The 71,700-nt window shown below is 42.9% G+C and overlaps 2 protein-coding genes, 1 long non-coding RNA gene and 5 other non-coding genes across 18 annotated transcripts; 7 read left to right on the top strand and 1 right to left on the bottom strand.

The window, feature by feature from the left end:
- Positions 1-34,650: 34,650 nt before the first annotated feature.
- Positions 34,651-37,529, top strand: LOC123148966 (uncharacterized vacuolar membrane protein YML018C). Its single transcript, XM_044568501.1, has 4 exons — positions 34,651-35,129; positions 35,585-36,165; positions 36,253-36,673; positions 36,905-37,529. Exons 1-4 carry the CDS (start codon positions 35,087-35,089, stop codon positions 37,222-37,224), a joined length of 1,365 nt encoding a protein of 454 aa, XP_044424436.1. The 5' UTR covers positions 34,651-35,086; the 3' UTR covers positions 37,225-37,529.
- Positions 37,530-46,039: 8,510 nt separating this feature from the next.
- LOC123155207 (small nucleolar RNA Z157/R69/R10) lies at positions 46,040-46,134 on the top strand. Its single transcript, XR_006477271.1, has one exon. It is a non-coding gene; the product is annotated as a small nucleolar RNA Z157/R69/R10 (small nucleolar RNA).
- An 89-nt stretch (positions 46,135-46,223) lies between these two features.
- On the top strand, positions 46,224-46,320 carry LOC123155209 (small nucleolar RNA Z157/R69/R10). The gene has a single exon (XR_006477272.1). It is a non-coding gene; the product is annotated as a small nucleolar RNA Z157/R69/R10 (small nucleolar RNA).
- Positions 46,321-46,413: 93 nt separating this feature from the next.
- Positions 46,414-46,545, top strand: LOC123155240 (small nucleolar RNA snoR80). The gene has a single exon (XR_006477297.1). It is a non-coding gene; the product is annotated as a small nucleolar RNA snoR80 (small nucleolar RNA).
- Positions 46,546-46,727: 182 nt separating this feature from the next.
- Positions 46,728-46,820, top strand: LOC123155137 (small nucleolar RNA R38). Its single transcript, XR_006477251.1, has one exon. It is a non-coding gene; the product is annotated as a small nucleolar RNA R38 (small nucleolar RNA).
- A 66-nt stretch (positions 46,821-46,886) lies between these two features.
- Positions 46,887-46,973, top strand: LOC123155235 (small nucleolar RNA snoR20a). Its single transcript, XR_006477291.1, has one exon. It is a non-coding gene; the product is annotated as a small nucleolar RNA snoR20a (small nucleolar RNA).
- Positions 46,974-48,041: 1,068 nt separating this feature from the next.
- On the bottom strand, positions 48,042-61,002 carry LOC123148964 (uncharacterized). 11 transcript variants are annotated; one of them, XR_006474284.1, is made up of 9 exons: positions 60,763-60,997; positions 60,235-60,472; positions 58,869-58,978; positions 58,416-58,500; positions 57,601-58,310; positions 57,307-57,452; positions 57,047-57,202; positions 48,498-48,746; positions 48,042-48,368 (listed from the first exon to the last, which is right to left on the bottom strand). XR_006474284.1 is itself a non-coding variant. In XM_044568500.1 (3 exons), the coding sequence occupies exons 1-3, from the start codon at positions 60,973-60,975 to the stop codon at positions 58,959-58,961; spliced, it is 474 nt and encodes a 157-aa protein (XP_044424435.1). In that variant the 5' UTR covers positions 60,976-61,002; the 3' UTR covers positions 58,787-58,958. The 11 variants fall into 11 exon arrangements, 1 of the variants encoding a protein (XP_044424435.1); XR_006474288.1 differs by having other exon boundaries at positions 58,869-58,981; positions 60,235-60,336; positions 60,763-60,995; XR_006474286.1 differs by having other exon boundaries at positions 60,235-60,336; positions 60,763-60,994.
- Positions 61,003-70,716: 9,714 nt separating this feature from the next.
- LOC123155010 (uncharacterized) lies at positions 70,717-71,489 on the top strand. The gene is made up of 2 exons (XR_006477156.1): positions 70,717-70,979; positions 71,108-71,489. It is a non-coding gene; the product is annotated as an uncharacterized lncRNA (long non-coding RNA).
- Positions 71,490-71,700: the final 211 nt, after the last annotated feature.

Below are 71,700 nucleotides of genomic sequence, written 5' to 3'. Positions count from 1 at the left end.
TACATGTGTGTTTGCCTTCCTTAACGGGCAAGTCTTCAGGTGGGAGGTGACAAGGCCATGGTGCTGAAGGGTGTGTCTCTACTACAACAATCTGTAATGGGCGTATGAAGTAGCGAGGATGATGCCAGGTAGCAGTCCCGACATATCACGGAGGTGGTGTGCATGATGGCGATGACGACAATGGGGAGCAGTCGTCCCAGGAAGATGATTATCTACAGGAATGATGCAAAAAAAGATTATGTCTTAGTCCTGGATGTTTCATGTCAATACTTTATGATCCCTTTGGGTCTTGCTTCAGGTTGTAGCTGCTTTTGGCACATGTTTTGAGCATCAGTCCCTTTGAACTACTTCAGTGGGTATTGGTTTGTAGTGGCTTATGTCTGAACTTGTTTTTTTCTTTTTATTTTGTATATTATGAACCTTGTTCCATTATGATAATTAATAAAATCTGGCTCCCAAGTTGGGAGGCGTTTCAAAAAAAGTACAACTTAGTTTGTACACACAGCTTCATTGTATGCATGTCACAAGAGGCATACGAGAGGAGCAAAATCAAGTACAATGGGCAATGTAAAGCAATGGGCGTATGAACTAGCTTTTCCATGTATGGGTCCTCTTCTTCTCACAGCAAGCATGTACACTTTGATAAAGGGAAAAGCTAGTTGCCAACCTAAAAGAATTGATAGTGTAGCTTCAAATTATTCATATTTTTAACCTGCAACTGGAGTAACTCTCCGCACCTAATACTGTATGTGATCCATGCTCTCCATGCCGTCAAATCACTCCACTTTATTACATAAATTTTCAACCTAGACTACCGCCTACTTATTTGCACATCCTCCCTTCCCTTCCCTACGTCTCGTTGATATCCCAGAACCACACATGGTAGATTAATTGTTCTTCTCTTCCACTTTTCCGCTTGTTAAGTCGCCAGCCTAGACACTGCATGGGAGAGATAGGTCTCGGGAGAGTATTAGCAACAAGTCTGGCGGGAATTCCCTTGCGGTTTCATTTATTCATACTCTATCATCTACACATCATGGTAGAGTCGCGTCAGTTTTTCTGTCAGTTCCAGGAGCTCGATGTTGATGAACTCAACACTGATCATTGTGCCCTCCATAGCTCTTGCCTCTGAGGATGGCACCACACCTATACCTGAATCAGTCGGAGCAAAAACTATAGAAGTGAGCGTCACGAACGAGGACCACAAAAAGGGGTGGCACGAGGTTAAGAGAAGCATCATCACTGAGATCAGCTGAAGTGTCACCGGCGGCCACTAACTATTAACTAGTGGAGCGTGATTTTTGCATTGTGGCCTGATTTTGTTTTTGTTGGTCTTTCGTCATCTCATGGATAGGTGGTCCATGTCAAGATAAATGAACAACGTGATGAATTGGAACTCCAAATCCAGGGGAAATGATGAAGCTTCCATATTTTAAGCAACATATGCAGGAGTTAGCACTCAATCCGTATACCAAGATATGCACAAATTGTTTGATAAAACCATGATTTAAAAAAATCAACGTGTTGCACATAGATGAATTTCAAGATCGATTCATGGCAGACCAAAACGCGGCAGTACAAGAAGAAATCCAGACTACATATTTTCAGGAGAAACCAATACAAGTACTAACAAGTGCTATATGGTATTCCTGGCATTATTCTTTCTGGCCAGCGATGGATAGAACAACAGGCATAAATGGTAGAATTTCCCACGATATTAAGGGCCCACTTATTCATTCATAATCGTTCAACCATAGTTGATGTACCACAACACTTACTGGCCAATTCCTACTTAGCGCTGCAGGCGCCAGTTTCTACTGTTTTTGCTAACCAGCGCCTGCGGCAGGATCTCGTTGGCCGGCCCATCTATCATTGTTCTTCCGCTTTTTAAATTCTATGGAAAACTGCAAAAACATAGCCAGACCTAGGATTTGAACCCAGAGTCACTGGTTATCATTGATCGTGGGGTGACCAACCCAACTACATCACTAACTGTGATTACAAACACGTCTTTCATCCATTTATATCTTCCTTTTTTCCTTTTTTTTCTTTCTTTTTCTTTTTCTCTATTCTTTTCTTCTTTCTTTTTCCAAATTCATAATTGTTTTCTTCAAATAGATGAACTTGTTCTCAAAATCCATGAACTATTTTTTGAAACTCTTGAACCTTTTTCAAAATCAATGAAATTATTTTTTCAAATTTGATGAACTTCTTCATTTTTAGAAATTTTTCTCAAAATCAATTATCATTTTTTCAACGTTGATGAACTTTTTTCAAAATTGATGAACTTTCTCCAAATCCAATGAACTTTTTTCAAATTGATGAACTTTTTTATTCAAATTGATGAACTTTTTGCAAATTGATGAACTTTTTTATTCAAATCGATGAACTACTTCCATTGTTCGATGAACAGTTTTCAAAACCGATGAACTCTTTTGAATTTGCGAACTTGTTTTTGAAGACATTAACTTTTTTCAATTTATATGAACTTTTTTGAAATCCGATGAACTTTTTTCAAATTCGATGAACTTTTTTTATTCAAATTGGTGAACTAATTTTATTGTTCGATGGACATTTTTTGAAAATCGATGAACTCTTTTGAATCTGTGAACTTTATTTTGAATACATGAATTTTTTTTATTTGGTGAACTATTTTTTGAATACGGGAACTTTTTTTGCATGCGCATGAACTTCATTTGTAATATGTGCACATGTTTTTAAATAATTGGAAGATCTCAACGCTATAGTGTAATGCGAAATTAATAGTGCGTCTATGTTTCTATTTTTAAAACTTCACGCTCTAAATAATCACTACAGTTTGGCTGGTCAAGTGGTGATAACCCACAAGTATAGGGGATCGCAGCAGTTTTCGAGGGTAGAGTATTCAACCCAAATTTATTGATTCGACACAAGGGGCGCCAAATAATATTCTCAAGTATTAGCAGCTGAGTTGTCAATTCAACCACACCTGGAAACTTAATATCTGCAGCAAAGTATTTAGTAGAAAAGTAATATGATAGTAGTGGTAACAGTAGTAAAAGTGATGTTTTTGGTATTTTGTAGTGATGATAGCAATAGCAACGGAAAAGTAAATAAGCGAGAACAGTATATGGAAAGCTCGTAGGCAATGGATCGGTGATGGAGAATTATGCCAGATGCGGTTCATCATGTAAAAGTCATAACCTAGGGTGACACAGAACTAGCTCCAGTTCATATATGTAATGTAGGCATGTATTCCGAATATAGTCGTACGTGCTTATGGTAAAGAACTTGCATGACATCTTTTGTCCTACCCTCCTGTGGCAGTGGGGTCCTAATAGAAACTAAGGGATATTAAGGCCTCCTTTTAATAGAGTACCGAAACAAAGCATTAACACATAGTGAATACATGAACTCCTCAAACTATGGTCATCACCGGTAAGTATCCCGATTATTGTCACTTCGGGGTTAACGGATCATAACACATAATAGGTGACTATAGACTTGCAAGATAGGATCAAGAACTCCCATATATTGATGAAAACATAATAAGTTCGGATCTGAAATCATGGCACTCAGGCCCTAGTGACAAGCATTAACCATAGCAAAGTCATAGCAACATCAATCTCAGAACATAGTGGATACTAGGGATCAAAACCTAACAAAACTAACTCGATTACATGATAGATCTCATCCAACCCATCACCGTCCAGCAAGCCTACGATGGAATTACTCACGCACGGCGGTGAGCATCATGAAAATGGTGATGGAGGATGGTTGATGATGACGATGGCGACGGATTCCCCTCTCCGGAGCCCCGAACGGACTCCAGATCAGCCCTCCCGAGAGGTTTCAGGGCTTGGCGGCAGCTTTGTATCGTAAAATGCGATGAATCCTTCTCTCTGATTTTTTTCTCCCCGAAGCCAAATATATAGAGTTGGAGTTGAGGTCAGAGGAGCTCTAGGGGGCCCACGAGGTAGGGGGCACGCCCCCGACCCTCGTGGACAGGTGGTGGGCCCCCTGGCCTTCATCTTTTGCAAGGATTTTTTATTATTTCTGAAAAGTTGTTCCATGAAGTTTCAGGTCATTCTGAGAACTTTTGTTTCTGCACATAAATAACACCATGGTAATTCTGCTGAAAACAGCATCATTCCAGGTTAGTTCCATTCAAATCATGCAAGTTAGAGTACAAAACAAGGGCAAAAGTGTTTGGAAAAGTAGATACGACGGAGACGTATCAACTCCCCCAAGCTTAAACCCTTGCTTGTCCTCAAGCAATTCAGTTGATAAACTGAAAGTGATAAAGAAAAACTTTTACAAACTATGTTTGCTCTTGTTCTTGTAAATATGTAAAGCCAGCATTCAAGTTTTCAGCAAAGATTATAACTAACCACATTCACAATAACGCTTAGGTCTCAAGTTTACTCATATCAATGGCATAATCAACTAGAGAGCAATAATAATAAATCTTAGATGACAACACTTCCTCAAAACAATCATAATATGATATAACAAGATGGTATCTCGCTAGCCCTTTCTGAGACTGCAAAACATAAATGCAGAGCACCTTTAAAGATCAAGGACTGACTAGACATTGTAATTCATGGTAAAAGAGATCCAGTCAAGTCATACTCAATGTAAACTAACAGTAATGAATGCAAATAACAGCGGTGCTCTCCAACTAGTGCTTTTTAATAGGAGGGTGATGACTCAACATGAAAGTAAATAGATAGACCCTTCGCAGAGGGAAGCGGGGATTTGTAGAGGTGCCAGATCTCGGTTTGAAATAGAGGTGAATAATATTTTGAGCGGTATATTTTCATTGTCAACATAACAACCAAGAGATGGCGATATCTTCCATGCTACACACATTATAGGTGGTTCCCAAACAGAATGGTAAAGTTTATACTCCCCCTTCAACCAACAAGCATCAATCCATGGCTTGCTCGAAACAACGAGTGCCTCCAACTAACAAGAGTCCCAGGGGGAGTTTTGTTTGCAATTATTTTGATTTGATTTGCATAAAGCATGGGACTGGGCATCCCGGTGACCAGCCACTTTCTCGTGAGTGAGGAGCGAAGTCCACTCCTCTTGAGAATAACCCGCCTAACATGGAAGATACGGACAGCCCTAGTTGATACATGAGCTATTCAAGCATACAAAACACGATATTTATTTGAAGGTTTAGAGTTTGGCACATACGGAATGGCAGGTAGATACCGTATATAGGTAGGTATGGCGGACTCATATGGAATAACTTTGGGGTTTATGGAGTTGGGTGCACAAGCAGTATTCCCACTTAGTACAGGTGAAGGCTAGCAAAAGACTGGGAAGCGACTAGCTAGAGAGCGACAACAGTCATGAACATGCATTAAAATTAATCAACACTGAATGCAAGCATGAGTAGGATATAATCCACCATGAACATAAATATGTTGAAGGCTATGTTGATTTTGTTTCAACTACATGCGTGAACATGCGCCAAGTCAAGTCACTTAAATCATTCAGAGGAGGATACCACCCTATCATACCACATCACAACCATTTTAATAGTATGTTGGCACGCAAGGTAAACCATTATAAGCTCCTAGGTAATCAAGCATGGCACAAGAACTATGATCTCTAGTTGTCATTGCAAACATGTTTATTCATAATAGGCTGAATCAGGAACGATGAACTAATCATATTTACAAAAATAAGAGAGGTCGAGTTCATACCAGCTTTTCTCATCTCAATAAGTTCATCATATAATCATCATTATTGCCTTTCACTTGCACGACCGAACGATGTGGATAATAATAATAGTGCACGTGCATTGGACTAAGCTGGAATCTTCAAGCATTCAATAAACAGGAGAAGACAAGGCAATATGGGCTCTTTTATCAGATCAACAATAATGCATATAAGAGCCACTTCAACAATTTAATCATGGTCTTCTCCTATCGACCCCCAAAGAAAAGAAAAGAAATAAAACTATTTACATGGGAAAGCTCCCAACAAGCAAAAGAAGAACAGGAAATCTTTTTGGGTTTTCTTTTTAATTACTACTACAAGCATGGAAAGTAAACTAATTAAAACTACAACTATTTTTTTGGTTTTTCTTAAGGTTTATCAAACACACAAGAAGAAAGCATAAAAAGGAAATAAACTAGCATGGATGATACAATGAAAAAGTATGAGCACCGACTTCTAGCAATGAGTGTGTGAACATAAATGTAATGTTGGTGAGAAATACGTACTCCCCCAAGCTTAGGCTTTTGGCCTAAGTTGGTCTATGGCCACGACTGGCCTGGCGAATATCCATAATAGTAGTTGGGGTCGTACTACGATGCACCGGCTATCGCCTCCTGAGCTGCAGTGTGGCAACGAGCGGCCTTCGCCCTCCTCTCATACTCATCTGCCTCCTCTCTGGTAATAACATATATTCCTTTTGCCTGATATTCAAAGAAGGCAGGAGCAGGGAGAGTAATATGGACAGCACGGCGTGTGTCAAAGATTAGTCGATACTGGAGAGGTGATTCATTCCTCTCGACAAACTAGTGGTGGACCATAGCATTAAAGTCTAGGTAAGCAGGGGTAATTCAATATCATCTTCGCGTATGGCTATACCCAGAAAATTAGCTATGCGGGTTGCATAAATTCCACCAAAGAAATCTCCATTAAATCTATTAAGATGCAACCTACGTGCAACAATGGCTCCCAAATTATAAGATTTATCTCCTAACACAGCACTCCTAAGAATACTGAGGTCAGGCACACACATGTGACATGCCTCATCTTTACCATTAATGCATCTACCTATGAAGAGAGCAAAATAATGTATAGCAGGAAAGTGAATGCTCCCTATAGTGGCTTGTGTTATATCTCTAGATTCTCCCACAGTTATACTAGCAAGAAAATCTCTAAATTCATATTTGTGAGGATCCCTGATACTACCCGACCCATTGTGGAAGTTTGCAAGTAGTGGTAAAATCCTCTAAGTCCATAGTGTAAGAATTTTCATAAAGATCAAATATGACAGTTGGAGAATTACGTGAAGATGAAAATTCAAACCTCCTCACAAAGGAACTAGTGAGATGGTGATACTGGCTGCACTTCTCTTCCTTGAAGCTCACAAGATCAGCGTTACGCAAATATGCGTTAAATTCTTCCTTAATTCCCGCTTGATCCATAAAGTTTTTTGAAGGCCATTCACAAGGACGCACTGGAGCGTTTCTTGGTGGCTCATCATCAGCATCACGCATTGCAAGCACGGGTCCTTGCTTCCTTGAAGAACCACGTTCGAACATTTTCCTAAGCATATCTTTTCCTCTGAAAAATTCTGAAATTTTTTAGTAACTTCAAAATAAAAGTAAATCAAACTCAATAATATTGATAGCAACTACTGCTACAAGTGCCTAGGGCCTATATCATGCATCAAAACTACTTGGAACCATATAAATTTGACATGCAAGCTCAAGAACATGGTCACCTAGGAAGCAAAAATTTGCAATGAATAAAGCACTAGAACAAAAACTAATTGGACCGATGGAGGAGTCACGTACCAAGGAACAATCTCCCCAAGTAGTTTTGTGAGAGGTGCTTTGAGCAAGGAGATCGAAAATGGCAGCAAAATGAGCTTGGACTTGGGTTTGAGCTGGATATTCGTGTTTGTGGGAGGAAGAAGAAGTGTGTGGGTGCAGGAATAAGTGGAGGAGGGCCACCATGGGCCCACGAGGCAGGGGGCGCGCCCAAGGGGTAGGGCGCGCCCTCCACCCTCGTGGCCAGGTGGATGACCCCCCTGTTGTGTTCTCAGTGCCAAATATTCTCAAATATTTCAGAAAAAAATCATATTTAAATTTCAGGCATTTGGAGAACTTTTATTTTCGGGGTATTTTTATATTGCACGGATATTCAGATAACAAACAGAAAAATACTATTTTATTTTATTTTATATAAAGAATAGAAAATAAAAGGAGGGTATAGAAGGTTGTGCCTTCTAGTTTCATCCATCTCATGCTCATCAAAAGGAATCCACTAACAAGGTTGATCAGGTCTTGTTAACAAACTCATTCCGAATAACATGGAAGCGGAGAAATTTCGAATAACACTATGTTACCGCAATGGGGATATGCACATCCCCAATAATAAGAATATCATATTTCTTCTTGACAGTAGGAAGAGTAAATTCAAAACCTCCAAATATAATCGATGGAATTTTTCCAATAGAGTTGATACTATGAACTTGAGGTTGTTTCCTCAGAAAGTGTACTGTATGCTCATTACCATTAACATGAAAAGTGACGTTGCCTGTAGTGCAATCAATAACAGCCCCTGCAGTATTGAAAAAGGGTCTTCCAAGAATAATAGACATACTATCGTCCTCGAGAATATCAAGAATAAAAAAGTCCGTTAAAATAGTAACGTTCGCAACTACAACAGGCACATCCTCACGAATACCGACAGGTATAGTAGTTGATTTATCAGCCATTTGCAAAGATATTTCAGTAGGTGTCAACTTATTCAAATCAAGTCTACGATATAAAGAGAGAGGCATAACACTAACACCGGCTCCAAGATCACACAAAGCGGTTTTAACATAGTTTCTTTTAATGGAGCATGGTATAGTGGGTACTCCTGGATCTCCTAGTTCCTTTGGTATTCCACCCTTAAAAGTATAATTAGCAAGCATGGTGGAAATTTCGGCTTCCGGTATCTTTCTTTTATGTGTGACAATATCTTTCATATACTTAGCATAAGGATTCATTTTGAGCATATCAGTTAATCGCATACGCAAATAGATAGGTCTAATCATTTCAGCAAAGCGCTCAAAATCCACATCATCCTTTTTCTTGGATGGTTTGGGAGGGAAAGGCATGGGTTTCTGAACCCATGGTTCTCTTTCTTTACCATGTTTCCTAGCAACAAAGTCTTTCTTATCATAACGTTGATTCTTTGATTGTGGGTTATCAAGATCAATAGCGGGTTCAATTTCTATATCATTATCATTACTAGGTTGAGTATCATCATGAACATTATCATTAACATTATCACTAGTTTCAGGTTCATTACCAAATTGTGTTTCAGCATCAGAAATAGAGATGTCATTTGGATTCTCAGGTGTTTCAACAATAGGTTCACTAGAAGCATGCAAAGTCCTATCATTTTTCTTTTTCTTCCTATAAGAAGGACTAGGTGCATCCACATTATTTCTCAGAGTCTTGCTCAATTCTCTTAGGGTGGCCTTTAGGATACAAAGGTTCCTGAGTCATTTTACCACCTCTATTCATAACTCTAACAGCATTATCATTATTCTTACTATTCAATTCATTGAGCAAATCATTTTGAGCTTTAAGTACTTGTTCTATTTGAGTGGTAACCATAGAAGCATGTTTACTAATAAGCTTAAGTTCACCTTTAACATTAGCCATATAATCACCCAAGTGTTCAAGCGTATCGGAATTATATTTCAATTGTCTACCAAAATAAGAATTAAAGTTTTCTTGTTTAACATTGAAATTGTCAAACTCATCTAAGCATTGTCTAGCAGACTTATAACGATGGATGTCACCTTCATCAAATCTATAGAGAGAATTTACCTTTACTACCTGTGTCGGGTTATCAAGACCACGAGTTTATTCAATAGGTGATGGATCAAGATCATATGTTTCTTCAACAGGCGGTAAATTAAGACCATGTATTTCTTCAATAGGAGGTAAATTCTTAACATCTTCAGCTTTAATACCTTTTTCTTTCATAGATTTCTTTGCCCCTTGCATATCTTCAGGACTGAGAAATAGAATACCCCTCTTCTTCGGAGTTGGTTTAGGAATAGGCTCAGGAAGTGTCCAATTATTTTCATTTGTCAACATATTATTCAATATAATTTCAGCTTCATCCGGTGTTCTTTCCCTGGAAACAGAACCAGCACAACTATCCAGGTAATCTCTGGAGGCATCGGTTAGTCCATTATAAAGAATATCAAGTATTTCATTTTTCTTAAGAGGATGATCAGGCAAAGCATTAAGTAACTTAAGAAGCCTCCCCCAAGCTTGTGGGAGACTCTCTTCTTCAATTTGCACAAAATTATATATATCCCTTAAAGTAGCTTGTTTCTTATGAGCAGGGAAATATTTAGCAGAGAAGTAATAAATCATATCCTGGGGACTACGCACACAACAAGGATCAAGGGAATTAAACCATATCTTAGCATCACCCTTTAATGAGAACGGAAATATTTTAAGGATATAAAAGTAGCGAGTTCTCTCGTCATTAGTGAACAGGGTGGCTATATCATTTAATTTAGTAAGATGTGCCACAACAGTTTCAGATTCATAGCCATGAAAAGGATCAGATTCAACCAAAGTAATTATATCAGGATCAACAGAGAATTCATAATCCTTATCAGTAACACAGATAGGTGAAGTAGCAAAAGCAGGGTCAGGTTTCATTCTAGCATTAAGAGATTGCTGATTCCATTTAGCTAATAACCTCTTGAGTTCGTATCTATCTTTGCAAGCTAAAATAGCTAAAGAAGCTTCTTTATCACATAACCCTCAGGAATAACAGGTGAGTCTTCATCATCACTTTCATCAATATTATCAGATTTAATATTTTCATTCTCTCTTGCCCTAGCAAGTTGTTCATCAAGAAATTCACCAAGTGGCACAGTAGTATCAAGCATAGAAGTAGTTTCATCATAAGTATCATGTATAGCAGAAGTGGCATCATCAATAACATGCGACATATCAGAACGAATAGCAGAAGCAGGTTTAGGTGTCGCAAGCTTACTCAAAATAGAAGGTGACTCAAGTGCAGAGCTAGATGGCAGTTCCTTACCTCCCCTCGTAGTTGAGGGATAAATCTTAGTTCTCGGATATTTCAAGTTCTTCAGAATGATAAGCCGATATAAATCCCAAGTGACTCAAAGAATAGAGCTATGCTCCCCGGCAACAGTGCCACAAAATAGTCTTGATAACCCACAAGTATAGGGGATCGCAACAGTTTTCAAGGGTAGAGTATTCAACCCAAATTTATTGATTTGACACAAGGGGAGCCAAAGAATATTCTCAAGTATTAGCAGTTGAGTTGTCAATTCAACCACACCTGGAAACTTAATATCTGTAGCAAAGTATTTAGTACCAAAGTCATATGATAGTAGTGGTAACAGTAGCAAAAGGTAACAGTAGTAAAGGTAATGTTTTTGGTATTTTGTTGTGATGATAGCAATAGCAACGGAAAAGTAAATAAGCGAGAACAGAATATGGAAAGCTCGTAGGTAATGGATCGGTGATGGAGAATTATGCCGGATGCGGTTCATCATGTATCAATCATAACCTAGGGTGACACAGAACTAGCTCCAGTTCATCAATGTAATGTAGGCATGTATTCCGAATATAGTCATACGTGCTTATGGTAAAGAACTTGCATGACATCTTTTGTCCTACCCTCCCGTGGCAGCGGGGTCCTAATGGAAACTAAGGGATATTAAGGCCTCCTTTTCATATAGTACCGGAACAAAGCATTAACACATAGTGAATACATGAACTCCTCAAACTACGGTCATCACCGGAAGTGGTCCCGATTATTGTCACTTCAGGGTTGCCGGATCATAACACATAGTAGGTGACTATAGACTTGCAAGATAGGATCAAGAACTCACATATATTCATGAAAACATAATAGGTTCAGATTTGAAATCATGGCACTCGGGCCCTAGTGACAAGCATTAAGCATAGCAAAGTCATAGCAACATCAATCTCGGAACATAGTGGATACTAGGGATCAAACCCTAACAAAACTAACTCGATTACATGATAGATCTCATCCAACCCATCACCATCCAGCAAGCCTACGATGGAATTACTCAAGCACGGCGGTGAGAATCATGAAATTGGTGATGGAGGATGGTTGATGATGACGATGGTGATGGATTCCCCTCTCCGGAGCCCCGAACGGACTCCAGATCAGCCCTCCCGAGAGGTTTTAGGGCTTGGCGGCGGCTTCGTATCGTAAAACGTGATGAATCCTTCTCTCTGATTTTTTTCTCCCCAAAACCAAATATATAGAGTTGGAGTTGAGGTCGGAGGAGCTCTAGGAGGCCCACGAGGTAGGGGGCGCGCCCCCCACCCTCGTGGACAGGTGGTGGGCCCCCTGGCCTTCATCTTTTGCAATGATTTTTTATTATTTCCGAAAAATTGTTCCGTGAAGTTTCAGGTCATTCCGAGAACTTTTGTTTCTGCACATAAATAACACCATGGTAATTCTGCTGAAAACAGCGTCAGTCCGGGTTAGTTCCATTCAAATCATGCAAGTTAGAGTCCAAAACAAATGCCAAAGTGTTTGGAAAAGTAGATACCACGGAGACGTATCAAGTGGTTAGCCTCGCTCTTTGAATGAGTTAGTGCGCGAGACCGATCCCGATTGAGAGTAGTTTTTTTGGCAGCCTTTTTCCACGCCGCGCCATTGTGGGCCGGCCCATCCAGCCGCGGCTGCAGGCGCTGGTTAGCTTGCGCGGCGCTGAAGGCGCTGACTAGGAGTTCCCCACTTACTGGGCACTGCTGAGGCGGGGCACCAAGTGAAGGGTGGGCTCCTTCTGGATATTGTACCCCCGCCAAGGTGCAGCCATCCTCAAGTTGCTTACCAACAAGGATCGGATGCCCTCCTTCTCCTAGATCTTCACCTTGATGTTGCCAATGCTGTTAGACGACTCAACATCCAAGGTGATGGTCTAGCGGCGAGGGTCTTGACGGACATATGCGTACCACCAAGGAGGTAGAGAACCAGGTTAGGGGTGGACTATTATGCAACAGATGCGGACACCCTTGAGCTTCTTGTCGGCGACGACGTATCCACAGTTCATTCAACCGGCAATGGAGAGCGATATCACTTTAGTGACGAACAATACCAATGCAGACAAATGAGAGCTCGGTGAGTAACTTAAAAATTATGGTACGTCTAGCCATGTATAACATGATTGAAACTTTCACTAAATATCTTGATTAATTGTGGTATCCATTTTCCACAATAAGAGCAATTTCGATGGAGCGGCCCATTTCATCCGTCGTTGTGCGTTTGGGTCGGCGCAGATGATAACCCACAAGTATAGGGGATCGCAACAGTTTTCAAGGGTAGAGTATTCAACCCAAATTTATTGATTAGACACAAGGGGAGCCAAAGAATATTCTCAAGTATTAGCAACTGAGTTGTCAATTCAACCACACCTGGATAACTTAATATCTGCAGCAAAGTGTTTAGTAGCAAAGTAATATGATAGGAGTGGTAACGGTAGCAAAAGGTAACGGTAGCAAAAGTAATGTTTTTGGTATTTTGTAGTGATTGTAACAATAGCAACGGAAAAGTAAATAAGAGAAGAACAATATATGGAAAGCCCGTAGGCAATGGATCGGTGATAGAGAATTATGTCGGATCTGGTTCATCATGTAATAGTCATAACCTAGGGTGACACAGAACTAGCTCCAATTCATCAATGTAATGTAGGCATGTATTCCGAATATAGTCATACATGCTTATGCAAAAGAACTTGCATGACATCTTTTGTCCTACCCTCCCGTGGCAGCGGGGTCCTAGCGGAAACTAAGGGATATTAAGGCCTCCTTTTAATAGAGTACCGGACCAAAGCATTAACACATAGTGAATACATGAACTCCTCAAACTACGGTCATCACCGGAAGTGGTCCCGATTATTGTCACTTCAGGGTTGCCGGATCATAACACATAGTACGTGACTATAGACTTGCAAGATAGGATCAAGAACTCACATATATTCATGAAAACATAATAGGTTCAGATCTGAAATCATGGCACTCGGGCCCTAGTGACAAGCATTAAGCATAGCAAAGTCATAGCAACATCAATCTCGGAACATAGTGGATACTAGGGATCAAACTCTAACAAAACTAACTCGATTACATGATAAATCTCATCCAACCTATCACCGTCCAGCAAGCCTACGATGGAATTACTCACGCACGGCGGTGAGCATCATGAAATTGGTGATGGAGGATGGTTGATGATGACGATAGCAATGGATTCCCCTCTCCGGAGCCCCGAACGGACTCCAGATCAACCCTCCCGAGAGAGTTTAGGGCTTGACGACGGCTCTGTATCGTAAAACGCGATGAATCCTTCTCCTTAATTTTTTTTTCTCCGAACACGAATATATAGAGTTGGAGTTGATATCGGAGGAGCTCCAGGGGGCCCACGAGGTAGGGGCACTCATGCTGAATGTATCATCATGAAATAAGGCATGGCACAAAATAACAATATCAAGGGCACTCAGGTTTCCACAGTTTCCGCACCCAATTAAGCATCTACTAGCAAATATAGCAAAGTAACGTAGAACAGGAAAGTGTATGCTAGTAGTTCGTGCGTCGGAAACCTTCCTCGTTTCCCCTACAGTGATGGTATTAATAAACCCATCCACATCGTCACGATTTGGTTCCTCTATGATGCCCTCAAAAGGGATCAAACAAACCCGAGAAAAATCACGAAGTGACATCTCCTTATGCTATCATATAAATAAAACTCCACCATAGGTGGTGAGCTCCTAGCATGGAAATTGAAGTTTTGCACTAAGATATTGGTGAGTAAGAGATACTGTTCACGTTGGTCGTGGAGGAAGGCGGTGAGGCCTGCATTCTCAGCCAATTCATAGAAATCATCATAAATCCCGGCAGCTCTCAAGAAATCATCACAAGGCCATTCACACAGGCGGACCTCCGCGGTGCGAGGGAGATTATACTTGGGTCTCTTATCCTTCTCACTTTGCTTATCCTTCGAGCTTCGGCTCGATGAGCCCCTCAAAAATCTCTTCATTATTTTCTGAAAAATTCTGAAATTTTTAGTAACTTCAAATAAAAGTGAACCAAACTCAACAAAATTGATAGCAACTACTCCTACAAGTGACTAGAGCCTATATCATGCATTAGAACTAATTGGAACCATATAAATTTGACATGCAAGCTCAAGAACATGGTCACCTAGGCAGCACAAATTTGCAATGAATAAAGCACTAGAACAAAAACTAATTGGACCAATGGAGGAGTCACATACCAAGGAACAATCCCCCAAAGCAGTTTTGTGAGAGGTGCTTTGAGCAAGGAGATCGAAAATCGCAGCAAAATGAGCTAGAACTCGTGCTTGAGCTGGATAATGGTGTTTGTGGGAGGAAGAAGGAGTGTGTGGGTGCAGGAATAAGTGGAGGAGGGCCACTGTGGGCCCACGGGGCAGGGGGCGGGCCCTCCACCCTCGTGGCCAGGTGTATGCCCCCTGTTGTGTTCTTAGTGCCAAATATTCACAAATATTCCAGAAAAATCATATTTAAATTTTAGGGCATTTGGAGAACTTTTATTTTCGGGGTATTTTTATATTGCACGGATAATCAGAAAACAGACAGAAAATACTATTTTTGCTTTATTTAATATAAATAACAGAAAGTAGAAAGAGGGTACAGGGAGTTGTGTTTTCTAAATTCATCCATCTCATGATCATCAAAAGGAATCCATTAACAAGGTTGATCAAGTCTTGTTAACAAACTCATTCCGAATAACATGGAACCGGAGAATTTTTGAGTAACACTAGGTTACCTCAACGGGGATATGCACATCCCCAACAATAAGAATATCATATTTCTTCTTGACAATAGGAAGAGGAAATTCAAAACCTCCAAAAATAATCGATGGAATTTTTCCAATAGAATTGATAATGTGGACTTGAGGTTGTTTTTTCGGAAAGTGTACCGTATGCTCATTACCATTAACATGAAAAGTGACATTGCCTTTGGTGCAATCAATAACAGCCCCTACAGTATTCAAAAGGGTCTTTCAAGAATAATAGACATACTATCGTCCTCGGGAATATCAAGAATAACAAGGTCCGTTAAAATAGTAACGTTAGCAACCACAACAGGCACATCCTCACAAATACCGACAGGTATAGCAGTTGATTTATCAGCCATTTGCAAAGATATTTCAGTAGGTGTCAACTTATGCAAATCAAGTCTACGATATAAAGAGAGAGGCATAATACTAACACCGGCTCCAAGATCACATAAAGCAATTTTAATATATTTTCTTTTAATGGAGCATGGTATAGTGGGTACTCCTGGATCTCCAAGTTTCTTTGATATTTCACCTTTACAAGTATAATTAGCAAACATGGTGGAAATTTCAGCTTCCGGTATCTTTCTTTTATTAGTAACAATATCTTTCATATACTTAGCATAAGGATTCATTTTGAGCATATCAGTTAATCGCATACGCAAAAATATAGGACTAATCATTTCAGCAAAGCGCTCAAAATCCTCATCATCCTTTTTCTTGGATGGTTTGGGAGGAAAAGGCATGGGTTTCTGAACCCAAGGCTCTCTTTCCTTACCGTAGCAAAGTAATATGATAGGAGTGTAACGGTAGCAAAAGGTAACGGAAGCAAAAGTAATGTTTTTGGTATTTTGTAGTGATTGTAACAATAGCAACGGAAAAGTAAATAAGCAAAGAACAATATATGGAAAGCCTGTAGGCAATGGATTGGTGATAGAGAATTATGTCGGATCTGGTTCATCATGTAATAGTCATAACCTAGGGTGACACAGAACTAGCTCCAATTCATCAATGTAATGTAGGCATGTATTCCGAATATAGTCATACATGCTTATTCAAAAGAACTTGCATGACATCTTTTGTCCTACCCTCCCGTGGCAGCGGGGTCCTAGCGGAAACTAAGGGATATTAAGGCCTCCTTTTAATAGAGTAACGGACCAAAGCATTAACACATAGTGAATACATGAACTCCTCAAACTACGGTCATCACCGGAAGTGGTCCCGATTATTGTCACTTCAGGGTTGCCGGATCATAACACATAGTACGTGACTATAGACTTGCAAGATAGGATCAAGAACTCACATATATTCATGAAAACATAATAGGTTCAGATCTCAAATCATGGCACTCGGGCCCTAGTGACAAGCATTAAGCATAGCAAAGTCATAGCAACATCAATCTCGGAACATAGTGGATACTAGGGATCAAACTCTAACAAAACTAACTCGATTACATGATAAATCTCATCCAACCTATCACCATCCAGCAAGCCTACGATGGAATTACTCACACACGGCGGTGAGCATCATGAAATTGGTGATGGAGGATGGTTGATGATGACGATAGCGACGGATTCCCAGCCAATTAAAGTTTTGCACTAAGATATTGGTGAGTAAGAGATACTGTTCGCGTTGGTCGTGGAGGAAGGCGGTGAGGCCTGCATTCTCAGCCAATTCATAGAAATCATCATAAATCCCGGCAGCTCTCAAGAAATCATCACAAGGCCATTCACACGGCCGGACCTCCGCGGTGTGAGGGAGATTATACTTGGGTCTCTTATCCTCCTCACTTTGCTTATCCTTCGAGCTTCGGCTCGATGAGCCCCTCAAAAATCTCTTCATTATTTTCTGAAAAATTCTGAAATTTTTAGTAACTTCAAATAAAAGTGAACCAAACTCAACAAAATTGATAGCAACTACTCCTACAAGTGCCTAGAGCCTATATCATGCAATAGAACTAATTGGAACCATATAAATTTGACATGCAAGCTCAAGAACATGGTCACCTAGGCAGCACAAATTTGCAATGAATAAAGCACTAGAACAAAAACTAATTGGACCAATGGAGGAGTCACATACCAAGGAACAATCCCCCAAAGCAGTTTTGTGAGAGGTGCTTTGAGCAAGGAGATCGAAAATCACAGCAAAATGAGCTAGAACTCGTGCTTGAGCTGGATAATGGTGTTTGTGGGAGGAAGAAGGAGTGTGTGGGTGCAGGAATAAGTGGAGGAGGGCCACTGTGGGCCCACGGGGCAGGGGGCGGGCCCTCCACCCTCGTGGCCAGGTGTATGCCCCCCTATTGTGTTCTTAGTGCCAAATATTCTCAAATATTCCAGAAAAATCATATTTAAATTTTAGGGCATTTGGAGAACTTTTATTTTCGGGGTATTTTTATATTGCACTGATAATCAGAAAACAGACAGAAAATACTATTTTTGCTTTATTTAATATAAATAACAGAAAGTAGAAAGAGGGTACAGGGAGTTGTGTTTTCTAAATTCATCCATCTCATGATCATCAAAAGGAATCCATTAACAAGGTTGATCAAGTCTTGTTAACAAACTCATTCCGAATAACATGGAACCGGAGAATTTTTGAGTAACACTAGGTTACCTCAACGGGGATATGCACATCCCCAACAATAATAATATCATATTTCTTCTTGACAATAGGAAGCGGAAATTCAAAACCTCCAAAAATAATCGATGGAATTTTTCCAATAGAGTTGATAATGTGGACTTGAGGTTGTTTTCTCGGAAAGTGTACCGTATGCTCATTACCATTAACATGAAAAGTGACATTGCCTTTGGTGCAATCAATAACAGCCCCTACAGTATTCAAAAGGGTCTTTCAAGAATAATAGACATACTATCGTCCTCGGGAATATCAAGAATAACAAGGTCCGTTAAAATAGTAACATTAGCAACCACAACAGGCACATCCTCACAAATACCGACAGGTATAGCAGTTGATTTATTAGCCATTTGCAAAGATATTTCAGTAGGTGTCAACTTATTCAAATCAAGTCTACGATATAAAGAGAGAGGCATAACACTAACACCGGCTCCAAGATCACATAAAGCAATTTTAACATATTTTCTTTTAATGGAGCATGGTATAGTGGGTACTCCTGGATCTCCAAGTTTCTTTGATATTTCACCTTTACAAGTATAATTAGCAAACATGGTGGAAATTTCAGCTTCCGGTATCTTTCTTTTATTAGTAACAATATCTTTCATATACTTAGCATAAGGATTCATTTTGAGCATATCAGTTAATCGCATACGCAAAAATATAGGACTAATCATTTCAGCAAAGCGCTCAAAATCCTCATCATCCTTTTTCTTGGATGGTTTGGGAGGAAAAGGCATGGGTTTCTGAACCCAAGGCTCTCTTTCCTTACCGTAGCAAAGTAATATGATAGGAGTGGTAACGGTAGCAAAAGGTAACGGTAGCAAAAGTAATGTTTTTGGTATTTTGTAGTGATTGTAACAATAGCAACGGAAAAGTAAATAAGCAAAGAACAATATATGGAAAGCCCGTAGGCAATGGATCGGTGATAGAGAATTATGTCGGATCTGGTTCATCATGTAATAGTCATAACCTAGGGTGACACAGAACTAGCTCCAATTCATCAATGTAATGTAGGCATGTATTCCGAATATAGTCATACATGCTTATGCAAAAGAACTTGCATGACATCTTTGGTCCTACCCTCCCGTGGCAGCGGGGTCCTAGCGGAAACTAAGGGATATTAAGGCCTCCTTTTAATAGAGTACCGGACCAAAGCATTAACACATAGTGAATACATGAACTCCTCAAACTACGGTCATCACCGGAAGTGGTCCCGATTATTGTCACTTCAGGGTTGCCGGATCATAACACATAGTACGTGACTATAGACTTGCAAGATAGGATCAAGAACTCACATATATTCATGAAAACATAATAGGTTCAGATCTGAAATCATGGCACTCGGGCCCTAGTGACAAGCAAGCATAGCAAAGTCATAGCAACATCAATCTCGGAACATAGTGGATACTAGGGATCAAACTCTAACAAAACTAACTCGATTACATGATAAATCTCATCCAACCTATCACCGTCCAGCAAGCCTACGATGGAATTACTCACGCACGGCGGTGAGCATCATGAAATTGGTGATGGAGGATGGTTGATGATGACGATAGCGACGGATTCCCAGCCAATTAAAGTTTTGCACTAAGATATTGGTGAGTAAGAGATACTGTTCGCGTTGGTCGTGGAGGAAGGCGGTGAGGCCTGCATTCTCAGCCAATTCATAGAAATCATCATAAATCCCGGCAGCTCTCAAGAAATCATCACAAGGCCATTCACACGGCCGGACCTCCATGGTGCGAGGGAGATTATACTTGGGTCCCTTATCCTCCTCACTTTGCTTATCCTTCGAGCTTCGGCTCGATGAGCCCCTCAAAAATCTCTTCATTATTTTCTGAAAAATTCTGAAATTTTTAGTAACTTCAAATAAAAGTGAACCAAAATCAACAAAATTGATAGCAACTACTCCTACAAGTGCCTAGAGCCTATATCATGCATTAGAACTAATTGGAACCATATAAATTTGACATGCAAGCTCAAGAACATGGTCACCTAGGCAGCACAAATTTGCAATGAATAAAGCACTAGAACAAAAACTAATTGGACCAATGGAGGAGTCACATACCAAGGAACAATCCCCCAAAGCAGTTTTGTGAGAGGTGCTTTGAGCAAGGAGATCGAAAATCGCAGCAAAATGAGCTAGAACTCGTGCTTGAGCTGGATAATGGTGTTTGTGGGAGGAAGAAGGAGTGTGTGGGTGCAGGAATAAGTGGAGGAGGGCCACTATGGGCCCACGGGGCAGGGGGCGGGCCCTCCACCCTCGTGGCCAGGTGTATGCCCCCTGTTGTGTTCTTAGTGCCAAATATTCTCAAATATTCCAGAAAAATCATATTTAAATTTTAGGGCATTTGGAGAACTTTTATTTTCGGGGTATTTTTATATTGCACGGATAATCAGAAAACAGACAGAAAATACTATTTTGCTTTATTTAATATAAATAACAGAAAGTAGAAAGAGGGTACAGGGAGTTGTGTTTTCTAAATTCATCCATCTCATGATCATCAAAAGGAATCCATTAACAAGGTTGATCAAGTCTTGTTAACAAACTCATTCCGAATAACATGGAACCGGAGAATTTTTGAGTAACACTAGGTTACCTCAACGGGGATATGCACATCCCCAACAATAAGAATATCATATTTCTTCTTGACAATAGGAAGAGGAAATTCAAAACCTCCAAAAATAATCGATGGAATTTTTCCAATAGAATTGATAATGTGGACTTGAGGTTGTTATTTCGGAAAGTGTACCGTATGCTCATTACCATTAACATGAAAAGTGACATTGCCTTTAATGCAATCAATAACAGCCCCTACAGTATTCAAAAGGGTCTTTCAAGAATAATAGACATACTATCGTCCTCGGGAATATCAAGAATAACAAGGTCCGTTAAAATAGTAACGTTAGCAACCACAACAGGCACATCCTCACAAATACCGACAAGTATAGCAGTTGATTTATCAGCCATTTGCAAAGATATTTCAGTAGGTGTCAACTTATTCAAATCAAGTCTACGATATAAAGAGAGAGGCATAACACTAACACCGGCTCCAAGATCACATAAAGCAATTTTAACATATTTTCTTTTAATGGAGCATGGTATAGTGGGTACTCCTGGATCTCCAAGTTTCTTTGATATTTCACCTTTACAAGTATAATTAGCAAACATGGTGGAAATTTCAGCTTCCGGTATCTTTCTTTTATTAGTAACAATATCTTTCATATACTTAGCATAAGGATTCATTTTGAGCATATCAGTTAATCGCATACGCAAAAATATAGGACTAATCATTTCAGCAAAATGCTCAAAATCCTCATCATCCTTTTTCTTGGATGGTTTGGGAGGAAAAGGCATGGGTTTCTGAACCCAAGGCTCTCTTTCCTTACCGTAGCAAAGTAATATGATAGGAGTGGTAACGGTAGCAAAAGGTAACGGTAGCAAAAGTAATGTTTTTGGTATTTTGTAGTGATTGTAACAATAGCAACGGAAAAGTAAATAAGCAAAGACCAATATATGGAAAGCCCGTAGGCAATGGATTGGTGATAGAGAATTATGTCGGATCTGGTTCATCATGTAATAGTCATAACCTAGGGTGACACAGAACTAGCTCCAATTCATCAATGTAATGTAGGCATGTATTCCGAATATAGTCATACATGCTTATGCAAAAGAACTTGCATGACATCTTTTGTCCTACCCTCCCGTGGCAGCGGGGTCCTAGCGGAAACTAAGGGATATTAAGGCCTCCTTTTAATAGAGTACCGGACCAAAGCATTAACACATAGTGAATACATGAACTCCTCAAACTACGGTCATCACCGGAAGTGGTCCCGATTATTGTCACTTCAGGGTTGCCGGGTCATAACACATACTACGTGACTATAGACTTGCAAGATAGGATCAAGAACTCACATATATTCATGAAAACATAATAGGTTCAGATCTGAAATCATGGCACTCGGGCCCTAGTGACAAGCATTAAGCATAGCAAAGTCATAGCAACATCAATCTCGGAACATAGTGGATACTAGGGATCAAACCCTAACAAAACTAACTCGATTACATGATAAATCTCATCCAACCTATCACCGTCCAGCAAGCCTACGATGGAATTACTCACGCACGGCGGTGAGCATCATGAAATTGGTGATGGAGGATGGTTGATGATGACGATAGCGATGGATTCCCCTCTCCGGAGCCCCGAACGGACTCCAGATCAGCCCTCCCGAGAGAGTTTAGGGCTTGACGACGGCTCCGTATCGTAAAACGCGATGAATCCTTCTCCTTGACTTTTTTTTTCTCCGAACACGAATATATAGAGTTGGAGTTGATGTCGGAGGAGCTCCAGGGGGCCCACGAGGTAGGGGCACTCATGCTGAATGTATCATCACGAAATAAGGCATGGCACAAAATAACAATATCAGGGGCACTGAGGTTTCCACAGTTTCCGCACCCAATTAAGCATCTACTAGCAAATATATCAAAGTAATGTAGAACAGGAAAGTGTATGCTAGTAGTTCGTGCGTCGGAAACCTTCCTCGTTTCCCCTACAGTGATGGTATTAATAAACCCATTCACATCGTCACGATTTGGTTCCTCTATGATGCCCTCAAAAGGGATCAAACAAACCTGACAAAAATCACGAAGTGACATCTCCTTATGCTCATCATATAAATAAAACTCCACCATAGGTGGTGAGCTCCTAGCATGGAAATTAAAGTTTTGCACTAAGATATTGGTGAGTAAGAGATACTGTTCGCGTTGGTCGTGGAGGAAGGCAGTGAGGCCTGCATTCTCAGCCAATTCATAGAAATCATCATAAATCTCGGCAGCTCTCAAGAAATCATCACAAGGCCATTCACAAGGCCGGACCTCCGCGGTGCGAGGGAGATTATACTTGGGTCTCTTATCCTCCTCACTTTGCTTATCCTTTGAGCTTTGGCTCGATGTGCCCCTCAAAAATCACTTCATTATTTTCTGAAAAATTCTGAAATTTTTAGTAACTTCAAATAAAAGTGAACCAAACTCAACAAAATTGATAGCAACTACTCCTACAAGTTCCTAGAGCCTATATCATGCATTAGAACTAATTGGAACCATATAAATTTGACATGCAAGCTCAATAACATGGTCACCTAGGCAGCATAAGTTTGCAATGAATAAAGCACTAGAACAAAAACTAATTGGACCAATGGAGGAGTCACATACCAAGGAACAATCCCCCAAAGCAGTTTTGTGAGAGGTGCTTTGAGCAAGGAGATCGAAAATCGCAGCAAAATGAGCTAGAACTCGTGCTTGAGCTGGATAATGGTGTTTGTGGGAGGAAGAAGGAGTGTGTGGGTGCAGGAATAAGTGGAGGAGGGCCACTGTGGGCCCACGAGGCAGGGCGCGGGCCCTCCACCCTCGTGGCCAGGTGTATGCCCCCATGTTGTGTTCTCAGTGCCAAATATTCTCAAATATTCCAGAAAAAATCATATTTAAATTTCAGGGCATTTGGAGAACTTTTATTTTCGGGGTATTTTTATATTGCACGGATAATCAGAAAACAGACAGAAAATACTATTTTTGCTTTATTTAATATAAATAACAGAAAGTAGAAAGAGGATACAGGGAGTTGTGTTTTCTAAATTCATCCATCTCATGATCATCAAAAGGAATCCATTAACAAGGTTGATCAAGTCTTGTTAACAAACTCATTCCGAATAACATGGAACCGGAGAATTTTTGAGTAACACTAGGTTACCTCAACGGGGATATGCACATCCCCAACAATAAGAATATCATATTTCTTCTTGACAATAGGAAGAGGAAATTCAAAATCTCCAAAAATAATCGATGGAATTTTTCCAATAGAATTGATATTGTGGACTTGAGGTTGTTTCCTCAGAAAGTGTACCGTATGCTCATTACCATTAACATGAAAAGTGACATTGCCTTTGGTGCAATCAATAATAGCCCCTGCAGTATTCAAAAGGGTCTTCCAAGAATAATAGACATACTATCGTCCTCGGGAATATCAAGAATAACAAGGTCCGTTAAAATAGTAACGTTAGCAACCACAACAGGCACATACTCACAAATACCGACAGGTATAGCAGATGATTTATCAGCCATTTGCAAATATATTTCAGTAGGTGTCAACTTATTCAAATCAAGTCTACGATATAAAGAGAGAGGCATAACACTAACACCGGCTCCAAGATCACATAAAGCAGTTTTAACATATTTTCTTTTAATGGAGCATGGTATAGTGGGTACTCCTGGATCTCCAAGTTTCTTTGGTATTTCACCTTTACAAGTATAATTAGCAAACATGGTGGAAATTTCAGCTTCCGGTATCTTTCTTTTATTAGTAACAATATCTTTCATATACTTAGCATAAGGATTCATTTTGAGCATACCAGTTAATCGCATACGCAAAAAGATAGGTCTAATCATTTCAGCAAAGCGCTCACAATCCTCATCATCCTTTTTCTTGGATGGTTTGGGAGGAAAAGGCATGGGTTTCTGAACCCAAGGCTCTCTTTCCTTGTAGTGTTTCCTAGCAACAAAGTGTTTCTTATCATAACCTTGATTCTTTGATTGTGGGTTATCAAGATCAGCAGCAGGTTCAATTTCTATATCATTATCATTGCTAGGTTGAGCATCATCATGAACATTATCATTAACATTATCACTAGTTTCAGGTTCATTATCAGATTGTGTTTCAGCATCACAAATAGAAATATCATTTGGATTCTCAGGTGTTTCAGCAATAGGTTCACTAGAACATGCAAAGCCTATCATTTTTCTTTTTATTCCTTTTAGAAGGACTAGGTGCATCTATATTATTTCTCTGAGAATCTTGCATAATTATCTTAGGGTGGCCTTCAGGATACAAAGGTTCCTGAGTCGTTTTAGTAGTAGTAGAGTCATATGATAGTAGTGGTAACATTAGCAAAAGGTAACAGTAGTAAAGGTAATGTTTTTGGTATTTTGTTGTGATGATAGCAATAGCAACGGAAAAGTAAATAAGCGAGAACAGTATATGGAAAGCTCGTAGACAATGGATCGGTGATGGAGAATTATGCCGGATGCGGTTCATCATGTATCAATCATAACCTAGGGTGACACAGGACTAGCTCCAGTTCATCAATGTAATGTAGGCATGTATTCCGAATATAGTCATATGTGCTTATGGTAAAGAACTTGCATGACATCTTTTGTCCTACCCTCCCGTGGCAGCGGGGTCCTAATGGAAACTAAGGGATATTAAGGCCTCCTTTTAATATAGTACCGGAACAAAGCATTAACACATAGTGAATACATGAACTCCTCAAACTACGGTCATCACCGGAAGTGGTCCCGATTATTGTCACTTCAGGGTTACCGGATCATAACACATAGTAGGTGACTATAGACTTGCAATATAGGATCAAGAACTCACATATATTCATGAAAACATAATAGGTTCAGATCTGAAATCATGGCACTCGGGCCCTAGTGACAAGCATTAAGCATAGCAAAGTCATAGCAACATCAATCTCGGAACATAGTGGATACTAGGGATCAAACCCTAACAAAACTAACTCGATTACATGATAGATCTCATCCAACCCATCACCATCCAGCAAGCCTACGATGGAATTACTCACGCACGGCGGTGAGAATCATGAAATTGGTGATGGAGGATGGTTGATGATGACAATGGTGATGGATTCCCCTCTCCGGAGCCCCGAACGGACTCCAGATCAGCCCTCCCGAGAGGTTTTAGGGCTTGGCGGCGGCTTCGTATCGTAAAACGCGATGAATCCTTCTCTCTGATTTTTTTCTCCCCAAAACCAAATATATAGAGTTGGAGTTGAGGTCGGAGGAGCTCTAGGGGGCCCACGAGGTAGGGGCGCGCCCCCCACCCTCGTGGACAGGTGGTGGGCCCCCTGGCCTTCATCTTTTGCAATGATTTTTTATTATTTTCGAAAAGTTGTTCCGTGAAGTTTCAGGTCATTCCGAGAACTTTTGTTTCTGCACATAAATAACACCATGGTAATTCTGCTGAAAACAGCGTCAGTCCGGGTTAGTTCCATTCAAATCATGCAAGTTAGAGTCCAAAACAAGGGCAAAAGTGTTTGGAAAAGTAGATACCACGGAGATGTATGAAGTGGTTAGCCTCGCTCTTTGAATGAGTTAGTGCGCGAGACCAATCCCGATTGAGAGTGGTTTTTTTGGCAGCCTTTTCCATGCCGCGCCATTGTGGGCCGGCCCATCCAGTCGCGGCTGCAGGCGCTGGTTAGCTTGCGCGGCGCTGAAGGCGCTGACTAGGAGTTCCCCACTTACTGGGCACTGCAGAGGCGGGGCACCAAGTGAAGGGTGGGCTCCTTCTGGATATTGTACCCCCGCCAAGGTGCAGCCATCCTCAAGTTGCTTACCAACAAGGATCGGATGCCGCCGGTCCGGTGGATGCCCTCCTTCTCCTAGATCTTTACCTTGATGTTGCCAATGCTGTTAGACGACTCAACATCCAAGGTGATGGTCTAGCGGCGAGGGTCTTGACGGACATATGCGTACCACCAAGGAGGTAGAGAACCAGGTTAGGGGTGGACTATTATGCAACAGATGCGGACACCCTTGAGCTTCTTGTCGGCGACGACGTATCGACAGTTCATTCAACCGGCAATGGAGAGCGATATCACTTTAGTGACGAACAATACCAATGCAGACAAATGAGAGCTCGGTGAGTAACTTAAAAATTATGGTACGTCTAGCCATGTATAACATGATTGAAACTTTCACTAAATATCTTGATTAATTGGGGTATCCATTTTCCACAATAAGAGCAATTTCAATGGGGCGGCCCATTTCATCCGTCGTTGTGCATTTCGGTCGGCGCAGATGATAACCCACAAGTATAGGGGATCGCAACAGTTTTCGAGGGTAGAGTATTCAACCCAAATTTATTGATTAGACACAAGGGGAGCCAAAGAATATTCTCAAGTAGTAGCAGCTGAGTTTTCAATTCAACCACACCTGGATAACTTAATATCTGCAGCAAAGTGTTTAGTAGCAAAGTAATATGATAGGAGTGGTAACGGTAGCAAAAGGTAACGGTAGCAAAAGTAATGTTTTTGGTATTTTGTAGTGATTGTAACAATAGCAACGGAAAAGTAAATAAGCGAAGAACAATATATGGAAAGCCCGTAGGCAATGGATCGGTGATAGAGAATTATGTCGGATTTGGTTCATCATGTAATAGTCATAACCTAGGGTGACACAGAACTAGCTCCAATTCATCAATGTAATGTAGGCATGTATTCTGAATATAGTCATACATGCTTATGCAAAAGAACTTGCATGACATCTTTTGTCCTACCCTCCCGTGGCAGCGGGGTCCTAGCGGAAACTAAGGGATATTAAGGCCTCCTTTTAATAGAGTACCGGACCAAAGCATTAACACATAGTGAATACATGAACTCCTCAAACTACGGTCATCACCGGAAGTGGTCCCGATTATTGTCACTTCAGGGTTGCCGGATCATAACACATAGTACGTGACTATAGACTTGCAAGATAGGATCAAGAACTCACATATATTCATGAAAACATAATAGGTTTAGATCTGAAATCATGGCACTCGGGCCCTAGTGACAAGCATTAAGCATAGCAAAGTCATAGCAACATCAATCTCGGAACATAGTGGATACTAGGGATCAAACTCTAACAAAACTAACTTGATTACATGATAAATCTCATCCAACCTATCACCGTCCAGCAAGCCTACGATGGAATTACTCACGCACGGCGGTGAGCATCATGAAATTGGTGATGGAGGATGGTTGATGATGACGATAGCGACGGATTCCCAGCCAATTAAAGTTTTGCACTAAGATATTGGTGACTAAGAGATAATGTTCGCGTTGGTCGTGGAGGAAGGCGGTGAGGCCTGCATTCTCAGCCAATTCATAGAAATCCTCATAAATCCCGGCAGCTCTCAAGAAATCATCACAAGGCCATTCACACGGCCGGACCTCCGTGGTGCGAGGGAGATTATACTTGGGTCTCTTATCCTCCTCACTTTGCTTATCCTTCAAGCTTCGGCTCGATGAGCCCCTCAAAAATCTCTTCATTATTTTCTGAAAAATTCTGAAATTTTTAGTAACTTCAAATAAAAGTGAACCAAACTCAACAAAGTTGATAGCAACTACTCCTACAAGTGCCTAGAGCCTATATCATGCAATAGAACTAATTGGAACCATATAAATTTGACATGCAAGCTCAAGAACATGGTCACCTAGGCAGCACAAATTTGCAATGAATAAAGCACTAGAACAAAAACTAATTGGACAATGGAGGAGTCACATACCAAGGAACAATCCCCCAAAGCAGTTTTGTGAGAGGTGCTTTGAGCAAGGAGATCGAAAATCGCAGCAAAATGAGCTAGAACTCGTGCTTGAGCTGGATAATGGTGTTTGTGGGAGGAAGAAGGAGTGTGTGGGTGCAGGAATAAGTGGAGGAGGGCCACTGTGGGCCCACGGGGCAGGGGGCGGGCCCTCCACCCTCGTGGCCAGGTGTATGCCCCCCTATTGTGTTCTTAGTGCCAAATATTCTCAAATATTCCAGAAAAATCATATTTAAATTTTAGGGCATTTGGAGAACTTTTATTTTCGGGGTATTTTTATATTGCACGGATAATCAGAAAACAGACAGAAAATACTATTTTTGCTTTATTTAATATAAATAACAGAAAGTAGAAAGAGGGTACAGGGAGTTGTGTTTTCTAAATTCATCCATCTCATGATCATCAAAAGGAATCCATTAACAAGGTTGATCAAGTCTTGTTAACAAACTCATTCCGAATAACATGGAACCGGAGAATTTTTGAGTAACACTAGGTTACCTCAACGGGGATATGCACATCCCCAACAATAAGAATATCATATTTCTTCTTGACAATAGGAAGAGGAAATTCAAAACCTCCAAAAATAATCGATGGAATTTTTCCAATAGAATTGATACTGTGGACTTGAGGTTGTTTCCTCGGAAAGTGTACCGTATGCTCATTACCATTAACATGAAAAGTGACATTGCCTTTGGTGCAATCAATAACAGCCCCTGCAGTATTCAAAAGGGTCTTTCAAGAATAATAGACATACTATCGTCCTCGGGAATATCAAGAATAACAAGGTCCGTTAAAATAGTAACGTTAGCAACCACAACAGGCACATCCTCACAAATACCGACAGGTATAGCAGTTGATTTATCAGCCATTTGCAAAGATATTTGAGTAGGTGTCAGCTTATTCAAATCAAGTCTACGATATAAAGAGAGAGGCATAACACTAACACCGGCTCCAAGATCACATAAAGCAGTTTTAACATATTTTCTTTTAATGGAGCATGGTATAGTGGGTACTCCTGGATCTCCAAGTTTCTTTGATATTTCACCTTTACAAGTATAATTAGCAAACATGGTGGAAATTTCAGCTTCCGGTATCTTTCTTTTATTAGTAACAATATCTTTCATATACTTAGCATAAGGATTCATTTTGAGCATATCGGTTAATCGCATATGCAAAAAGATAGGTCTAATCATTTCAGCAAAGCGCTCAAAATCCTCATCATCCTTTTTCTTGGATGGTTTGGGAGGAAATGGCATGGGTTTCTGAACCCAAGGCTCTCTTTCCTTGTAGTGTTTCCTAGCAACAAAGTGTTTCTTATCATAACCTTGATTCTTTGATTGTGGGTTATCAAGATCAACAGCAGGTTCAATTTTTATATCATTATCATTGCTAGGTTGAGCATCATCATGAACATTATCATTAACATTATCACTAGTTTCAGGTTCATTATCAGATTGTGTTTCAGCATCACAAATAGAAATATCATTTGGATTCTCAGGTGTTTCAGCAATAGGTTCACTAGAACATGCAAAGTCCTATCATTTTTCTTTTTCTTACTTTTAGAAGGACTAGGTGCATCTATATTATTTCTCTGAGAATCTTGCATAATTATCTTAGGGTGGCCTTCAGGATACAAAGGTTCCTGAGTCGTTTTACCAATTCTAGTAGCCACTCTAATAGCATAGTAATTATTCTTACTATTCAATTCATTGAGCAAATCATTTTGAGCTTTAAGTACTTGTTCTACTTGAGTGGTAACCATAGAAGCATGTTTACTAATAAGTTTAAGTTCACCTTTAACATTAGCCATATAATCACCCAAGTGTTCAAGCATATCAGCACTGCGTTTTAATTCTCTACCAAAATAAGCATTGAAGTCTTCTTACTTAACCATAAATTTATCAAACTCATCTAAGCATGGGCTAGCAAACTTAGTAAATGGGATTTCAGCTTTATCATATCTATAGAGAGAAATTACCTTTACTACCTGTGTCAGGTTATCAAGACCATGTGTTTCTTCAATAGGTGATGGATTAAAACCATATATTTCTTCAACAGGTGGTAAACTAAGACCGTGTATTTCTTCAATAGGAGGTAAATTCTTGACATCTTCAGCTTTAATACCCTTTTCTTTCATGGATTTCTTTGCCTCTTGCATATCTTCAGGACTGAGAAATAGAACACCCCTTTTCTTCGGAGTTGGTTTAGGAATAGGCTCAGGAGTTGGCTCAGGAAGTGTCCAATTATTTTCATTTGTCAACATATTATTCAATAAAATTTCAGCTTCATCCGATGTTCTTTCCCTGAAAACATAACCAGCACAACTATCCAGGTAATCTCTGGAAGCATCGGTTAGTCCATTATAAAAGATATCAAGTATTTCATTTTTCTTAAGAGGGTGATCAGGCAAAGCATTAAGTAATTGGAGAAGCCTCCCCCAAGCTTGTGGGAGACTCTCTTCTTCAATTTGCACAAAATTGTATATATCCCTTAAAGCAGCTTGTTTCTTATGAGCAGGGAAATATTTAGCAGAGAAGTAATAGATCATATCCTGGGGACTACGCACACAACCAGGATCAAGAGAATTAAACCATATCTTAGCATCACCTTTTAATGAGAACGGAAATATTTTAAGGATATAAAAGTAGCAAGTTCTCTCATCATTAGTGAATAGGGTGGCTATATCATTTAATTTAGTAAGATGTGCTACAATAGTTTCAGATTCATAGCCATAAAAAGGATCAGATTCAACCGAAGTAATTATATCAGGATCAATAGAGAATTCATAATCCTTATCAGTAACAAAGATAGGTGAAGTAGCATAAGCGGGATCATATTTCATTCTAGCATTCAGAGTTTTTTGTTTAAGCTTAGCTAATAATTTCTTAAGATCACTTCTATCATTCCAAGCAAGGAAATCTCTTTTAGTTTCTTCATCCATAACATAGCCCTCAGGCACAACCTAGGGTGTGGTTCATCATATAACAGTCATAACCTAGGGTGACACAGAACTAGCTCCAATTCATCAATTTAATGTAGGCATGTATTCCGAATATAGTCATGCGTGCTTATGGAAAAGAACTTACATGACATCTTTTGTCCTACCCTCCCGTGGCAGCGGGGTCCTAGCGGAAACTAAGGGATATTAAGGCCTCCTTTTAATAGAGTACCGGACCAAAACATTAACACATAGTGAATACATGAACTCCTCAAACTACGGTCATCACCGGAAGTGGTCCCGATTATTGTCACTTCAGGGTTGCCGGATCATAACACATAGTAGGTGACTATAGACTTGCAAGATAGGATCAAGAACTCACATATATTCATGAAAACATAATAGGTTTAGATCTGAAATCATGGCACTCCAGCCCTAGTGACAAGCATTAAGCATAGCAAAGTCATAGCAACATCAGTCTCAGAACATAGTGGATACTAGGGATCAAACCCTAACAAAACTAACTCGATTACATGATAAATCTCATCCAACCCATCATTGTCCAGCAAGCCTACGATGGAATTACTCACGCACGGCGGTGAGCATCATGAAATTGATGATGAAGGATGGTTGATGATGACGATGGCGACGGATTCCCCTCTCCGTAGCTCCGAACGGACTCCAGATCAGCCCTCTCGATAGTGTTTAGGGCTTGATGGCGGCTCCGTATCGTAAAACGTGATGAATCCTTCTCCTTGATTTTTTTTCTCTCCAAACACGAATATATAGAGTTGGAGTTGAGGTCGGAGGAGCTCCAGGGGGCCCACGAGGTAGGGGGACGCGCCCAGGGGGCAGGCGCGCCCCCACCCTCGTGGATACGGTGTGGGCCCCCTGGTCTTGATATTTTGTCAGTATTTTTTATTATTTCCAAAAATAGTCTCCGTCAAGTTTCAGGTCATTCCGAGAATTTTTTTTCTGCACATAAATAACACCATGGCAATTCTGCTGAAAACAGCGTCAGCCCGGGTTAGTTCCATTCAAATCATGCAAGTTAGAGTCCAAAATAAGGGCAAAAGTGTTTGGAAAAGTAGATACGACGGAGACGTAATAGCAGACAAAAGAGGGGGCCCAATGCGCCGTCCTAAACCCAAATCGAGTCCGCTTCGCATCCGCGCCGATGCATTTGCGGCCCAAATTTGCGCCCCAAATGTGTCGGCGCGGACGCGGAACGGACGCCACGCGCGTCTTCTCGGTGTCCGCCGCGGCCCCACCTGGCGGTCGTCCAACTGCCCGCAACCTTCCTGGTCAGCTTAATTTATGACCTCGGGCCCACACGTCAGCAACGGCGGTCGTCATTTTTTATGTCGACCGTGCGGCAGGGCCGCCCTCAACCGCTTCCAGCCAGCCCCCGTCCCCATCTATCCACACTCGCTCCCCCGTCACCAGCAAACCCTAGCCAACCCAGTCGTGCCAAATGGGGCTCTTCTCCGGCGCCGGCAGCAGCAGCAAGGCCAAAGGGCAAGTCCGCCGCTAGGCCTTTTCCCTTGGAGTTCCTCCCGCCTCCGCCGGTGCCAGCTCGCCGGCCGAGGAAGCGCGTCAACGTGTTAGTGCACCAGGCAGAGTGGCACTGGCAGCACCGTGTGCCTCTCCCGTACCACGACGCCACCCTGCCGCACGCCTGGCACCTGGATCCGGAGAGGATCCCAGTACCGGCGGCGCCGTGGTCAGCTAGGGCGCACGTGGAGGAGGTGCGGCGCCGGCGGGTGCTCCTGACGTCGGAGCAGCATCGCGACTCCGCCTACGCAACCGACTCGCCCAACTGGGTGCGCTAGTTCGCCTTCGAGCACGAGGAGGCGAGGCAAGGCGACGCCGCGTTCACGAAATCGACTGCGTCGTGCCACCGCCTCCGCTCATCGTCCGACAGGAGGACCAGGCGGCGGAGGCCGCCTACCAGGAGGCCCTTGCAGCCGTCTACCGGGAGAGCGAGGAGGACGACCGACGTAGGGCGGCGGCGGCCGAGGAAGAGGAGGCAGTGTACGAGGCGGCCACGGCCCTCTCCGCGGCGGGCGACTGCGTCCTACCGCCGGTTCACACACCGTCCCATGTCAAAGCCAAGCCGGAGCCATCCCCATCGAGCGCTACTTCTGGACGGGAGTAGTGCACGAGTGGGTCAGCGCGCCATCGGTCTGGGTTTGGGCGACGCCGGCGTAGGAGGCGGCGTACCTCGAGCATTGGCGCTAGCGACGGCTGGCCGAGGAGCGCCGCCACGGCAAGCACCTCGAGATGCTCGAGTGCGACGCCGAGGACGAGCAGCGCGACGCCGAGCAGGAGGCGTGCCAAGCCGCGGCGACACAGCCCGCGCCCGACATGAACACCCTCTGGAACACGGCGTTCCCCTGGGTCGGCCCTGCGCCAACGCTCATCGACCTCACGGACCCCAAGAACAACAACGACGACGCCTAGGGCAGCACGCCGCCTCGTAGTTTAGTTCATTTTTAGTTTTTATTAATGCAAATGTAGACGCGTGGACTTTCGTCGGCCTTCGTGGCCGGCTTTAATGTTTAATTAATGTTGTTTTTATTTTGAATATGCATGTATTCTTTTTTTTTCTCGCCCCGTCAAAAATGGGTCGGGCCAGCATTGGGCGCATGCGCCGACCCAAACGCGGAAGCAGACGTTCGTGTCCGCCTGACGGACCCAAACGGACAAAATGCGGACAAAATTATCGTCCGTTTGGGTCGGCCCGTTGGAGTTGTTCTATTTTTTTATAAAGGATGAATTTTATTAACTCAAAATGAAGCATCAAGAAGATACAAACACAACGAGTATACACCCGGCCTCTGCATAGTTAGGATGCACACATCCAATAAAATTGTTCTAATACAGTATAAAAAGAATTAGGCACAACATCCCTGTTATTTTTTATTCCCCGTTTGGTTTCTCATCAAAACAATCCGGATCGCCATCACCACGTGTTCCACGACACTGGCTTATCCGTCAAAAATCATGAAACAATAAATACTCGAGTTAGGTGGCAGACCTGAGGCTGACAGCGGGACCCACTTCCGGAACGAACGAAGCGACCCGCGCACCACCACAAGAGACCCGAGGCCACCCGCCCGCGCCGCACCACCACGCGGTACCCCACCGAGCGAGAGAAAAAAAACATTCGGCGCGCGATTCCGTCCAGATTCACCCGCCGCTCCTGGCCGCCGCGGCGTCTCCGGCGAGCAGCGGCCTCCGCCTCCACCTCCACCCCCAACGAGAGCCTCAGCGCGCATTGCTTTAACCAGCCTCCGAGCGGAGAGCGGGTCCGCATCCCGCGTGGCCCCCGTCGGCGAGCGGCTCCCCCCTCCCTCCTCGTCGCCGGTGCCGTGCCCCCCGCCGGCTGCACGGTCGCGGAGGCTCGCCGCGTGCCCCCGCTCCGCCGTTCGGGCCGCGTGGGTGCCGTGCGCGGCTCGCTGAGGAGTCGCGGTAGCTGAAGGTACAGGGGAGGGAGAGAGACGAGGCGGGATCCGAATTGGCCGGGAGAGGTGGCGAACTCCGTAGAGATCGGATCCATGGGCTCCTCCGCCGTCCAGCGCGACTCCGTCTCCGCGCCAGGTAACGCACGGCTCCATTGTAGCTTCCCCCCATCCTTGGTTGTATCATGCTAGAGAAATTCGCTGATTTCTGGTGGTAGAGGTTCAAGTTAGAAGCAGAAGGTTGCTTGCCTTGCGCTGCTTCAGTAGTTGATGCCCAGCCCATGGGGCTGCGGAGGTATGGGTCAGTAATTACGCATGGCTCGTTGCTGTTAGGCGATTGGGCACAGAAAGTTTGTTAGGAAGCGGCGCGCTTACTGAATTTTCGGCGTAAAACTCGGCATGAATTCTGGTTGTTGGACCGATTGTTATGGGGTTTATCCTAGGATTTCTATTTCAAGTTATGCGTGTCGCTTACCTGCTGCAGCTGCAACCCAAGTTCCTTCCAGGATTGGGTTACCAAAGCCGTGCTGTCCACACGGAATTGCTGTTTGAGGTATCATGCCAAATGTTAATTCTTGTTTTTTGCTCTAATAGGAAACATGGAGTGTGCTGATGACCCCGGCAGCAGCAGCAGTAGCAGAAGCAAGTGGGGCAACATGATGAGAAACGACACTTGGAGGTGGTGTTTAGGGCTGATTTACATCGTCGCTATCGCGGGCATATGGATCGCTGCGAGCTACATCGTTCAGTCTGTCGTGGATGGCGGTGTTTCCCCCTTCTTGATCACGTACATATGCAATTCTCTGTTTATTGTCTACATCCCCATAGTTGAGTTCGCTCGCTACTTCGAGGATTCTATCGACAACCTGTGGTCAAAGTTGAAAGGCAAGGATGGCGCAGACCTGCAGCAGCTTGCGGATCTGGAGAGTGTGAATCTTCTACAGAGAAGCGGGCAGGAGGGCAATGCAGCCTCACCCCTGTCAGAAGACAATTTGACTTCAAATGCGAACTTCCCTATCCATACAGAGCTAGGTGTTGCAGATTGCAGCAAGGGGTTGGATGCAAAAGGGCGCTGGACGCGTGCTCGTACAGCCAGAGTCAGCATGCTAGTCTGCCCTTTTTGGTTTCTCGCACAGCTTACATTCAATCTGTCTCTAAGATACACCACTGTTACAGTAAGTGATACTAAGAAAAGCTGTACACTGCTTCCATATTAGTCCTATCATCAATAACTGGCTTACAATATTTCCCTGCTTTTTCAGTCAAACACGATCCTGAGCAGCACGTCTACCCTCTTCACTTTCCTGGTTGCATTGGTATTTCTTGGAGAAACATTCACATGGTTGAAGCTGATCAGTGTGCTTCTCTGCATAGCAGGAACAATTATAGTTAGTCTTGCTGATTCAGGCAGTACACTGAATGCTGTTGCCACAAATCCTCTTCTTGGAGACTTCCTTTCTATTGTTTCAGCTGGCTTATATGCCGTGTATATCACCTTGATACGGAAAAAGTTGCCTGATGAGAAAGAAGGTCAAGGCCAAGTGAGTATGGCTCAGTTTCTTGGATTCCTGGGACTGTTCAATATGTTGTTTTTCCTTCCCGTTGCGTTGGTGCTAAATTTTGCCAAGCTGGAGCCGTTCCACACACTGACATGGGAGCAAGTTGGCCTGATTGTTGGGAAAGGTAGGTCGGCTCTTCACACATTTATTCATTTACATGCCTGTTGCTATTCTTTAGAAACCTGGGGTGCTCATCCTTTATGTCAGCTATAATAGTGAATGATTGTATGATTAATTTTTGACTGCTATTAGTGAGTGCTATATACATGACATTGAAACAAACCAAATCGAAATGACTTGTAGAGCCGCTAACTGGGAATTGTCACTAATCTATGAGCTGTTTAATTCTTTGCAGGTTTGTTAGATAATGTTCTAAGTGACTACTTATGGGCAAAAGCAATTCTTCTCACAACAACCACCGTTGCTACAGCCGGTCTCACGATCCAAGTTCCTATTGCTGCCCTTGTGGACACGCTCACTGGTCATGCTCCCCAACTGCTGAACTACATCGGAGCTGCTGCTGTATTAGTCGGTTTTGCTGGCATCAACATCCCATCCGATGTGCTACAGCCTTCTCACCACCAGCAGGACCAGCAGGAAGCACCCATTGTTAGCATTGTTGATGACTCGCATCATTCGTCCAGTGATAGGAATTCTACCGATGCTGTTTCATAGTAGCCGCCTGGCTTGTTTCAGGTTCTTGTCCAAGTGTAATTACCAAGCTGTGTATGCCTGGCCTCGCCAGACCGGTTCAGTCAGGTTTCCCCCGTGCTATGACACCGCAATGGAAGGGATGGATACTGGCATCCACGTAACAAATTGTACAGTTTCATGCGTGGGAAGGGAAAATCGTTTGTATAATTTCTGTCGGTGTGTTGTGTAGCTAAATTTTGTTGTACAAGGTGAAACAGTATTTTTTGTGGCAACTGTACTGAAGTACTGGGGTTGCATGATTATTACATTGAATTTCAAGCTCATGATGTTCACCTGACTTCAACTTTTTATCTTCTTGCAAAAATCTAACATGTATGCATCTTTAGAACGGGTTATGCAGTGCCAATGGACAAGTTTTGGAACTTGTTACATTAGCAGCAACAAACATTTTCAAAAACAAAGAAAAGATGAAGAGTTGTTCTTTAGCTGACAGACTTTCGTATGCAAGGATAGGGAATTTGTAATCGTGAATTTTTATCTTTACTCTGGTAAATATCTGCTCAGAGATTAGCTCTTTATTATGAAATACGTTTTGATGTAAGTTGTTCAAAAAAATCGTGTACTTTTATAGTGAATAGTACGTGTGCTAGAAATACATGATTTTGTTATTTTGTGTAGCTCCCGTAAAAATATATTTCACCATGAATTTTTACGGAGAAGTGTGTGTGTGTGTGTGTGTGTGTGTGTACAGGTATGTGTGTATTTTTCAGAAATTTCAATAAAAACTGGATTTTTGAAAGAAAAATATCAAATGCAATCTCTGTTGTTTTATTAGAGCGTAACATTACGCCATTTTTAGACCCTTTTTTAGATAAGAGTGTAAGATAACAAAGAGTTGCTCGGGCAGAGACGCGTCCAAGCGTGGGCTAACCCGTGTTGTGCGACAGCCCAATTCGTTAGCCCGTCCCATTTTGCACGTGAGGAAACCACCAAACCCTAGAAACAGCCCCCGCACCTGTAAATCCCCACTAACTCCGCCTATGTATTCCAATCCCCAACAGTTCATCCCACATCCTACATGCGTCTCTTCCCTGTTCCCCTCCCTTCCCCATACAGATCGCTCTTTCAGTTTTTGTTTGGATTTGTTTCTTGTTCGTGCTACTTTTGTGGTCAACGAGAGGTTTGTAGTGGTGATGACAAAATTGTGGACTAAAGTTTCTGACGCCGCCTCTTCAGTAGCATCTGCTGACAACTCATCTGCAGACAACCCACTGGTTGTATGAGCTCCACGATCTCACCATCGATTCGTCTGTTCTTGCTTTCTTTTTCCATCTCCCCTGTTTGCATCATCGACTGGCTAGGGTGTTCAATGGCATGTATTGATGTAGTAGTCATGGATGATCGTAGAGTTAGTTTATGATGCATGTGGTTGTATGGATTTGGGCTTTGCTAAATGAGGTACCTGGTTGTGGCATTGAAAATCTGAGAGGTGACCAGTCACTGACCGCGGGTGCGTCTAGGCGTGTCTGCAGACGTTTAGGGAGGGGGGGTGCCAAGTCTGGTTGTAGATGCTCTAATTATGATCACCCACGATAAAGATACCATGTAGCAACTTCCTGGCATATGCCCTCCTCCTTCACGTGCCACAAGATAAGGATCGAGATTGTCCATGACATAAGGATCCCTCAAACACTCGTGAAACCTAGCACCGCCACCATTTTCTCCTTCCTCATCTCAGATCCCTCGTTCGCCCTTCCCCTCTACCCCTCTCGTCGCCTCCCGAGGCACTGCGGCTAAAGCCACACGACTACCAAGGACGAGGGCGACGGGGAGGTCCATGTGATCGGCGACAGGGTCGTGCTCGGTGCTGGTGGACACCTGGATCGAAGGCGACTGATCCGCACGATGTATCCGCCTCACTTTGTAGTGTCGTCGTGTGACCGATGGTCGTGTTTGCCCGATGGTTCTTGAAACTGGATCGTGCGTTTCACTCTTCCCTACTCGGTGTACTCCTCCGTATGAACTTGCCAGTCCTCGATAAAGATGGGGATGGAGGTGGGGATTCAAATCAGGAGAAATCCCTAGCCGACACTGCTCGGGCATGACGGTGGCGACGCCTGTGGGCACCATTTTTTCTCCATGGAGACGTTCGTCAGCTCTGCTTCCACCTCCATCATGTCATTTGTCTCCCGGGTGAAAACCTTAACCGCGGTGGGCGGCGACGGTGTCTCTGGCATCATTCATTTCTTGAAGGCTCCATCTTGGGAGATAGTTGTCTAATGGACACCATTTGGGTTGGTGATGGCGATGATCTGGATCAAGACGTGGTGCGGTGTGGCGTCTACCGTGTCAATGAAAGCGGGTCTCAGCGATGCGGCACAGTGGGGTCTTGGCGATGGACGTGTGTTGATGGATGCGCGTAGGGTGATAGCGTTGTCTAGCATCATGGTGGCATCAACGACAGTTAGACCTAGCAAGGTCAATGCGGGGATCTCTCCTAAGGTTGGAACAACGGAAGATGGTGGCGGCGGACTTTGGAGCATGCGCATGTAGTGCGCGCTAAGAGTCTGCCAGACCGGTTGATGACCTCGGCTAGCCGCTGCTTGGTGAGGCCACTGGATTAGATTATGTGCGTTGGAGTGTGGCCCGGGCACATCATCAAGCTAGTAGGTTTGTAGGTGTAGCGACAGATCGTCGGGAAGGTGGCTTTGAGTCGATCCATGTATCTGTTTTTTATCAAACGTTGTTGAATAATTTAATAAAAATGACTTTGTGCATCGCTTGATGTAGATGCCAAAGATTATCCTACTTTTTGAAGAAAAAAAATTGATAAGAGTACATGGCACTTCAATAGAGCATCTTACATGCATTTCTAAACACAAACAAAGAGAGAAAGGCTACTATTTGTATTGGTAGTTGGTAGCAATGAAGTAAGCTTTATCGTTCATCCAACCGCCGTTGTCTACAACAAGTATTATGGGTTTGAGTAGAAACTAAAAGAGCACTCGGTCTATACAACTCTTAGACTTTTCATTCACCATCAAGGCACCTGTCTCATTCTATAGGTCTCTCTCTTCTTTGTGTCAAAACTCACACACCACTAAGTAGAATACTCGGTAGTATCTTGTTCTCTCCTTGTTTCTTTTCAAGGGAGAACCACTTTGATCCTGTAGGCCTGGGATGCAAAGGGAAACAGAGAGTGACATGTAGAATTGATTATTTTACATTGGGGTTCCACAGGCCTGCTATATATGCCGATGGAACTACACAGTGTTTTTGTTGGCCTGCAACAAGGGCTTGAATACCACTGTACTCAATGTATAGGAGGACTCACACTGATTAGATACGTCTCAGACTCATCATTGTCATTGAGCATAAATCGCAGTATGCAGTCCCTATCTTCTTCGTGCCAAAATCAAACTGAAATGTAACATCGCCCACTAAAGATATATGAAGAACTTGATGGTACAATGTTATTTCCTTTTTTTCTCTTCAAGGGGAACCAGTTCGAGCATGTCGTCGTGGGAGGCATAGGGAAACAAAGAGCCACATGTAGCTCTACCTCTATAAATGTCTTATAATTTAAAGACATTATAACCGAGCACTTTTCCAGCCCTCTCACGCCTTCATTGATTTTGGCCGTCTGATGGCATAGATTGGTCGTTATTGGGCGTGCGATGCACCTCCTGTGTGGCTGTGTGGGCCGCTATTCTGAGAACAAAATCGGAGGTCTCTTGGTTATTAATGCGGGTTGAGGTCTAATGCCAAATGGACAGTCGCGATACGGCTCTCTGTTCACCATCGCGCCCCGCCCCCTCCCCTCCCCACCGCGAACCGCATCCCACCTCTCTCCATGCCAACCTCTCCCAATCTCGGCCTAGGCCTTGAGATGTGGATCGCTGGGTGAGGTCACCGCCGTACAGAGAGAGACGATGGAAAATGGCAAGCATGTGCTTGCCGCTGGAGTGAGTCGCCAATTAGCACATCTCTATCGAAGTCGAGCCGCCCGGATCGCTACAAATTCCAAATCTCGCACCAAAAAAATAGAGATCATGGCAAGGCATAAAATCTCACCAGCGATGTTAGGTCTATCCTCTACAGGTATGTGTCTCTCCCCCTTCCATGCATCCCCTATTTTTTGATAGATTCACTTACTCGATTTGGTATCCGTGTTGGTGGAAGAGGAGATGAGAGGGTCGGATTTCAGAAGAGGAGAAGAGGAGATGAGAGGATCTGGTATGCTAATTGCAATCTATTGCTCCAAATCACGCAGGCATTAGGGCTCCCTTGATCTTGTCCTTGAGGAACAGGGACCTTGCACGACCTCGACCTCGAGTGACGCAACTGGTCAGCTTGCCGGTTACATGACGATTCAACCAGTGTCTCAGGCACGCTGCTGTTCAAGACAGCCTCTGCGCTTCCGCCCTACATCAACGATATCTTCCCCTAGATTCATGAGAAGGAGAAAGTAGGAGGACAGGAGGAGAACGCCTCTATCATGTAGAGTATTACTTAGGTATTTTTGCTTCATGATTTCCAACATAGATTGCACCGCAAGGTCAGTACTACAGATTGGTCCTGAAAGTCTTTTTTAGCTTGATTTGTTGCATCAGGCATCTAATTGTAATTCTAAATATTTTTCTTGATTTATGTTCAATTATAACTTGGTTTGATCTGTTGTATCAGGCGAAACGAGTTAAGCTCGTTCGTGTGTAAAAAAGATCAGTGTAAATGTACATGATTAGATGGTGGAGCTATACAGAGTATGGACAAGATGGGGACAACAAGTTTCAAGATGGCACAAAGGAACCTTCAGAAGATGTATCATGGAGATTGCAACGAATCATGTCCTGCCGATTGGAGTCGACTAGCTGAATATTGAGAAAATAAATCGCTGTTGCTACACACCTTTAACGGTGATCGATATGCACTAACTCACCGATGGCTGATTATTGCAAGTCAGTTACCATGTCGCTTTGTATTCCTACTTCACTCCGTGAGCGTCTATATCGTCTCTCTCGTGTGTTGTCTCGCTGTTCGTTCCCCACTACCCTCCTTGACTTCGTAATTCTGTGACAGTCTTTGACAGACATAGTTGATGCTAAGGTCACCACTCCATCTTGTGAGCTATGCTTGTCTCCCCTCCCTTCTACCTACCCTTTTAACTCAATTTTTTCTCTATGGAATTTAGAAACACTTCTACTCCGTAAAATAAAGAATTTAGGAACACTTCTACCCCCAATTATTTGATTCCTGGTTTTTTACTGAGTTCACTGTGACTTGCTGCTACAGGCTTGTGATTACATACACAAATTTGGATGTTCTGAGGCGGATATACCCCGGGTTGTGATGGGGGTTGCGTTGGTCGCCCATGATTTGTTTATGATACAACAATTGTATGTGTGGAAGTAGTGGCATGTTTAAGTAAAGATGGTTGATCGGAATTGAGTATGGCTGCGTGTAGTTTTGTGGTTCAGATTATGTACTATGTTTCCAGATCGCTTCTGTTTGGGTGTAACTGTGGACACAGAAGTTTTGGTTTCAGTTGTAGGCTTGTAGCTGATGCTTATCAACTCAATTACCCATGGCCACCTGTACATACGGAATCAATGCCTTAGATATTGTTATTATTCGTGCCCAGTTCAATTTGGTTGGCTTCTCCCTTGCTTCAGATTCTCCCTTCTTCCTATGTTCCTTACATCTTTCGCCCAGTTAATTATGGGTTCTGACTTTTGTTATAGTTTCTTCCCAATTTGATGCAGGTGGTGTTTGTGTACGAAGTGGCAACTGGTTCTACTCCATTGGCTGAAGGAATCCTATAGTTTTCGATCTCCAATAGCTAATGGCCAGGTCACTTAATGTACCTATACTCCTATTGGTTTTGTGCTTGCTAGATGGCACTGGTTTGAAGACATATAATGGATGTATGCTTAACTATTTTATTCAACTCCATGGATGTCTTGGGCATGTATATGTTAAAATATTCATCCGAGAAAAAATGACATACATGGAAATTTACTTAGTTAGATTTTCAAAATTTAATTTAATTTTTGAAATTATTATTTTTCATACCATATCTTAATTTTTGATGTGGCAAAAAAAATTGAAATTATGTGGTGGTTCTGGTGTAGCCAACCAAAGGCATGAACTTTGTGTGCGGACACAAGGAGATAGAGTCCATCGGAGGTGCCTCGGAGTCGCCCAGCCACCAATGGTGAAAGCAAGCTAGAATACCAGCCTGCTCCGCCTATCGATGGAGCGGCCATCATTGGATAATTTCACAAAAGTTCCTATGCTTGAGCCCTGAGTTCTCTCCTATCACAACTTTAGCTTAGGGCTGGCCGGAGAATCTGCTGGTGCATACATGGTAGGAGATACTGATTCATGGAGGACCTTCTTTGTTTGTTAATCTTGAAATTGGCTTATGAGGCTCACCTGTTATAGATCTTGGGTTTCATCAAAGCCCATGGTCGCGCCTTCCATTTCTTCAGGTAACTATGAGTGATCAATCCAATTATGTAGTGAACAGGGATCAGTAGTTATATTATTTTTGATATGTTCAGCAACTCCGAAGGAATTTCTTCTCTTTTGGGGAATATTTTTTAGCTATCCACCGAAACATTTTGGTTGTTTCTTGGATGATTCATATGTGAATCTAAGTTATTTTCATAGGTTCTGAACCTTATGTTCATCTAACCTTTATAATACCTCCAATTTTGGTAGTAAGATGTGATGTTTGCTTAAGATTGATAGTACAATCCTTTCCTCAAAGTTCATCTCAAATCTGAGTGATATACGCTTTCTTTCATTGCAAAATTCATGGAGTTTGCTTCAGAAGGTATTGACAATGTCTATTAATTGTTTCTACAACTCACTCCAGGTAAACCTCATGATTCAGTTACATCAACATCCGACATGCTCACTTTTTCTTGAAGGGATTTTCCCCATTTTATACATGTGGCAATCCATGTATAATTAATGCTCACTTTTCACAAATGGCCAGGTGCATGAGGCTTGCCTAATTCTTCTTGGTTGTCGCGCATTATGTTACATTTGGAGATCTGAAGATTTCATCAATGTGCCATGTATAAAATCTACTATGCCAATTTAAGTTAATAACTACATGTTTGTTTGTGCTGCTGCTTATTATTTGTCTTGACAATACTCTATATTTACTAAGTGTATGTTGTTTCATCTGTTGTCATACCAAAGCCAGTTTGCACCTGTGATATTTTCCTTGATTACTAACTAATATTGATCTATGTTTATGCAAAATTTAATATGTTTCATGGGGTCGTATATTTATTGTACAAATATACGGGCGCGGCAACGCGCGTCATCATTGATCTAGTAATCCATTACTAGCATCATTTAGTTTCTACTCTACAAGCTCAGTTTAGCTCAGTTTGGCGCTTACTATGATTCCATATGCTACTTTGCAATGCGTACTTGCCTTTTTTTTGCTTACACTAGATAACCTATTAAAACTATTGATTGTTGTACGTTTATATAAAAACATGTTATTTAGAAGCATATTTAAGGAATATAATTTTTAGAGTAGGTGATCATGGATTTCATTTGCACCTCCTCTTGGTCCTTTCGAGAATCAGCCATTAGATCTGATGTGTTTTTTTAATAAAAATAATTTTGTTTTCATTGATGACTCAAACGACTAGAACTCAAAATTCTATAAACCTCAAGGGAGAACCAAGAGGAATGTGAAGGCATTGTCAACGAATTTCGTGATGGCACAATCAATGATGAATTTAAATGCCTTCATATGGAAGATGGTCATATTTTTTTTGTAAAATTACGTGCATATGGGATACAATTGGCTGGTATGGATTTACGTGCATATGAATTTAAATGCCTTCATATGGAAGACGGTCATATTTTTCTTGTGCCACTTTTAAGAACAAAATATTGTATAGGCGAGAGGCAATTGGCTGGTACCACAATAGCCAAATTATGCGCGCCTAGACAAACAATGTCGTGCCCAAGATTTGCAACGTTTTTACCTTGTTTTGGTGGAACATCTTCAATCTAGTTTAGTTAGTTTTGCAAAATTTAACAAGAAGTCTTATAATAAGTTTTTAAAATCTAATGCACCATAACATACTTTTTTTGGGGAATTTTCTTTCCCCTTTCGGAAGACGACCAGGGAAAGTCTTCCTTCCTCGATCTCCGTCGATGAACTCGTGGATTTGCCTCCCCTCCATCCGTCGTTTCGGTGGCTATGGGCAGGGAAGGGATTCCTAGTGTCTTTGCACCGTCTAGTAGATAGATAGGGTTTTAGTCCTTGCAGAGGCCAGGGGCCGTGTTCGGACGGATGAAGACATTTCCTTTTCGAGTCAGTGTTCCGTGCTCCGACCCTCCTCAACTTTAAGGAGTGCATAAGATAACATCCTCTTTTTTCGGAAAGGTAGAAAATTATAAGATAACAAGGAGTCCCTCGAGCATAGACGTGTCTTATTATTATATTTGAGGCAAATAGACACGTCGATTTTTTAGTCTAATAATTTTTTGTGGTAAATTTTGAGTTTATTTTTTAGGGAATTTTTTGAGTCCAATATAGTGGTCGTCCAGCCCCCAGGTAGTGCGGCAGCCCAGCGGACCAATGCTTCGGCCCGGCCCATTTGCACCCGAGGAAAACCCCCAAACCCTAGAAACATCCTGCCACACCTATAAATCCCCACCAACGCCGCCTCCATAATCCAAACCCCAACAGTTCATCCACCCGCAGCTCCCCCCTCTGCCCCGATCCACATCGCCCTTTCGGTTTTCGTATCGATTTGTTTCTTGTTCGTTCGTGCTGCCATCGATGGTCGACGAGAGTTTTGCAGCGGTGATGACAAATTTGTGGACTAGAGTTTCTGATGCCGCCTCTTCAGCGGCATCTGCAGACAACCCCTTGGCTGTCTGAGCTCCCAGATCTCGCACCATCGATCCGTCGCTTCTTCTTGCTTTCTTTTACATCAGTGTTCTTCTCTGTTTGCATCTTCTCGTGGTTGTGGGGTGTTCGAATAGCGGTGATGACATCTATGTGGACTAGAGTTTCTGATGCTGCCTCTTCAGCAGCGCTCTTGAAGACAACCCCTTGGCTGTCTGAGCTCCCAGATCCCCCCAAACTGACGCCTTTGACCTGTAAATTAGATTGATTCTTTGTTGGTTTTTCTTGGTTTAATTGATTGATTTATGCGCGCGTCCATTACCGATTCCGGGGGATGATTTGTGTTCCTCACGGGGTAATGGCTCAGACGCTAGAAGCGATTCTCTGTGGGGTGATATCCTGATTGGTGGCGTTCTCGGTGTCAGCTTATCCTGGAAACGCCTCATATATTCATTGAGCCTTTTTCTACTTCCTTATATCTTTGTGTTTGTGTTTTGGGATCTAAATGATGCGGAACTACGAAAGGGAAATCGTCCGCTGTGGCGACCATGTCAGTTCTTTCACATTGATAGGAAGATCTGATAGATTCCAGTTAACTATTTTTCTGTTGCTTTTTCTTGTTTTTGATCAGTTTGGATGTGGATGATGAGATCACAAGTAAAAATACAGTTATCCCTGTCTTACTTCCTCGGAAGGGTGCTGAGAAAACTTTGAATCTGACACAATTTACTCTGCATTGCTTGATTGTTATTTCCTGCACTTTTGGTATTTGTAAAGTGGGAAGTTGATTGTGGCCGGTGATGATTAGTATTGGTTGCAGAACAGGCAACCTAGATTGTCTGTACAATGACGACACTTCTGAACTAGGACGGTCTGAGGCCACCTTGATCACTACACTGTTTCATAACCAATGTTCTTTTTTTTTTTGTTTCTGATGTTTGTGATTGCAGGGCCAATCTACTGATGGGTACAACTGGATTTGTATTTGGTGCTGGACAAGGAGAATAGGAATAGTACCATGTTTACATAAAACAGTCTTCTGATATTGTTTGCAAGGTCATGGTTGGAATTTGTTTCTGTTTTGAGTGTTCCAATTTGTCAAAATACACGTCTGGAGTCTTGTAAATTCGAAGATAACTCTGTGGGGTGTAGCTATCGAAACCAACCTAGTATGTGAATTGGTTTTGATACAGAAATGTATGCTGATTCGGCCCAGTTACTCCATGGTCTCATTGTAGTAGCTCACTACTCAGTATAACAGCTTCTTAGTAACTCAATATTTAGGTTTTACAAATAAGCTTGTTCATTGTCTGGTTATGTACGATGAGGTAAATAAAACTGACCAATTGTGGGTGCTGCCTCGAACTTTACTCAATCGAACAATTTTGGCTGAGACGGGGATGGGCTGGACCTGAGTGTGGGACTGTGGGAGTGTTGCTGATGTTTTTCTTATAATCTCCTCACAAGGAAATAGCTCAGAATATTTGTTCTGCAAATGCATTATCAGCATGAACGTTCACTCTGCGCATGAGTACTAAAGATATGAGCAACGGAGCTGATTGGCCCCAATGTTTCTGAAGAGCAGCATGCCGTCTGAAAGATCCCTGAAAGACATACAGCTTTGTATGCTGGGACAATTGCTCCTTTTAAACTCCCTGAACAGAGCTCACAAACACCCCCTGGCTCCCTTGCCACCCTGCATACTCCCCGTCTCTCTGCCGCCTCCACACATCAGCTCCGTTCTTCCATCTAGCTTTGTTTTGTTCATGGCAGTTTGTTTACTGACATGCTGCTTCAAATTTTATTCTGGTGTTTGCTTTGACTGCTGGTAATTCTTGATTTTTGCTCCATATAAGCTAGCTCTTAATCAGTACATATGTGAGTTCTGTAGTAAATGGTTGGACTGACAAGTACTAGTACCAATCATCAATGCAAAATTATCGCAATCTATATCAGAAAATAATAGATTTAAAAACCAAACAATCTGCAAAGCTTACACGTGCCACTAAGAATTTCCATTCCAGGTATTCTTAGCAATTTTGATTCTACACTGAAATTTAGGGTGCTTTTGGAGAGCTGACTGTACAGATAAAATGATCTGCCTTGCAATACCATTTTTCATGCAAATGAAGAAATTCAGAGCGTTTAAGTCTTAAATTTATCTGCTAAAAGATTGATAATCCTTCATGTTGTCTTGTAAGTTGAGGTGTGCATTGCTTAATTATGTGTTTACGGCCTTAGCGCTCTTCACATTGGCGTGGAGCTTGAGCGTCAGCTGCAAAAAACAACGGTTCAAGTGTTCAACTAAGTGTAAGTTTGCAGCAAGTCAATGATTGCAGTTTTTCAATGACACATTCAGATTCTTTGCATCCAAAGGAGAGAAAATGTCGCAACTAATTTTTACCTCCAATGGCTGAACGCTCTTGTAGCTTTGGTTTGCAATTCAAAGGATCACACAACCTGACAGTCCAGGGAGCACTCTTTTTCTTCCAAACTGTAGCATTGATGCCTGTCAGTTTGCGGGTAAATTACATTGTGCGACGAGTGGTTAACTAGCAAGTTGTTGATCTCTGATTCTCTGAAACTTGATCCTTGTATAACTGGGTATTAGGCAATATTGTTCAGATCTCAAATTCTTGATTGAACTTTTGGTCTGTTTCAAATACCAGTACACATATTCAGGTTCAAAGAATTAAGTAGCAACATATCTGAGCAAGCTGGAAACACATCCGAATCTGGAGTAGTAGAAATTTCTAAGTGCATTGGGATAGTCCTGTAGGTACAGAATGTGCTGTTTTTCAACTCAACCCTGATCCTGATGGCTTTGTGACTGTTGAAAGACAGTATATGCCACATAAGTTCAGGCATTCTCCCAATATAATATAAGTTGTACTTATTGTCATATAGCTTACTTATAGAGACGGGGAAAAAGATGATGATAAAAAACTCCACAATAATAAGAAATCCAAGAACAAAGATATAACGGATGAGGAAGGAGCTAAAGAACCTATCAACAATGATGCATCTAGTGGCAGTAATGATGCATCTACTTCTACTTCCCCTAACCCTAATGATGGTTCTAGTTCCATTAATGATGGAACAAATCCAAATGTGAAATTCTTTTTCTTTTTTCCTGATTTCTATGCATGTTATGCAACATGCTTTAGCAGTTCTCTTACTCTAATAAAGTAGAGAGCCGTACTACATAATGATACAAAGGGGATACTGAAGGAGGTTTTGCAATTGTTTCTAATTTAAGTATGAATCTTCTTGAATCCAAGTGCCAGAACATTCATCTTTACCGTGAGGTATGGTTCGTTTCCAGCAGCAGTTTCTTAGTTAATGCATCACTGAATTGTCATGAACCTTGAACTGAATACCTTATTGATTATACTGTCATCTATTTTGGGTTGTGATCACGCCTTCTGCTTCTATTTTACCTCCTAAATTTTCATCGTTGAGGTGTCGTGAGTATTAATGAAGAATCTGTGTTTGGGTGAATGTTATAAATTATTCTTTTCGTTGTTGCTTCCTTTTAGGTGTTTTTGTGTCCATGAATGGAGGATCATATACGTGCTTTTTGGGTCCTTTCTATGAGTTTTCACTTTTGAAAGTCATATAGCCGTGAGGGCGGACCGTAGGCATCATTGTGTTTCAGATCAGATATGTCAATGAACTACTCCCTCCGATCCATTAATATCGAGGGAGTATGATTTAATTTGTAAGATGGAGATTTGTGCTTAAGTACTAAACTAATCTTATAGATTTATTCTTTCCTTCTTGTGCATGAAGAGGAAATCAGAAGTTTAAGTTCCCTTAAGAATTTTCCTTCATGTATCATCTGCACTTATTTTCCTTTTTCTTTTTGGCAATAAAGTATTTCTTATGTTTGCTGTTTCAGACATAGGAACGTAGGGAGGTGAATGGACTATGGATTCAGAACAGAACCAGGTTGACCAATGACCATGGCACGTCTTCACCAATGAGTGGCACGTCTTCACCAATGAGCCATGTTGTTGGCACCAATATTCAAGCTTGTATGCGGAAATGAGAGGAGAGAGCAAGGATGTATGTGGATGAATCAATAACCAATCTACAAGCTCCCACCACCCACTAGATAAACTAAATACACTCTATTGGAATAGTTGTATAATGAGTTGTTGGTTAGTGATATGCTCAATTTACCAACAAACAGATTACTTGAGATGCTATGCTCCCCTTTTCCATTTTATCTTGTGTGAATTTAAAGCTGACATGAGTGTCATTCTTTTTTGTTTCAACATGTCATCTTTATTGGTAAAAAGCACATTGGATGTTCAATTTGAGGTGACTAAGTGGGCATTCATTATAGGTTACCAGTGTGACGTAGACAGTGCATTTGAAAGAAAATGTGATGTAGGCAATGCATCATAGATTATTACATCAGCTTAAACCGAAGAATGGCACAGAATGATTCTACGAGTTGCTTTCCACAAAGACGTGCATTGCACTGGTGCGCTTCCTAGTGAACATCGAAATTCCGCACGTCTCAATGCAATATTTATTGTCCAGGAAGCAAAGCAAATGATGAAATTAAAGCTATTAATTCATAGAATAAGGAGTGCATATTCTAGCTCAAATCATGTTACATTGTTACATACTTTTACATCTCCATAGAATGAAATCACTCTTCGTCCTAGAATATTTTTTGCTAACCTAATTGTGCCCACACCTACAGGAGAAGCTTGTTTGTTGGAGTGTCACTAAACCTTAGTAGGACTTGCCAAAATACCTTGACAAGACTAACTGATCATACAACACCCCTACACCAAAGAACGCACTGAATGCAATCACAAAGGCCATCTTATAGTCAGCTCTTTTTTCTGACAGAATGACGGGTTGATGCGCTTCTGCTGAATTGCATTTTTGAGTGAGAACAGAGTCACACAGCTGTGGGTTCCCGTTGAAACTAGAAGTCTGAAATGTATCAAACTGGCCTCCATATGGAATAGGTCCTTCTAGGTTATTGTTTGAAATGTTGAATGCTGAAATGAAGTGCAGGGCGTTCAATGCAACTGGGATAGCACCTGTGAGATTGTTACTGGACAAGTCTAGCACCTGCAAGTTTGTTAGGTTGCAAACCGATTGTGGGATCTCCCCGGATAGCTTATTAAAACTGAAATCAAGAGCGGCAAGCGCTTTGAGCTGGCCAATCTGTGGTGGAATTACACCTGTCAAGTAGTTGTTGCCTAGATTCGACACTGCTGGGAAAGATGTGATCATACGGTACTGAAGTGATGGGCTGTTATAAACTATTAGCTCAAAGACCGTTGAGTCCAAATGAGTTGCGTTATCAGTTGATTTAAGCATTGGCATCTCGGTTAAGGTTAATGGGATTTCTCCTGTAAGACTGTTGCTTGACACATCCATATAGAAGAGATGACGTAGAGAGCTAATCCAGCCTGGTATTGGCCCAGTGAGTCGATTGCCACATAAAATTAACATCTGTAAGTTTGTAGCCCTTAATATCCATACAGGTATTGTCCCGGAAAAATTGCAACCTTGCATATCGAGAACCTGAAGACTTCCAGAACCATCAATTGTTTCATCCTGTGCGAGGATCTCTCCCCAAAAGTTGTACCCAATAAACACTGCAGTCAGGTTCTTGCTGCTCTGAAGAATCTGAAGTGCGTTTGTGATGTTTGTGAAATTGTTTTTGCTAAGTGACAAGAAGGAGAGATACTTCAGATTACCTAGTCTCAACGAGAGCTGCCCATGTAAGTGGTTAGTAGATAGCCGCAGTGCAGTCAGATTACTGCACGAGTATATGCTTTTTGGAACTGTGCCGGATAAGTTGTTGGAATATAGATCTAAAGTTTTTAGGTTGGGCAGGTTGGAGAAATTGACCTTGGCAAGTTCTCCACTGAAGTGATTGCTCTTGAGGTCGATTGTTAAGAGATTTGTGCAGTTGCTGAGAGCATATGGCAGCTCCCCTGACATGTTGTTGTTGTTCAAATGGAACTCCTCCAGTCTCTTGAGTTGGCCTATATAATCTGGAATCTTTCCGCTGAATATGTTCCCTCCAAGATCAAGGGTTATGAGATTTCTGAGGTTGACTATGTTTGCAGTATCAAGAACTCCATGTAAATCATTGTTTGCGAAAGACAGGTATTCGAACGAGGTTGCATTGAAGAGTTCATCTGGGAGCGTTCGACTGAGGTTGTTATCCCCGGCTCTGAGCACTCGCAGCTTGGAGCAATCACTGAGTCCTTGGGGGATGTTGCCACTAAATTTGTTGGTACGCAGATTAAGCAGAGTGAAGGATGGTGAGCTGTTACAGAATTGAGTTGTTATCCGCCCAGTAAAGCTGTTACTGCTGGCATTGAGTGCGGCCAGATTCTCCATTGCTTTCCATATGGCGGATGGAAACTGTCCTGCAAATAAGTTGCTTGAGATGTTTAGTACCTGCAACTGCAGAGGCCTGGCAGGTGTTGAAGATGGCAGCTCATGGAGTGTTCCGTTGAGCTGGTTGAAGCTGACATCAAGGATGGCGATGCTGCTGGAAGACAATAATTCCAGCGGCAGACCACCGGACAACAAGTTGTGAGAGAGATCAAGGTACTGTAGCCCGGCGAGCGTCCCAAGAGACTGCGAGATGCGCCCCTCGAGGCCCTTCGAAGGCAGTAAGACAGGGGTGACCGTCCCGTCTTGCATGCATGTGATCCCTTCCCACTTGCAGCAATCCGTGCCGTTCTGCCATGATGCGGAGAGGCCGCCGTCTTGGGAGAGCTCGGCAAGGAACCGGAGAAGGGAGTCCTTCTCCTGCTCCGTGCAGGAACTGGTAGGAGAGGGCAAGCAGAAGACCATCAACACAAGAGCAACGCCAAGGCAATGCATCTGCAATACCTTGCTGTATGTTTTGTTGTGCAACTGAAGTTTCTTCATGTTTTTCTTGGGCGAAGCTAGCATGGGAGCCAAAAGCTTATGATGTCCTCTCACTGGATAAAGCATCAATGGAGGTCTAATCGTCAAGGAGGATGAGGATTGGGGATAAATAAGGAAGCAGATCGTGCTCCCATTTTGTCTATCCCTTGTAGTCTAGTCGCCACAAAGAAATTTGGGTCAAGAAAATTGGATTTTACACAACTAACCCCAGCCCACCAGGCAGCTTCCTAGTTCACCTGATGTTTAACTGTTAATCTACTATAACAAGTCGCCCAATCTTCCTTAATACCTTCCTTACAAAAATAAAATAAAATGATTTGTAGATTATGTAGTCATCGTTATTTTCATTCATTAAACCACATGTTTAACCAGTACTCTCACTCTGCAACAGATGGTTCGAATGCAGTTTCCCTTGGCTGTACCGTCTTGCTCGAGCCCTGGTTGTCTGCGTCGCACAACAACGCGGACGGCCAAGTGATCGAGAAAGGTGTGACATGGGTATGCCCATCTGGTGGTCGAGCGTCCTGAGCGTGGGTTAACAGGTCGTCGCCGGTAAATGATTGTGATAGTGGAATCAGGCTACTTGCTTGCCAATTTAGCTGAACAGTCGGTGGTAAGAACTATATTTCTTGGGGGTGTTACAGTTTCTGTTCTAATTTTCAGATGGTAACATTTTCATGCTCTTCAGTAGTATAGCAAAGGGTAAAAATGCTTGCACAAAGGAGATTCATATATAACATAGAAAGGCTGGTTTATTTGGTTGGCTCTGACGTATCTTGCGCCTTTAACAGTGTTGGAAGTCTCTTCTGTCAAGCTAATATACTGGCCATGTGGACAACACATTGGTGAGACAACTCATTGAACATATAAAGACTGCTAGAGTACCCGCCCATCTGGAGGCACCACCGCTCGATCGAGTAGCTACAGTGTTTTTTTTGGCTGCTGGCGCCTGGTCAACCGTCCATTGTTTTCCACGTTCGTGGCCGCTTCAAGAGAGGATGACGGGTGGGGTTATGAGGCTGAGGGGGCCAGCGAGCAGAGGGTGTGTTTTTGTGGAGGGAGTTGACGGGATGGACTAGAGGAGCTGCGACTAGAGCGAGGACCAATCCTCTCCCAAAACCTAGCGCACCCGGACCAATCCTCTTCCTCCTCGAGCCCCACACCACTCCGCCCCGTCTCGCCTCCCCTGCTCCTCTCGCACCGCTGCCTTCTCTCCCGGCCCACTTCCCCGGTGCTCGAGGTGCAGCAGCAGGGGCTCAACTACGTTCGATCCAGCCGGATCAGGCGCAGGTCGCCGGCATCCGGCGCTGTGTGCAGTGATTCTGGATCGGGCTCAAATCTCCGTCAGGAGATTAGGAGCGGCTGCTGCAGTGAGGGCAGCAGAGCTGCAGCGGAACCCACCTGGTTGAGCCCCCACCCCGGCGGTTGCCTGCAGAGGAGGAGAGGTCGAGGATGGCTCCCATAGCCCGTCGCAAGTGAGATCTTTCTTCACCATTTACTCGTCTTTGCATGGTAACCTGAGCTCATCTCCTAATTCATGGCTCCCTATTTTTTTCTGTTCTTATGCAAGGTTGCCTCCTTGGTTATTTGTGAATCTGAAAACACTTTGTGAGAAGCAAGGATTGAAGAGAAGGCTATGAGGCAATGAGAAGAGCTTCATTTTTAGTTTTTTTTAAGAATTGATGAAGGACATGTCATGTGTTCAGTTGCTAACATTCTCTCTATGGTGTATGCACTTGTTGTTCATTGCATTGGAGGGAGAGGAAAACTCTTTATGAGAAGCAAGGATTGAAGAGAAGGCTATGAGCCAGTGAGAAAACTTGAACTTTAGTTTTACATGTTCAGTTCCTTACATTTTCTCTATGGTGTATGTACCTGCTGTTCATTTCATTCGAGGGACAGAACAACAAGAGTAAGAAAGCCTTGCGGTGTGAAGGCAGTAGAACGCAGCTCCAAGTCAAGTGCATTGGCCTCAACAGCAAGAGACCAGTACCACGAGGTTCGCTTGAATGCTTTCTAGGTTAGTGGTTCATCTATTATTCTTCTTCATGTAGGAAATATAAGGTGCGCATATAGAAGAGTCCATACTGGGCATCCTTTTCTTTTTAGTTTTTGCAATCCATGGCAAAGGGTGTTATATATTTTCATGAACCTTACCGCTTACTTATTTTTTCGGCAACATAGATTTAAATGTAGTAACGCGTGTTTATGCTTTGCAGCCCGGCATCGAACAACACCCTTAATAAAACTACATGGTGGACGCTAATTGTCATATTTTGACTGACAAATCTGTTTGAATAGATTATACATGATTGATGATTATCAGATGATTGCAGTCTACCCCAAGGTGAGTTTATCCGTTTGGTTTATGCAAAAAATGCTTATTTGGCTTCATGTGTAACATGATTTTTTAATATCTAATATTTGTTCTGTCCAACATGAGTACATGAGAAAGAAGTGCTACTGCTACATTACTGCTGCTTGCCAAGGAAAAACAGAGTTCCATTGTAAAATGAAATGCCAGGTATTGAGGGTTAGACTGTACATGGCAAAGATTAATTTGTTATGGTGAAGCCAAAGCTTTACCGTTTGATTCATTGGGTGTCATCTTTGTTAACTTATTATTAAGCATGTCAACTATGTATTTTGTCCCACATGAACGATTGAGAAAAACTCTGCTTTTTACGACATCATGACTCACGTATTGTCATGTCTAAATATTTGAATTTTATATTGATGTTTTGACTGTGGATGCCAAAACATCACAGTTTGCCTGATAGAGTGAATTCCATTATAAAATGAAGCTCCTTCCATCAATTAGATAGCTTTTATTAATTTGATTTTTCTATTTTGAAGATACATATTGGTTATTTGGATGCTTTCGTTTAAATATTTGCAGAGATCAATGAGGATTCGGGCGGCGGGGCGGGGACTGGTGATAGGAAACATAGGTCCAAGAAGAAATCAAAGAGCATGGTGAGTTGTTCCCCCTTTTCAAATTTAAAACCTAGACTAGAATCGGTCAATTGTAATTTGGTAATATTATTAGGAAAGCATAATATTTTCCTACTACCTTGCTAATAGCTTTGTGAGGTAATTATGCAGCTAATATGTGTTTGTTTTTTACTGTAGTGAGATCACCTATTTTAATTTAGAAAATAGAAACATGAAGTATGGTTATAAGAATCTAACAGTAGATGTTCTTAGCATGAACAAGCTCTGTAATGTACCTACTAACTAATAGCACAATCAAATCTTTCCTGAGCTGCGTCCGTCAAACATGACTGGGCATGCCCGGTTTTACTTTACTAAGAGTAGTATGTGGCCGGTGCTCTAATATTCAACCATGTTCTTGAATTGGGAATTATGTGTATAATAGTTAAACTGCTTGTGTGTTGGCCTCATGTATATAAAAAAAGGGCAACCTGATGCATGTAGCTCCCGCTTGCGCAGGGTCCAGGGAAGGGTCCGACCACTTTGGGTCTATAGTACGCAGCCTTTCCCTACATTTCTGTAAGAGGCTGTTTCCAGGACTTGAACCCATGACCTCATGGTCACAAGGCAGCAGCTTTACCACTGCGTCAAGGCTCCCCTTCTCCAGATGGAGGAAGGGAACTGCTTGCTTTTCTTTTCCTTTTGTTTCTCTGTTTGATAATTACTCCCTATGATGTGAGGGTTTGAGAATAGAAATGTCCTACTCTTTGATCCGTTTTAGTGTGAACGGATCGATGGCAAGCGTGGCTGTCTGCTCCTCGCTCTATTGGTTGTGTCTCTGTCTTCCCCATGCGCTGCGCCACACGCCTATTTGTGGCTTGCGTGCTGCTGCTGCGTTTATGGTGTGTTGGCTTGATATGCGCGCGCATGTGGTCCCCAATCGCATGTTTGACAAAGTTTCCCATTAACAACCTAGCTATAATGTGTACAGATGATATAATACTATGAAATAGACAAAAAATGGTATCTCGTTGAGAAAATTGTTTATTTAGATGCCTAAAACAAACAAACAAAAACAGGTGATGGAATCCTAACCTGATATTCACTTGCAAGATGAGGCTTGTAGAGATCGTAAACATGAGTCATGTGAAAAGCTCTATATTTGATTTCGAAAGAAATAGGTGCATTTGGACCAATAAGCATAGCAACTGCAGCAGCTCCACCAGGTCGAGCTGGTCCCTCTGCATAAACCTGAACATAATATGGGACAGCAAATGAATGTTGCATGGAGACAAAAGGAAGATAAACTGAATCCACTTAGTGCAACAGTTAGATGGCTATATTGGATGACTAACCGTGCTATCTGTGCAGACTACAAGGCCGTAACGTTCATCCCAGCATGGACTTTGGACCGAAGTCACACCAATTCAAGAGGGAAGTTGTTCCACCATAACATGCATTACTGGAGTCAAACTCCCTCGATGTCGGTATTACCAGTTTCCTGTATTTGTGACAAGTGTCAACAATAGCGACTGAGTGAGTGAGACTGAAACTGAACTAACAAACAACTAAAAGAACTAGAAACCGTGAATTCATAAAGATCAACATTTAGAGGGTGAATATATGTGGGATGCTATTCCATGATTTACCTCTAAAAATTGCATTAGCCACGTTTTGATGGATTTACTTTTGTCTATCACTGTCTCGCTACCAACCTCAAGGCGGCCAATTAGCTTGAGATCAATGTAGTACTTCTCCAGCAGGGATTTCACAATTGTCAAGCTGACACAACTTTCCAACTTGAGCATTCAGATACCGAACAGAGCATTGCATTAAATATATATACGTATTTGATCTAATTGCTTAGTAAATTCTACTCATCAAGAAGTCGTCCCCAAATTGCCTCTCCCTCCATACATAGCTACCTTGCCGCGCACACCAGGTTCGACCAGATGGAGACCGCCCCTTCCTCTGACCGACAACGATGGCCTGCAACTCACAATCAGACCCTACTCACCATAATGACACCAGTATGCTTTCTTACTATATTACCTAATTCAATGACAAGAAGGCAAAAACAATGCTGAAGCATCAGAATGTGTCGTCGATCAATATTTTAGTTAATAAACCATGAAATGGAAAAGGTTAGTTTGATCTCTCCAAGAAACATCATATCTTAAACCATGTTCACACGCGCCATCTAAACCTATGTGATCCCTCTCGGTTCAGTTTTGATGAGGTGTGTACAGAGAAAAGGCAACATAAAGTTGGTCCAAAGAAAATAGTGTATATTAAGCTGGGAAGGGTATGAAAATTGAGCTGCAAGATAAACCGTAGCATATTTTTCCTTTTTGCTCTCCTGAAAATTTATATACAATGAGAAAGTTCATATTAGCATGTAGCATACGTCATGAAGGAAGCTGCGCTGAATTAGTCAAAGGAAATCCAAAACTGCAGGTCGAACCTTCATCACCACATTCGCGCCAAAGTGAGCTCAAATGAACCATGGACTATCAGTCAGTATAATATCCATAGATACATCATCAACCCTGTAACCAAATTATTATAACCTTTCCAAGTTGCACTATAACTTCATGAATCATAATTTAAAAACTGGAGAGTGGACAAGAAAAAAAAACTTTTTAGTTTAGTTGGTTTGAAGCCAAATTCTAATCATACAAATGAAGCCAAAAAGATGAGAGACACAAGAAGACATTCCAGATTTTGTTTGTGTGCATTTTCTGGAAGTAAAAAATTGATTTCTCACATTCATAGCCATCAACTTATCCCAAACAGGCAACAAATTAAAGTACATATTATGATGCAGTTGGAAGAAAACAATCATAAGTATGTCCAAACCAGAAACTCAATGCAATATCTTTTAACAAAACTATATCAAGACTATGCCCAGTCTCACCTTCTGTAGTATTTTAACGTAGACTCTTATGGATGCACTCGGTGTGTACTAGAGCCTAATCATCTTCGCCTAATTAAATCCTTTGGCACCTTATTTCTTGCCTTCACTTGCTGCTGGCCACCAGGTTCATACAGGAAAATAAGGAAAGAAAAGAAATCAGTAGTCAAGCCGACACAACACGCCAATCGCCCAGATGGTAATTTTACAAGTGAAACATATGTGCAATAATATTTCCTAGGTAACATAGAAAATGAAAGTATGTATCAAGTTTGGTAATGGCCTCTCCTTATTTTCTTGCAAGAGCGAATCACGTCGGCCATCACTTCTAGACTACCTCGAAGGCTCGATGTAAAGCTCAACGAGTGCAATCGCTACTGTCGTGTTGTTTCTATTCTAACGCGATCTACTTGAGGTGAGGTCGCCCCATTATTTACAATGCGCTCAATCATCTATTACCATTGCCATGGTGTTCTTCCTGCATATGTGTTGATAGTCTTCCTGCATTTTTTTGGCTTGCAGACCAGGAGACAAGATTCTATTGGGTCCAGCTCCTAATGATTGATGATGTATAATTTGTCTAATTCCAGTTCTTGGAGCCACCCACTCCTCAATTAGTGATAGTCACGTTACTCATGTAGTTTCTTATGTGTTGCCCTGAAAACTGTACTAATTGTAATTCTGTTGCTCTCAAGTTTGCTAATGTGTCATTGTGTAGTTGCAAACGTCTTTCACTTGACTAGCCTGACCTCTTACTATTATATTGCATATTTTGAGATGATATTGGCACTCACCGGAGCATCAATTTTCTGTGTTCATTGGAAGTTTTTTTAACTTAATCTTCCTTTGTGCTAAATGTTCTTCCTTATTGAACTATCGATCCAATTGTAGGTCCAATTGTAGGTTGCGTGTTGCACCTAAGGTTGGATATATGGTGATATGGTAAAGCCGATTTGGGAAAGCGGGTGTACAGTGTGCATAAGTTAAGAAAACAAATTATAGTCTGTGATGTGATCATTGCATTTTAATTTTGTATATGTGATCACCTCAAGTAGGTAAATACTGAATACACTTCTCTAGCAAGCGCACGCATCAAGGTGCCATTTTTTACTCAATCGATTTCAAAACAAGGCATGAGACTGCCACTCTTTTGTTGCATTGTGTAAAGATATGTGGTGTGAGGAAAGGAGAACTCCTGTTTTAAAGTGATGGCCGAGCTGACAATGCAGCCATTATTTGGGCAAGTATTCTGAAAACAGGAATTGCATGCAGTTTAATGGCTATATGGTTGGTGAATCACTGTCGGTATACTGGATCTAGCAAGCAGTGAGATCATGGTAATGTAGGTGGTAAAGTTGAAGTTGATTACCCCTGTGATGAAGATCTCCATGTCCTTGTTGTGGGTGTGGTTGTTCAGTAGTGAGGGCCTGGGGGCAGCTCTCTTCCACCATGTATGCTGAATGCATTCCATCTGAAACAAAATTGAGTGCGCTTAGAGCAGGTAAGACAATGGTGGTTGCGTCGCTGGTTGCTGGCCGGCTCCATGTATTGCTGGATTGACACACTTCCTTCGGCTCTATGCGATGGGTGCACCGATCAATCTCCTCCTGTCAAAGTTGGCAATTGAAGCAGCAAGTTAAACTTAAAGGGAAGCATCAGTCCACAACAATCAGCCAATCTCATCCTCTGCAGTGCACGGCGCCCTCCACAACAATTGAAGCACGAAAGCGGCATCTCACAAAAACCAGAGCCCAATCCAATGACTTCGTTGCTCGAGAAACACCATACTGAACCCAGCCCAAGACAGCAAACAACAAATCCAATACCAGATGAAACAATACAAACCAGATCAGGGCAGAGCAGTAGATCGAGCAGACGGAAGGGAGAGACGGATGACCTGAACAGCAGTGGCGCAGATCGTATGGACGGGGAAGCAGCGCCCCAAGCAGCAATCGCGGGAAGCAGCACCGACAGCCGGAACATCACGACGTACTGCAAGGAGCCGAGGCGTACCCAGCACCACCCAAATCACCAATCTCCTCTGTCCAGAGCTGCACCAAGTGGCTAACCGGTGGGAGGACACGCGCACAGGCAAACCCACACACACCATACACGCGTGGTTTGGACCAGCGGGAGGCTTGACACGCTGCTATGCTTTCTGTGAATGCTGTCGCCCGTGAACGCTGTGGCCCATCAGGAAAACACATTTCTGAGTGCTCCCAGGTCCCAACCATCTATTGTCAGGTTTTCCTCAAAAAATATTCTATTGCCGAGTTTTTCTGCACAAAAGATCTATTGCCTGGGAAATCCCTAAAAAAATCTCTTGCCAGGTAGTTTTTCTTTTTTAAGAGCAACTCCAACGGGGCGACCTAAACGAACAGCATTTTTGTCCGGTTTTGTCCATTTGGATCGGTCCGGCGGACACAAACGTCTGTTTTCGCGTTTGGGTCGGCGCGAGCGCCCAACGCTGGCCCGACCCATTTTGTGGGCGCGCGAAAAAAACGTTTCAGCATTTAAAAATAAAATAAGCATCAATTAAACATAAAAGCCGGCCACGGGGGCCGGCGATAGTCCACATTACATTAATTAAACATAAAAAACTAAAAAATAGACGATGGCGCGGTGCCCTAGGCATCCTTTTCGTCATCGTTTGTGGCGGGGTCGGTGAGGTCGATCAGTATCGGCGCAGGGCCGGCCTAGGGGAACGTCGTGTTCCAGAGGGCGGCGATATCGGGCTGTGCCGCCGCGGGTTATGCCTCCGCAGGGCCTGGCGCGCCTCCTCCTCGGCCTCGCGCTCGAGGTGCTCGCCCTCCCGGCGCGGCGCCAGTGGTCGAGGTAGGTCGCCTCCTGCTCCTCCGTCGCACGGTACCATATCGGCGGCGCGTTTACCCACTCGCGTACTACTCCGATCCAGGAGTAGCGCTCGAGGGGGCCCGGCTCCTCCGGCTTGACTTTGTTGTAGATTCATACAAGATATGGCTTTGTGTGCATTGAAATAGCAACAAGTTAGCCTCTCGGTTTCATTTCTGTATACATTTGACTCATATACATGCAACCAGCGTGTCCATGTGATCTGGATGAATTTCTCTATCCTGTTTTATGTTGTGATGTCTTTGATTTTTGTCTCTTCCAGATTTACATATAGATGCTTTGGTGAATACTCAAGAATTTTGTGTTCTTTTCTATTGACGGCCTTTAGGTAATTTTTTTTTATTTTTATAATAATTCTGAAATGAGGTCACTCCTACTAATCTTGCTCTCCAGCCTGGTGGCAGGATGCTTGGTCAAGAATGCAGGGTGAGCAAAATAAAACTATGAACGCTTTTATCTCTGGTCATCTAGAGTATACGGAGGGAGCAAGATAGCGGGATTTGACAGTGTCTTCACACCACCCTAGAGGGGGTGCCACCGAGGGCTTTCTCATGGAACGTGATGCAATGTGGTTTTATGCACGTCTATGAGCTGGCTACCCTGCACGCTCTGGTCTTCTACTACTTTCGCAGGTCTATTACTTCCCCCTGAGATGCTTCCAAGGGTTCTATTCGGCTCCACTGTATTTTTTTTCTTTTTTGATTGCTTTTCCTTCTCTGTTTCTTTTTTTATATGCAAGGCCATAAATTTTTACCATGTGTCCTTGCTCACACAGAAAATTACTTCAAAATACACATGCTTCTAAAAATGCACATCCTTTTCAAAACTATGTATATCTTATTATCAAAGGTTATAAGACAGAATGTGTTTTCCCATGACTAAAACAAGTAATACATTGTACATTTTTCAAAGCACACGTGGAATTAGCGGGCTCCTTCAGGTATTTCAAGAGAAAAACATAATCTGCTTAACTAATTTTCTATATTGCTTATTTATGCATTTGTGACCATAGCTTTCCTGTTTAGCTCATAAACTGGATGGCAAAATAGAGTTTGCCCATTTCATATCTATGTTGTCTTATTAGGAAAATAGAGATTGTTTTATAGCTGATGCTTAATATGTTTTATCGACTGGTGAATGCTTAACTTTAGCTCATAAACTGGATTGCAAATGCTAATTCTGATGGGGCTTTTGCCACTTATTGCTTTATAGTTGTCTAGACAGTTGATGGCATGCTTCTTTCTTGCTAATTGTCAATCCTCTTGTACAGGGTCCCTCGGCTACTTATGCTTTGCTAGACAATGAAAGTATGTAGATAGCATGTACGGTTTTTTACATTGTTTTGCGTAGGTTGAGATGCATCACATGATGTTTTCCTTTTACATTTATGAGTATTACAGAGTCCTCTTTTTTTCCATAAGGGGCAGTAGCTGTGCCATTTGATTCGAAGGACAAAGAGTTGATCACAAAGGGGTAGCATTCAGGATATATACACAAAAGAGTATAGAACCAAATTATATGATGTAATTGACCACTATTTCTATTAACTTATCCTTTACACAATGTTCACGAGTTCATGTATTAAGTACATTTTATTGTGTCACTTGTGTTTACTTTTTTTAATGCAAGTTTACAGCTACTCGGTGTTCCTAATTGTAGGCATAACTATCTTGACCTATCGATGATCTAATTTGTGGCATTATTACCTTAAGAAAATATTTACATTTAATTTCCTTTATATACAGGTATAAGTTCTTACCAAATGTACTCAAATATACGGTTATTGAAAAAATGTAAATATTTTCAACACGAACATGGTTTTAAACGGGTCTTTGCGCCATTTGCCGCAACTGGTCATCTAGTCATTAAATAACCGGGGCAGCCGAGGCATGTACCGCGGGCATGATTTCCATAAACTTGGAGGATTGTTTCGCAAAAACGCCAGACAGACCGGCTGTGCCACGAAGCTGCCAACGAGGCGCCATTTGTCCGCTCCTGGTTGGTTGTGGACTAAATCATCCCATACATTTCAAGTTTGTGGATGAGTTGATCATCTTTTGTAACTTCGTGGACTAAACCATCACATCCAATGTAAGTTTGTGGGTCTCTGCTCTTGCCTCTAATTCTTCTCTTCATGCCAAAAGAAACTTCTCTCTTGAACTGATTAACAAAGAGCTAGCTGACTGTTTTGAGAGGCCAACAACAGAGCAATCAAGTCCAAGTAATAGCAGCTATTTTTCGTTTCGGAGTAGCTGCAGGCTTTCTTGCGGGGCCATGTACGTAGTAGCCTAGTTGGTACGGCATGTGGCAATTAATGAGGTGGTGGTGGTAGAATCTCCGAACGCGCACCTGTTGTGATTTGGTGTGGGCAAAGCAAAGGCTATCCGAGGAGTAGGCATGCAGCTAGGGCCATCCCCTCCCATATGCAGTTTGCATGCTCTTGTCCCCTCAGCTTTTCCCTCCCGAAATTGCTTCATGCACGACAAAACCACACGATCTCTACAGACGACACCTTCCATCCCAAGAACGCTGGGCAACAGCTTTAATTGCGTGAAGCGTGCATGCTCGCTGTAGGTGCTGCCACGTTGGATCGTCCAGGCGTCGGGCACAGATACGTCGTGTGTATAGCAACGCTGTTTCCCTCCCTTCCTCCCTCGGCTGCGAACGTGTGTGTTTCCCGCGCGGTGACTAGGGTTTGTGACACGACTTTGGTGGCCCTGCCCTGCACTTTGGATGAGTTGCCTTGCACTTTGCTCCTGGCAATGCAATGCATGCATGCATGCACCCTGGCGTGGCGTGCCATTTGAGGAGTTCTTCGAGTTTTTCAATCAAAAGACCCTCGATAAATTAACGGTCACTTGCTACTGTCTGTAAGTACTACTTCTGTCATTAAGTCTTTATATACAGGTCAGCTCTTTCATTGCATGTATATATAATTATCCTCACTATATTATGCAGGTTGAAGATCGCCGAATTGAAGAAAAAACAAATCGGTGATATTGGGTTCATTAACACAAATCTCATAGATGCTCATCAGGTTGATAAACATGACAAAGAGGTCGAGGCCAACTTGCTACGATCGTTGGGATTAAATCAAAACAAAGATATAATATTCTTTTCTTACAACTTCAAGTGAGTGCTACTATCTTTTGCATATTCGCTTTCCCTTATTACTCGAGGTTATAGTAATGTACTCCCTCCGTCCCAAAATTCTTGTCTTAAATTTGTCTAAATACAGATATATCAAGTCACGTTTTAGTATTAGATACATCCGTATCTAGACAAATCTAAGACAAGAATTTTGGGACGGAGGGAGTAATTGATGAGTTAGGGCATCTCCAGCCGTTGGCCCCCCAGGAGGGGCAAAAAATCGCCCCCTGGGGGCGCACCGGCGCTAAACCGCATACTGGGGGCGTGATGCCCCCCGGTCGCGGCCCCCACGGGTTTTTTAAAAAGTCAAATACGACACAAACACGACTCAAATTTAACGCAAACATCGGCGAGTTCGTTCAAATTTAAACATACTTTACAAAAAAGGGAAAAACTACCGCGGGCTACCCCCGCCGTCTCCCTCGCCGCCCGCCTCGCCGCCCGCCCACGCGGTTCTACATGCCGAGGAGGCGGTAGAACCGCGTGTAGTCACCACCGTCGTCGTCGTCGCCCCCGCCGACGCCTCCGATGTCCCTGCTGCATCCCTCCCCCGGTTGGCGCGGCGGGTTGGACGGTCCGGGGGCGTCGTCGTCGCCCCCGCCGACACCTCCGATGTCCCTGCTGCATCCCTCCCCCGGTTGGCGCGGCGGGTTGGACGGTCCGGGGGCGTCGTCGTCGTCGTCGCTGAGGACCATGACGCCGTGCTCGTCCTCGCGCCCACGCTTGCGGGCGGCGATCTCCTACAGGGCCCGGCGCTGCCGGACCATCTCGTTGCGGAGGTAGTCGTCCCGCGCCCACCGCAGGGCGTCCTCGTCGGAGAAGCCACGCCGGGCTATCTCCTCGTACTCCACGGGAAGGCCGGGCTCCGGCTTGGGCTCCGGCTTGGGCTTGACGAGGACGAAGCGGCCGGTGGGGGAGGCGTTGTCGCCGATGCGAACGCCGGAGCTGCGGGTGCGCGCGCTGACAGGCGCGCCCTGGGGCTCCGGCTTGACGTGGCGGAGGTGGAGGCAGGGGGAGCTGCCGGACGAGGAGGAGGACCCCCCGGTCTCCATGCGCCTCGGGGTCCAGGAGCTTCCCCGGCGGCGTGTGAAGGACGGGGGAGCGGGGTACTCGAGGCGCGGTGTGTTGCCGCCCTCGATGTACTTGAGGACGACCTCCAACGTGCGCCCGGGCACGCCCCACCATCGACGCCGGCTGACGGCGTTGAGCCTGCCGGAGAGCTCGACGCCGTTGGTGGCCTCGAGCTGCTCGGCGTGACGGCGGCTGAAGTAGGGCTCCCAGAGCGGGCTGTCGGGGACGTACCGTGGCCCCTTCCTCGCCGCACGCGGCAGGGATGAGCGGATGCGTGCGATCTTCGCACGCCGCGCCGCGCCGGTGGGTATCGGGGGCACCGGCACGCTGCCGGCGCTGATCCTCCATGCCCCGGGTACCCGCATGTCCGGCGGGACCGGGTACTCGGCCTCGAAAAGGAGGCAAGCCTCGCTCTCGTGAAGATGGCGGCGGCCGAAGCCGTTCGCCGCCGCGCCGTCGCCTGGGAAGCGCTCGGCCATGGGTGCTGGAGACGGCGAGAGAGAGGAGAGGGAGGAACGACGACGGCGAGAGAGAGGAGAGGGAGGAACGACGACAGCGAGAGAGTACGAGTCGCCGAGTGCGCTGGGGCGCGTCTTATATAGACCGAGGCGCCGCCTGTGCGCGAGCCGCCGTGAGTACGCGTGGCGGGCGAGGGAGGGCGGGGGACGCGCGTCATCCGGTCTTCACTGCGCCGCCCGTGAGGCATCAATGGCGCAGGCTGACCGGCGCGACAGCGCAGCAGCTTTGGCATTGATTCACCGTGGGAAACGAGGCGATAAGGACGACGAAGGGGCGAGAAGAGGATAGAGTCGCTGACGCTGCGGGCCCGCGGCTGTTTCGCGCCAAAACAGTTCGCCCCGGCGCCCCCGGGCGTCCCTAGCGCGCCGGGTTCGGCCTGGGTCCGCCGGCGCTGTTTTCGGCCCAAGCGGGCGAAAATTGGGCTCCTGGGGCGCGACTGGGTCGATTTTTCGGCGCCGGCGCAAAAAAAACGCCTGGGGAGGCCTTCCTGGGGGCGCGGCTGGAGATGCCCTTATGCATGCGTGCGCAGCTTCCACTATATTCTCCTGGAGATTAAGCTTGAGCAGGGACTAGTAACCGTCTTCGACTCGAGACGAAAAGATCCCCAGAAGTATGCGGACATGACTGAAATGCAGGTTTAGATTCATAAAGATTTATGTTGTTATAGTTGGATTATCTTCCCCAATTCCTCAAGATGGCTGGAACTGTTACTTGGTAGTTCTAGAAAATAGAAATGTTACTTTTTAAAAGTTGATGTGTTTATGAATTCGTGAGCCACAAAAGAATCATAAGAAAAATAATTTAGTTCAGAATAAAAGTTCATACAATTCTCAGTGTGGCAAAACTCGGTGCGAGTGTGCATGTTAGAACACAATAACTTCGAATAAATGTTCAATGTATGGATCTGTCAACATTTAGACATCTTGTTGTGTTTAGCAAGATTACATAATTGATGATTAGGTGTGCTTCAACTGTAGTCTCTTATTTCATTCTGAAATCTAATTGTCTAACGTCTGATTCCCCCTTGCTTTTGTATGTTTATGGTGACATGCTTACCAAATAAATACTTAAATTGGACTTGCTTCCTGCTACTATATATGCATATAACCTGGAGAGATTAATGCTACAACAATCACCTCAATGCTTATGTTAGCTGTACATAAAAAATGCAAACCCGTTTATACAAAACAAAGGTAGGTCGCGGGGTGTTGTATTTGCATAGCTTTGCTCTTGCTATGTCAGTCATGCTAGAAAGCTTCTGTTGGATCATCGTAGTTGGTTTTTAAAACTATGGTTGTATCACTTGCTTTTGCTATGCCAGCCATGCTAGAAAGCGTTGTGTGGTGTAGGTGGTTTCTCACAGTTTTAGTGTTGTCAGATTTGTTGACAAAGAGATAAATTACGATGCAAATTGACACTATGTGATGTGATGAGTGATGACGATTTGGGTACTTTGGTTAATTGAGCATGTAAGTACCTCTTGTACCTTTATTCTTTTCTTTGCAGGAACTACATCTTTATTCTTGTGTTGTATGTTACTACTTATTAGATAGCTTCAGTTTCAGTTTATCATACACGTGTATGATCACTTATAATCGTAGGCTGTTACATGCATATCGTCACACTGATTGCACAAATACCTGTACATTCTGCTCTGAATCTATGATATAGCTAACACATGTCGTGTAAGATTTACTCCCTCCGTTCCTAAATATTTGTCTTTCTAGAGATTTCAAATGGATTACCACATACGGATGTATATAGACATATTTCAGAGTGTAGATTCACTCATTTTGCTCCGTATGAAGTCACTTGTTGAACTCTGTAGAAAGATAAATATTTAGAAACGGAGGGAGTATTAGATATCGCATATTCATGTTTCAGTTGATTGTGAATCGGAAGCTGGGTTGTGGTTTGGCAAACAAAAGGCATTAGTTTATGAAGAGTCTAGCTACTAAAGTGTTACAGAATAGGTTGATTAGCCAGACTCGAGTCATTTTCCAAAACAATATCGGTTTGCCTTGCAGGAACTTCGAGGAAAATAAAAGCTTCTGGTGTATGAAAGCTCCTCCAAGTCTCATCATGGTCCATGATACTTAACCATCCTCAAAACGTTAACACAACCTTACTTGACTGGGGGAGAGCAAGATGGGAGATGAACAAGGTCCACACTGGCATCATGCGACAATCTTTCAAGAGAATGGAATTTGGAGGTTGTTGGCTTTCATGTCACACATGTTATTGTTAATCACTGTTGTATATTGCTGAGAAGGGGATAAACAACTACAGATTTAATTTGCATTTGAAATGCCTTTTGTTTTCTGCAACATTGATTGTACCAAAACTTAGTTAGTTTCCATACCGATGGTTTGATGGTGTGTAATGGACAACACAACGAGAACAACATACTTTCATAAAGCATTAGCCTTATCCTTAATATAAGTCTTCGTTGGGCCTGTAATAGGTCTGGTAGTTTGTAAGACTTGGTGATTTCTGATAGTGGAAATCGGAGAGGAAACTCTCTTTTTCAAAAAAAAAACTCTTCGTTGGGCTGTAAAGAAAAAAAGATCCCTTAGCACGAAGAGAACAAACGGCGCCGCAAGGCGTGCTTTACCCTTCTAGTTATATTCATATTAGACTGGTGCAATGAGATCCTTTTGTTAGTTGTATACTATCTCTTTTCAAAATTCTCTCTTCACTGTCAAAACGAGAAATGCCTAAGTCTATGTGTGATCAATTTGAATATTTCTATCATTATATTAGTTTTTTGTCGTATGTTTTTGGAACATATTGGACATGTAGTTTCCAAACACCGAAAGCTATCATATACTCTGTTTTTGACTGAATATTTTTCATGCCACAATCGAGTATGCATCACATGGAAATGAGGACTCGGGTTTTCTGCTTCATGATGCACTGACAGTTCACTTGAACCAGCAAAATTACAGCAGGCCAAGAAGTTCAGAGATAGGCCATGTCTCTGTAACGAAATTTGTCAACCACACCATGGATACAGATGTAACAGAACTAGTCTAGCGAAAGAAGATCCTTGTGTATGCAGAGCTTATAAATGAGATATGTTGCAGCAAATGTACTATATATATATGAAATGTTTTTTTTCCTAATAAAGCCATCAATTTGTTGTATTGATCGAAGGTGTGTACTGTATTTAGCACCAGTACACCGCACAACCTGCAAACTCAACCTCTTACATCTGTGGATCACAACATAACGTCGACCGAGGCTTGGTAGAAAACAGTTAGGAGTAAGTTAGCTGTGCTAAGGACATTTTGAGTTGGCATGATACCAAACATGTTATAGGCAGACTCAATCTCTAACATCTTCACATACATATCAACTATAGCATTTTCATCTTGACAGCAGAAAACAACCCACCCAAGACCCAACCTGTTGGATCATACCCTCAAGTATACTAGTAATAACTAAAATTGCACGTCACCCAACCTGTTGGATCATACATGAAGGGATACCTCAAAAAGAAAAAGTCTGAACTAACATCTTGCAAATCACTAAGTAGTTCATGTTCCCAGTACATGAATGAAGAGACACAAAAGGACGGACGAGTAGCCAGTTCCCAGTACATGATGGGATTCAAAATGAAATGAAAGGGGTAGCTAATTAATAATAGTTCCAGTACACGAACGGATAAAAATGCGGATCAGCAAGGACTAATGGACGAGCGGATACAAAAAGAAGAGCATGAAACATTGGAGTGAATGGAGCTCGCGGGGCATGCAGAGGCACCTCGATCTAGTCGTCGAACCGCATCTTCACGGGCTGATGGAACCACCTAGCCGACTTGCCAGAGTCAGAGTCGATCCACTCCTTGACGGACGCCTCTACCTCGAGGGCCAGCTCCTTGAACTCATCCGCCAGATGCTTGAAGTAGGCCACCTTGTCCGCCTCTGTCCGGGAGGCGGTGACGAGGGCGGGCTTGGGGTAGCCCCTTCGATTGAGGGCATTGAGACCGTAAAAGGCTTCGCGCAGCGGATGCTCCCGGACGTAACCCTCCTCACACTCAGGCCCGGCCCTGAGGGGGGGCAGGGGGGGCGGCCGCCCCGGGCCCCCAAAAGCCAGGGGCCCCCTCCCAGGGTATGCGTGCTGTATATCGGCCCATAAGGCCTGCTGCCTTCTCCCCGGAAAAAGGTAACCCAGCGTACGTACGCAATTAGCGTTAGCGTTGGGAGTCCTCACGTTGTTTTCCTTTGATTGATTTGTCTAAAAAAGGTAGTTTTCCATTGATTCTTAGATCGTGAGATATTTCTTAAAAAAAACGCTCGTGAGATCCCTAATTACGTAGTCACTTTCCCCCTAATCCAGAAGTCCCGATTCCCATCTCAGGCGGCAGCGGAGGCGCAGGTGGTGCAGCATGCACAACATCGCCGAGCGCCTCCGGTCTCCACTCTCCAGCCTTTACGCACACGGCGTACATCACCTCATCGCCGAGTTTCATCAGCCACGCGATCTCGACTAATTCACGAGGTATATCAGATAATCATTCCCTATCTCCTATTCCCAGATCCTATATATATGTTGCTATTTGCCAATTAAGTAATTTACCTTCGACTAACATTGTGTAGCCTTTGATACCATTTTTTTTATATTTTCAGCATTGTATTATCATGTCGTCTAAAAAGTACTCATTCGATAGGGATAAAAGAAAAAGAAAACAACGTGAGGTCTTCTTGGTAGAATCACAGAGATGAACGATGATACTAGTGCGTCGATGAACAAGGTGATACTAGTGCGTCGATGAACAAGATGATGAACCCCTGACACTCATGGTGTTTGAAGATATATTTGGATATTTATTGAGAACGGGCACCCTGAATCATTCAATGATAATGAACTTGAAAAGTGTTGCACAAATTGCATAAACTATGTCTCTCGATGGTTCATCTGATGCTGGGGTATATGATTTTATTTTGCAATTAAAGGTTATAAAGTTCACTTTGCCCAATGGCTTAATGTTGATATGAAGATTTTCGATCATGTGATATAGTTGATTATTATGCTGTCTCCATTGCTTATCACATCTTATTTGCCGTGCATGTGACTATCGCATTGGTTGGAAGAAGCTTCTCAAAGTCGAATTATTGAAAAACTATTTGAGTTCACTAATAATTCAAGAGAGTGATTGATTTGGCAACGTTACACATATAGAAGAAATTATTGGATAAGGCTGACATTGATCATAGGTGAA

Source organism: Triticum aestivum, chromosome 7A (assembly GCF_018294505.1).
Source record: "Triticum aestivum cultivar Chinese Spring chromosome 7A, IWGSC CS RefSeq v2.1, whole genome shotgun sequence".
Lineage (NCBI taxonomy): Eukaryota > Viridiplantae > Streptophyta > Magnoliopsida > Poales > Poaceae > Triticum > Triticum aestivum.
This window is presented reverse-complemented; position numbering and strand designations above follow the sequence as displayed.

What these genes read in the sequence shown, in the direction of transcription:
- LOC123148964 (XM_044568500.1), bottom strand. Translation starts at nt 60,975, where the DNA reads ATGGTGTGTGTGGGTTTGCCTGTGCGCGTGTCCTCCCACCGGTTAGCC. An exon ending in TCTGCGCCACTGCTGTTCAG is followed by an intron (nt 60,473 to 60,762) that starts GTCATCCGTCTC and finishes CAACTTTGACAG; the next exon opens with GAGGAGATTGATCGGTGCAC. An exon ending in TGGAGATCTTCATCACAGGG is followed by an intron (nt 58,982 to 60,234) that starts GTAATCAACTTC and finishes CCTGGTGGCCAG; the next exon opens with CAGCAAGTGAAGGCAAGAAA.
- LOC123148966 (XM_044568501.1), top strand. Translation starts at nt 35,087, where the DNA reads ATGGGCTCCTCCGCCGTCCAGCGCGACTCCGTCTCCGCGCCAG. An exon ending in TAAGATACACCACTGTTACA is followed by an intron (nt 36,166 to 36,252) that starts GTAAGTGATACT and finishes CTGCTTTTTCAG; the next exon opens with TCAAACACGATCCTGAGCAG. An exon ending in TGGCCTGATTGTTGGGAAAG is followed by an intron (nt 36,674 to 36,904) that starts GTAGGTCGGCTC and finishes AATTCTTTGCAG; the next exon opens with GTTTGTTAGATAATGTTCTA.